This window comes from Microcebus murinus, chromosome 22 (assembly GCF_040939455.1).
Source record: "Microcebus murinus isolate Inina chromosome 22, M.murinus_Inina_mat1.0, whole genome shotgun sequence".
NCBI lineage: Eukaryota > Metazoa > Chordata > Mammalia > Primates > Cheirogaleidae > Microcebus > Microcebus murinus.
Window position 1 is genome coordinate 33492832 of NC_134125.1, and position 71617 is coordinate 33564448.

General features: G+C 57.6%; 4 pseudogenes; all 4 read right to left on the reverse strand.

The window, feature by feature from the left end:
- Positions 1-27395: 27395 nt before the first annotated feature.
- On the reverse strand, positions 27396-27513 carry LOC142863761 (uncharacterized; annotated as a pseudogene).
- A 3397-nt stretch (positions 27514-30910) lies between these two features.
- On the reverse strand, positions 30911-31028 carry LOC142863754 (uncharacterized; annotated as a pseudogene).
- A 13717-nt stretch (positions 31029-44745) lies between these two features.
- LOC142863693 (uncharacterized) lies at positions 44746-44864 on the reverse strand (annotated as a pseudogene).
- Positions 44865-48277: 3413 nt separating this feature from the next.
- LOC142863645 (uncharacterized) lies at positions 48278-48396 on the reverse strand (annotated as a pseudogene).
- Positions 48397-71617: the final 23221 nt, after the last annotated feature.

Sequence of the window (71617 nt, forward strand, 5' to 3'; positions counted from 1 at the left end):
AGTGCAGAATTGGCTTTGTCCACTAACCCACGGGAGACGGGTAGGCAAGGCGCAGTGTTGATCTTGCTGTGTTCACTCACCCACGGGAGACGGGCAGAGAGGGTGCTGTGTGGATCTGGCTATGTCCACTGATCCACGGCAGACGGGCAGGTAGGGCGGTGTGCGGATCTGGCTGTGTCCACTCACCCATGGCAGACGGTCAGGAAGGGCCCAGTGCAAATCTGGCTGTGTCCACTCACCCACGGGAGACGGGCAGGCAAGGCGAAGTGTGGATCTGGCTGTGTCCACTCACCCACGGGAGACGGGCAGAGAGGGTGCTGTGTGGATCTGGCTATGTCCACTGACCCACGATAGACGGGCAGGCAGGGCGCAGTGCGGATCTGGCTGTGTCGAATCACCCACGGCAGACGGGCAGGCAGGGCGCAGTGCGGATCTGGCTGTGTCCACTCAACCACGGCAGACGGTCAGGCAAGGCGCAGTGCGGATCTGGCTGTGTCCACTCACCCACGATAGACGGGCAGGCAGGGGGCAGTGCGGATCTGGCTGTGTCGAATCACCCACGGCAGACGGGCTGGCATTGCGCAGTGCGGATATGGCTGTGTCCACTCACCCACGGGAGACGGGCAGGCAGGGCGGAGTGCGGATCTGGCTGTGTCCACTCACGCACGGGAGACGGGCAGGCAAGGCGCAGTGTGGATCTGGCTGTGTCCACTCACCCACGGGAGACGGGCAGAGAGGGTGCTGTGTGGATCTGGCTATGTCCACTGACCCACTGCAGACGGGCAGGCAAGGCGCAGTGCGGATCTGGCTGTGTGCAATCACCCACAGCAGACGGGCAGGCAGGGCGCAGTGCGGATCTGGGTGTGTCCACTCACCCACGGGAGACGGGCAGGCAAGGCGCAGTGTGGATCTGGCTGTGTCCACTCACCCACGGGGGACGGCAGAGGGTGCTGTGTGAATCTGGCTATGTCCACGGACACACGGCAGACAGGCAGGCAGGGCGCAGCGCGGATCTGGCTGTGTCCACTCACACACGGGAGACGGGGAAGCAAGGCGCAGTGTGTATATGGCTGTGTCCACTCACCCACGGGAGACGGGCAGAGAGGTTGCTGTGTGGATCTGGCTATGTCCACTGTCCCACGGCAAACGGGCACACAGGGCGCAGTGCGGATCTGGCTGTGTCCAATCACCCACGGAAGAGGGGCAGGCAGGGCGCAGTGTGGATCTGGCTGTGTCCAGTCACCCACGAGAGACGGGAATGCAAGGCGCACTGTGGATCTGGCTGTGTCCACTCACCCACGGGTGATGGGCAGAAAAAGTGCCGTGTGGATCTGGCTATGTCCACTGACCCACAGCAGATGGGCAGGCAGGGCGCAGTGCGGATCTGGCTGTGTCCCCTCACTTACGGCAGACGGTCAGGCAGGGCGCAGTGCGGATCTGGCTGTGTCCCCTCACCCACGGAAGACGGGCAGGCAGGGCGCAGTGTGGATCTGGCTGTGTTCAGTCACCCACGGGAGACGGGCAGGCAAGGCGCACTGTGAATCTGGCTGTGTCCACTCACCCACGTGAGACGGGTAGAAAAAGTGCCGAGTGGATCTGGCTATGTCCACTGACCCACAGCAGATGGGCAGGCAGGGCGCACTGCGGATCTGGCTGTGTCCACTCACCCACGGGAGACGGGCAGAGAGGGTGCTGTGTTGATCTGGCTATGTCCACTGACCCACGGCAGACGGGCAGGCAGGGCGCAGTGCGGATCTGGCTGTGTCCCCTCACCCACGGCAGACGGTCAGGCAGGGCGCAGTGCAGAATTGGCTGTGTCCACTAACCCACGGGAGACGGGTAGGCAAGGCGCAGTGTTGATCTGGCTGTGTCCACTCACCCACGGGAGACGGGCAGAGAGGGTGTTGTGTGGATCTGGCTATGTCCACTGATCCACGGCAGACGGGCAGGTAGGGCGGTGTGCGGATCTGGCTGTGTCCACTCACCCACGGCAGACGGTCAGGAAGGGCCCAGTGCAAATCTGGCTGTGTCCACTCACCCACGGGAGACGGGCAGGCAAGGCGCAGTGCGGATCTGGCTGTGTCCACTCACCCACGGCAGACGGGCAGGCAGGGCGCAGTGCGGATCTGGCGGTGTCCACTCACCCACGGGAGATGGGCAGGCAAGGCGCAGTGTGGATCTGGCTGTGTCCACTCACCCACGGGTGACGGGCAGAAAGAGCGCTGTGTGGATCTGGCTATGTCCACTGACCCACGATAGACGGGCAGGCAGGGCGCAGTGCGGATCTGGCTGTGTCCTCTCACCCACGGCAGACGGGCAGGCAGGGCGCAGTGCGGATCTGGCTGTGTCCACTCAACCACGGCAGACGGTCAGGCAAGGCGCAGTGCGGATCTGGCTGTGTCGAATCACCCACGGCAGACGGGCTGGCATTGCGCAGTGCGGATATGGCTGTGTCCACTCACCCACGGGAGACGGGCAGGCAGGGCGGAGTTCGGATCTGGCTGTGTCCACTCACGCACGGGAGACGGGCAGAGAGGGTGCTGTGTGCATCTGGCTATGTCCACTGACCCACTGCAGACGGGCAGGCAAGGCGCAGTGCGGATCTGGCTGTGTGCAATCACCCACAGCAGACGGGCAGGCAGGGCGCAGTGCGGATCTGGGTGTGTCCACTCACCCACGGGAGACCGGCAGGCAAGGCGCAGTGTGGATCTGGCTGTGTCCACTCACCCACGGGGGACGGCAAAGGGTGCTGTGTGAATCTGGCTATGTCCACGGACACACGGCAGACAGGCAGGCAGGGCGCAGCGCGGATCTGGCTGTGTCCACTCACACACGGGAGACGGGGAAGCAAGGCGCAGTGTGTATATGGCTGTGTCCACTCACCCACGGGAGACGGGCAGAGAGGGTGCTGTGTGGATCTGGCTATGTCCACTGACCCACGGCAGACTGGCAGGCATGGCGCAGTGCGGATCTGGCTGTGTCCACTCACCCACGGCTGACGGGCAGGCAGGGCGCAGTGTGGATCTGGCTGTGTCCACTCACGCACGGGAGACGGGCAGGCAAGGCGCAGTGTGGATCTGGCTGTGTCCACTCACCCACGGGAGACGGGCAGAGAGGGTGCTGTGTGGATCTGGCTATGTCCACTGACCCACTGCAGACGGGCAGGCAAGGCGCAGTGCGGATCTGGCTGTGTGCAAACACCCACAGCAGACGGGCAGGCAGGGCGCAGTGCGGATCTGGGTGTGTCCACTCACCCACGGGAGACGGGCAGGCAAGGCGCAGTGTGGATCTGGCTGTGTCCACTCACCCACGGGGGACGGCAGAGGGTGCTGTGTGAATCTGGCTATGTCCACGGACACACGGCAGACAGGCAGGCAGGGCGCAGTGCGGATCTGGCTGTGTCCACTCACCCACGGCAGACGGGCAGGCAGGGCGCAGTGCGGATCTGGCGGTGTCCACTCACCCACGTGAGATGGGCAGGCAAGGCGCAGTGTGGATCTGGCTGTGTCCACTCACCCACGGGAGAGGGGCAGAAAGAGCGCTGTGTGGATCTGGCTATGTCTACTGACCCACGATAGACGGGCAGGCAGGGCGCAGTGCGGATCTGGCTGTGTCGAATCACCCACGGCAGACGGGCAGGCAGGGCGCAGTGCGGATCTGGCTGTGTCCACTCAACCACGGCAGACGGTCAGGCAAGGCGCAGTGCGGATCTGGCTGTGTCCACTCACCCACGGGAGACGGGCAGGCAGGGCGGAGTGCGGATCTGGCTGTGTCCACTCACGCACGGGAGACGGGCAGGCAAGGCGCAGTGTGGATCTGGCTGTGTCCACTCACCCACGGGAGATGGGCAGAGAGGGTGCTGTGTGGATCTGGCTATGTCCACTGACCCACTGCAGACGGGCAGGCAAGGCGCAGTGCGGATCTGGCTGTGTGCAAACACCCACAGCAGACGGGCAGGCAGGGCGCAGTGCGGATCTGGGTGTGTCCACTCACCCACGGGAGACGGGCAGGCAAGGCGCAGTGTGGATCTGGCTGTGTCCACTCACCCACGGGGGACGGCAGAGGGTGCTGTGTGAATCTGGCTATGTCCACGGACACACGGCAGACAGGCAGGCAGGGCGCAGTGCGGATCTGGCTGTGTCCACTCACCCACGGCAGACGGGCAGGCAGGGCGCAGTGCGGATCTGGCGGTGTCCACTCACCCACGGGAGATGGGCAGGCAAGGCGCAGTGTGGATCTGGCTGTGTCCACTCACCCACGGGAGACGGGCAGAAAGAGCGCTGTGTGGATCTGGCTATGTCCACTGACCCACGATAGACGGGCAGGCAGGGCGCAGTGCGGATCTGGCTGTGTCGAATCACCCACGGCAGACGGGCAGGCAGGGCGCAGTGCGGATCTGGCTGTGTCCACTCAACCACGGCAGACGGTCAGGCAAGGCGCAGTGCGGATCTGGTTGTGTCCACTCACCCACGGGAGACAGGCAGGCAGGGCGGAGTGCGGATCTGGCTGTGTCCACTCACGCACGGGAGACGGGCAGGCAAGGCGCAGTGTGGATCTGGCTGTGTCCACTCACCCACGGGAGACGGGCAGAGAGGGTGCTGTGTGGATCTGGCTATGTCCACTGACTCACTGCAGACGGGCAGGCAAGGCGCAGTGCGGATCTGGCTGTGTGCAAACACCCACAGCAGACGGGCAGGCAGGGCGCAGTGCGGATCTGGGTGTGTCCACTAACCCACGGGAGACGGGCAGGCAAGGCGCAGTGTGGATCTGGCTGTGTCCACTCACCCACGGGTGATGGCAGAGGGTGCTGTGTGAATCTGGCTATGTCCACGGACACACGGCAGACAGGCAGGCAGGGCGCAGTGCGGATCTGGCTGTGTCCACTCACCCACGGCAGACGGGCAGGCAGGGCGCAGTGCGGATCTGGCGGTGTCCACTCACACACGGGAGATGGGCAGGCAAGGCGCAGTGTGGATCTGGCTGTGTCTACTCACCCACGGGAGACGGGCAGAAAGAGCGCTGTGTGGATCTGGCTATGTCCACTGACCCACGATAGACGGGCAGGCAGGGCGCAGTGCGGATCTGGCTGTGTCGAATCACCCACGGCAGTCGGGCAGGCAGGGCGCAGTGCGGATCTGGCTGTGTCCACTCAACCACGGCAGACGGTCAGGCAAGGCGCAGTGCGGATCTGGCTGTGTCCACTCAACCACGGCAGACGGTCAGGCAAGGCGCAGTGCGGATCTGGCTGTGTGCAATCACCCACAGCAGACGGGCAGGCAGGGCGCAGTGCGGATCTGGGTGTGTCCACTCACCCACGGGAGACGGGCAGGCAAGGCGCAGTGTGGATCTGGCTGTGTCCACTCACCCACGGGGGACGGCAGAGGGTGCTGAGTGAATCTGGCTATGTCCACGGACACACGGCAGACAGGCAGGCAGGGCGCAGCGCGGATCTGGCTGTGTCCACTCACACACGGGAGACGGGGAAGCAAGGCGCAGTGTGTATATGGCTGTGTCCACTCACCCACGGGAGACGGGCAGAGAGGGTGCTGTGTGGATCTGGCTATGTCCACTGACCCACGGCAGACTGGCAGGCAAGGCGCAGTGCAGATCTGGCTGTGTCCACTCACCCACGGCAGACGGGCAGGCAGGGCGCAGTGCGGATCTGGCTGTGTCCACTCACCCACGGCAGACGGGCAGGCAGGGCGCAGTGCGGATCTGGCTGTGTCCACTCACCCACGGGAGACGGGCAGGCAAGGCGCAGTGTGGATCTGGCTGTGTCCACTCACCCACGGGAGACGGGCAGAGAGGGTGCTGTGTTGATCTGGCTATGTCCACTGACCCACGGCAAACGGGCACACAGGGCGCAGTGCGGATCTGGCTGTGTCCAATCACCCACGGAAGACGGGCAGGCAGGGCGCAGTGTGGATCTGGCTGTGTCCAGTCACCCACGAGAGACGGGAATGCAAGGCGCACTGTGGATCTGGCTGTGTCCACTCACCCACGGGTGATGGGCAGAAAAAGTGCCGTGTGGATCTGGCTATGTCCACTGACCCACAGCAGATGGGTAGGCAGGGCGCAGTGCGGATCTGGCTGTGTCCCCTCACTTACGGCAGACGGTCAGGCAGGGCGCAGTGCGGATCTGGCTGTGTCCCCTCACCCACGGCAGACAGGCAGGCAAGGCTCAGTGCGGATCTGGCTGTGTCCACTCGCCCACGGGAGACGGGCAGGCAGGACACAGTGCGGATCTGGCTGTGTCCACTCACCCACGGGAAACGGGCAGGCAAGGCGCAGTGTGGATCTGGCTGTGTCCATTCACCCACGGGAGACGGGCAGAGAGGGTCCTGTGTGGATCTGGCTATGTCTACTGACCCACGGCAGACGGGCAGGCAGTGCGCAGTGTGGATCTGGCTGTATCCAAACACCCACGGTAGACGGGCAGGCAGGGTGCAGTGCGGATCTGGCTTTGTCCACTCACCCACGGGAGATGGGAAGGCAAGGCGCACTGTGGATCTTGCTGTGACCACTCACCCACGGGAGATGGGCAGAGAGGGTGCTGTGTGTATCTAGCTATGTACACTGACCCACGGCAGACGGGCAGGCAGGGCGCAGTGCGGACCTGGCTGTGTTAACTCACCCACGGCAGACGGGCTGGCAGGGCACAGTGTGGATCTGGCTGTGTCCACTCACCCACGGGAGACGGGCAGAGAGGGTGCTGTGTGGATCTGGCTATGTCCACTGACCTACGGCAGACGGGCAGGCAGGGCGCAGTGCGGATCTGGCTGTGTCCTCTCACCCACGGCAGACGGGAAGGCAGGGCGCAGTGCGGATCTCGCTGTGTCCACTCACCCACGGGAGACGGGCAGGCAGGGCGCAGTGCGGATCTGGCTGTGTCGAATCACCCACGGCAGACGGGCTGGCATTGCGCAGTGCGGATATGGCTGTGTCCACTCACGCACGGGAGACGGGCAGGCAGGGCGGAGTGCGGATCTGGCTGTGTCCACTCACGCACGGAAGACGGGCAGGCAAGGCGCAGTGTGGATCTGGCTGTGTCCACTCACCCACGGGAGACGGGCAGAGAGGGTGCTGTGTTGATCTGGCTATGTCCACTGACCCACTGCAGACGGGCATGCAAGGCGCAGTGCGGATCTGGCTGTGTGCAATCACCCACAGCAGACGGGCAGGCAGGGCGCAGTGCGGATCTGGGTGTGTCCACTCACCCACGGGAGACGGGCAGGCAAGGCGCAGTGTGGATCTGGCTGTGTCCACTCACCCACGGGGGACGGCAGAGGGTGCTGCGTGAAACTGGCTATGTCCACGGACACACGGCAGACAGGCAGGCAGGGCGCAGCGCGGATCTGGCTGTGTCCACTCACACACGGGAGACGGGGAAGCAAGGCGCAGTGTGTATATGGCTGTGTCCACTCACCCACGGGAGACGGGCAGAGACGGTGCTGTGTGGATCTGGCTATGTCCACTGACCCACGGCAGACTGGCAGGCATGGCGCAGTGCGGATCTGGCTGTGTCCACTCACCCACGGCAGACGGGCAGGCAGGGCGCAGTGTGGATCTGGCTGTGTCCACTCACCCACGGGAGACGGGCAGGCAAGCCGCAGTGTGGATCTGGCTGTGTCCACTCACCCACGGGAGACGGGCAGAGAGGGTGCTGTGTGGATCTGGCTATGTCCACTAACCCACGGCAGACGGGCAGGCAGGGCGCAGTGCGGATTTGGCTGTGTCCACTCACCAACGGCAGACGATCAGGAATGGCGGAGTGCGGATCTGGCTGTGTCCACTCACCCACGGCAGACGGGCAGGCAGGGCGCAGTGCGAATCTGGCTGTGTCCACTCACCCACGGGAGACGGGCAGGCAGGACGCAGTGCGGATCTGGCTGTGTCCACTCACCCACGGGAAACGGGCAGGCAAGGCGCAGTGTGGATCTGGCTGTGTCCACTCACCCACGGGAGACGGGCAGAGAGGGTGCTGTGTGGATCTGGCTATGTCCAATGACCCACGGCAGACGGGCAGGCAGGGCGCAGTGTGGATCTGGCTGTGTCCAATCACCCACGGCAGACGGGCAGGCAGGGTGCAGTGCGGATCTGGCTGTGTCCACTCACCCACGGGAGACGGGAAGGCAAGGCGCACTGTGGATCTTGCTGTGAACACTCACCCACGGGAGATGGGCGGAGAGGGTGCTGTGTGTATCTAGCTATGTCCACTAACCCACGGCAGACGGGCAGGCAGGTCGCAGTACGGACCTGACTGTGTTAACTCACCCACGGCAGACGGGCTGGCAAGGCGCAGTGTGGATCTGGCTGTGTCCACTCACCCACGGGAGACGGGCAGAGAGGGTGCTGTGTTGATCTGGCTATGTCCACTGACCCACGGCAGACGGGCAGGCAGGGCGCAGTGCGGATCTGGCTGTGTCCCCTCACCCACGGCAGACGGTCAGGCAGGGCGCAGTGCAGAATTGGCTGTGTCCACTAACCCACGGGAGACGGGTAGGCAAGGCGCAGTGTTGATCTGGCTGTGTCCACTCACCCACGGGAGACGGGCAGAGAGGGTGTTGTGTGGATCTGGCTATGTCCACTGATCCACGGCAGACGGGCAGGTAGGGCGGTGTGCGGATCTGGCTGTGTCCACTCACCCACGGCAGACGGTCAGGAAGGGCCCAGTGCAAATCTGGCTGTGTCCACTCACCCACGGGAGACGGGCAGGCAGGGCGCTGTGCGGATCTGGCTGTGTCCACTCACCCACGGCAGACGGGCAGGCAGGGCGCAGTGCGGATCTGGCTGTGTCGAATCACCCACGGCAGACGGGCAGGCAGGGCGCAGTGCGGATCTGGCTGTGTCCACTCAACCACGGCAGACGGTCAGGCAAGGCGCAGTGCGGATCTGGCTGTGTCCACTCACCCACGATAGACGGGCAGGCAGGGCGCAGTGCGGATCTGGCTGTGTCGAATCACCCACGGCAGACGGGCTGGCATTGCGCAGTGCGGATATGGCTGTGTCCACTCACCCACGGTAGACGGGCAGGCAGGGCGGAGTGCGGATCTGGCTGTGTCCACTCACGCACGGGAGACGGGCAGGCAAGGCGCAGTGTGGATCTGGCTGTGTCCACTCACCCACGGGAGACGGGCAGAGAGGGTGCTGTGTGGATCTGGCTATGTCCACTGACCCACTGCAGACGGGCAGGCAAGGCGCAGTGCGGATCTGGCTGTGTGCAAACACCCACAGCAGACGGGAAGGCAGGGCGCAGTGCGGATCTGGGTGTGTCCACTCACCCACGGGAGACGGGCAGGCAAGGCGCAGTGTGGATCTGGCTGTGTCCACTCACCCACGGGGGACGGCAGAGGGTGCTGTGTGAATCTGGCTATGTCCACGGACACACGGCATACAGGCAGGCAGGGCGCAGTGCGGATCTGGCTGTGTCCACTCACCCACGGCAGACGGGCAGGCAGGGCGCAGTGCGGATCTGGCGGTGTCCACTCACCCACGGGAGATGGGCAGGCAAGGCGCAGTGTGGATCTGGCTGTGTCCACTCACCCACGGGAGACGGGCAGAAAGAGCGCTGTGTGGATCTGGCTATGTCCACTGACCCACGATAGACGGGCAGGCAGGGCGCAGTGCGGATCTGGCTGTGTCGAATCACCCACGGCAGACGGGCAGGCAGGGCGCAGTGCGGATCTGGCTGTGTCCACTCAACCACGGCAGACGGTCAGGCAAGGCGCAGTGCGGATCTGGCTGTGTCCACTCACCCACGATAGACGGGCAGGCAGGGCGCAGTGCGGATCTGGCTGTGTCGAGTCACCCACGGCACACGGGCTGGCATTGCGCAGTGCGGATATGGCTGTGTCCACTCACCCACGGGAGACGGGCAGGCAGGGTGGAGTGCGGATCTGGCTGTGTCCACTCACGCACGGGAGACGGGCAGGCAAGGCGCAGTGTGGATCTGGCTGTGTCCACTCACCCACGGGAGACGGGCAGAGAGTGTGCTGTGTGGATCTGGCTATGTCCACTGACCCACTGCAGACGGGCAGGCAAGGCGCAGTGCGGATCTGGCTGTGTGCAATCACCCACAGCAGACGGGCAGGCAGGGCGCAGTGCCCATCTGGGTGTGTCCACTCACCCACGGGAGACGGGCAGGCAAGGCGCAGTGTGGATCTGGCTGTGTCCACTCACCCACGGAGGACGGCAGAGGGTGCTGTGTGAATCTTGCTATGTCGACGGACACACGGCAGACAGGCAGGCAGGGCGCAGCGCGGATCTGGCTGTGTCCACTCACACACGGGAGACGGGGAAGCAAGGCGCAGTGTGTATATGGCTGTGTCCACTCACCCACGGGAGACGGGCAGAGAGGGTGCTGTGTGGATCTGGCTATGTCCACTGACCCACGGCAGACTGGCAGGCATGGCGCAGTGCGGATCTGGCTGTGTCCACTCACCCACGGCAGACGGGCAGGCAGGGCGCAGTGCGGATCTGCCTGTGTCCACTCACCCACGGCAGACGGGCAGGCAGGGCGCAGTGCGGATCTGGCTGTGTCCACTCACCCACGGGAGACGGGCAGGCAAGGCGCAGTGTGGATCTGGCTGTGTCCACTCACCCACGGGAGACGGGCAGAGAGGGTGCTGTGTGGATCTGGCTATGTCCACTGACCCACGGCAGACGGGCAGGCAGGGCGCAGTGTGGATCTGGCTGTGTCCAATCACCCACGGCAGACGGGCAGGCAGGGTGCAGTGCGGATCTGGCTGTGTCCACTCACCCACGGGAGACGGGAAGGCAAGGCGCACTGTGGATCTTGCTGTGAACACTCACCCACGGGAGATGGGCGGAGAGGGTGCTGTGTGTATCTAGCTATGTCCACTAACCCACGGCAGACGGGCAGGCAGGTCGCAGTACGGACCTGACTGTGTTAACTCACCCACGGCAGACGGGCTGGCAAGGCGCAGTGTGGATCTGGCTGTGTCCACTCACCCACGGGAGACGGGCAGAGAGGGTGCTGTGTTGATCTGGCTATGTCCACTGACCCACGGCAGACGGGCAGGCAGGGCGCAGTGCGGATCTGGCTGTGTCCCCTCACCCACGGCAGACGGTCAGGCAGGGCGCAGTGCAGAATTGGCTGTGTCCACTAACCCACGGGAGACGGGTAGGCAAGGCGCAGTGTTGATCTGGCTGTGTCCACTCACCCACGGGAGACGGGCAGAGAGGGTGCTGTGTGGATCTGGCTATGTCCACTGATCCACGGCAGACGGGCAGGTAGGGCGGTGTGCGGATCTGGCTGTGTCCACTCACCCACGGCAGACGGTCAGGAAGGGCCCAGTGCAAATCTGGCTGTGTCCACTCACGCACGGCAGACGGGCAGGCAGGGCGCAGTGCGGATCTGGCTGTGTCCATTCACCCACGGCAGACGGGCAGGCAGGGCGCAGTGCGGATCTGGCTGTGTCGAATCACCCACGGCAGACGGGCAGGCAGGGCGCAGTGCGGATCTGGCTGTGTCCACTCAACCACGGCAGACGGTCAGGCAAGGCGCAGTGCGGATCTGGCTGTGTCCACTCACCCACGATAGACGGGCAGGCAGGGCGCAGTGCGGATCTGGCTGTGTCGAATCACCCACGGCACACGGGCTGGCATTGCGCAGTGCGGATATGGCTGTGTCCACTCACCCACGGGAGACGGGCAGGCAGGGCGGAGTGCGGATCTGGCTGTGTCCACTCACGCACGGGAGACGGGCAGGCAAGGCGCAGTGTGGATCTGGCTGTGTCCACTCACCCACGGGAGACGGGCAGAGAGTGTGCTGTGTGGATCTGGCTATGTCCACTGACCCACTGCAGACGGGCAGGCAAGGCGCAGTGCGGATCTGGCTGTGTGCAATCACCCACAGCAGACGGGCAGGCAGGGCGCAGTGCCCATCTGGGTGTGTCCACTCACCCACGGGAGACGGGCAGGCAAGGCGCAGTGTGGATCTGGCTGTGTCCACTCACCCACGGGGGACGGCAGAGGGTGCTGTGTGAATCTTGCTATGTCGACGGACACACGGCAGACAGGCAGGCAGGGCGCAGCGCGGATCTGGCTGTGTCCACTCACACACGGGAGACGGGGAAGCAAGGCGCAGTGTGTATATGGCTGTGTCCACTCACCCACGGGAGACGGGCAGAGAGGGTGCTGTGTGGATCTGGCTATGTCCACTGACCCACGGCAGACTGGCAGGCATGGCGCAGTGCGGATCTGGCTGTGTCCACTCACCCACGGCAGACGGGCAGGCAGGGCGCAGTGCGGATCTGGCTGTGTCCACTCACCCACGGCAGACGGGCAGGCAGGGCGCAGTGCGGATCTGGCTGTGTCCACTCACCCACGGGAGACGGGCAGGCAAGGCGCAGTGTGGATCTGGCTGTGTCCACTCACCCACGGGAGACGGGCAGAGAGGGTGCTGTGTGCATCTGGCTATGTCCACTGACCCACGGCAGACGGGCAGGCAGGGCGCAGTGTGGATCTGGCTGTGTCCAATCACCCACGGCAGACGGGCAGGCAGGGTGCAGTGCGGATCTGGCTGTGTCCACTCACCCACGGGAGACGGGAAGGCAAGGCGCACTGTGGATCTTGCTGTGAACACTCACCCACGGGAGATGGGCGGAGAGGGTGCTGTGTGTATCTAGCTATGTCCACTAACCCACGGCAGACGGGCAGGCAGGTCGCAGTACGGACCTGACTGTGTTAACTCACCCACGGCAGACGGGCTGGCAAGGCGCAGTGTGGATCTGGCTGTGTCCACTCACCCACGGGAGACGGGCAGAGAGGGTGCTGTGTTGATCTGGCTATGTCCACTGACCCACGGCAGACGGGCAGGCAGTGCGCAGTGCGGATCTGGCTGTGTCCCCTCACCCACGGCAGACGGTCAGGCAGGGCGCAGTGCAGAATTGGCTGTGTCCACTAACCCACGGGAGACGGGTAGGCAAGGCGCAGTGTTGATCTGGCTGTGTCCACTCACCCACGGGAGACGGGCAGAGAGGGTGCTGTGTGGATCTGGCTATGTCCACTGATCCACGGCAGACGGGCAGGTAGGGCGGTGTGCGGATCTGGCTGTGTCCACTCACCCACGGCAGACGGTCAGGAAGGGCCCAGTGCAAATCTGGCTGTGTCCACTCACGCACGGCAGACGGGCAGGCAGGGCGCAGTGCGGATCTGGCTGTGTCCACTCACCCACGGCAGACGGGCAGGCAGGGCGCAGTGCGGATCTGGCGGTGTCCACTCACCCACGATAGACGGGCAGGCAGGGCGCAGTGCGGATCTGGCTGTGTCGAATCACCCACGGCAGACGGGCTGGCATTGCGCAGTGCGGATATGGCTGTGTCCACTCACCCACGGGAGACGGGCAGGCAGGGCGGAGTGCGGATCTGGCTGTGTCCACTCACGCACGGGAGACGGGAAGGCAAGGCGCAGTGTGGATCTGGCTGTGTCCACTCACCCACGGGAGACGGGCAGAGAGGGTGCTGTGTGGATCTGACTATGTCCACTGACCCACTGCAGACGGGCAGGCAAGGCGCAGTGCGGATCTGGCTGTGTGCAATCACCCACAGCAGACGGGCAGGCAGGGCGCAGTGCGGATCTGGGTGTGTCCACTCACCCACGGGAGACGGGCAGGCAGGACGCAGTGCGGATCTGGCTGTGTCCACTCACCCACGGGAGATGGGCAGGCAAGGCGCAGTGTGGATCTGGCTGTGTCCACTCACCCACGGGTGACGGCAGAGGGTGCTGTGTGAATCTGGCTATGTCCACGGACACACGGCAGACAGGCAGGCAGGGCGCAGTGCGGATCTGGCGGTGTCCACTCACCCACGGGAGATGGGCAGGCAAGGCGCAGTGTGGATCTGGCTGTGACCACTCACCCACGGCAGACGGGCAGGCAGGGCGCAGTGTGGATCTGGCTGTGTCCACTCACCCACGGGAGACGGGCAGGCAAGCCGCAGTGTGGATCTGGCTGTGTCCACTCACCCACGGGAGACGGGCAGAGAGGGTGCTGTGTGGATCTGGCTATGTCCACTAACCCACGGCAGACGGGCAGGCAGGGCGCAGTGCGGATTTGGCTGTGTCCACTCACCCACGGCAGACGATCAGGAATGGCGGAGTGCGGATCTGGCTGTGTCCACTCACCCACGGCAGACGGGCAGGCAGGGCGCAGTGCGAATCTGGCTGTGTCCACTCACCCACGGGAGACGGGCAGGCAGGACGCAGTGCGGATCTGGCTGTGTCCAATCACCCACGGCACACGGGCAGGCAGGGCGCAGTGCGGATCTGGCTGTGTCCACTCAACCACGGCAGACGGTCAGGCAAGGCGCAGTGCGGATCTGGCTGTGTCCACTCACCCACGATAGACGGGCAGGCAGGGCGCAGTGCGGATCTGGCTGTGTCGAATCACCCACGGCAGACGGGCTGGCATTGCGCAGTGCGGATATGGCTGTGTCCACTCACCCACGGTAGACGGGCAGGCAGGGCGGAGTGCGGATCTGGCTGTGTCCACTCACGCACGGGAGACGGGCAGGCAAGGCGCAGTGTGGATCTGGCTGTGTCCACTCACCCACGGGAGACGGGCAGAGAGGGTGCTGTGTGGATCTGGCTATGTCCACTGACCCACTGCAGACGGGCAGGCAAGGCGCAGTGCGGATCTGGCTGTGTGCAAACACCCACAGCAGACGGGCAGGCAGGGCGCAGTGCGGATCTGGGTGTGTCCACTCACCCACGGGAGACGGGCAGGCAAGGCGCAGTGTGGATCTGGCTGTGTCCACTCACCCACGGGGGACGGCAGAGGGTGCTGTGTGAATCTGGCTATGTCCACGGACACACGGCAGACAGGCAGGCAGGGCGCAGTGCGGATCTGGCTGTGTCCACTCACCCACGGCAGACGGGCAGGCAGGGCGCAGTGCGGATCTGGCGGTGTCCACTCACCCACGGGAGATGGGCAGGCAAGGCGCAGTGTGGATCTGGCTGTGTCCACTCACCCACGGCAGACGGGCAGGCAGGGCGCAGTGTGGATCTGGCTGTGTCCAATCACCCACGGCAGACGGGCAGGCAGGGTGCAGTGCGGATCTGGCTGTGTCCACTCACCCACGGGAGACGGGAAGGCAAGGCGCACTGTGGATCTTGCTGTGAACACTCACCCACGGGAGATGTGCGGAGAGGGTGCTGTGTGTATCTAGCTATGTCCACTAACCCACGGCAGACGGGCAGGCAGGTCGCAGTACGGACCTGACTGTGTTAACTAACCCACGGCAGACGGGCTGGCAAGGCGCAGTGTGGATCTGGCTGTGTCCACTCACCCACGGGAGACGGGCAGAGAGGGTGCTGTGTTGATCTGGCTATGTCCACTGACCCACGGCAGACGGGCAGGCAGGGCGCAGTGCGGATCTGGCTGTGTCCCCTCACCCACGGCAGACGGTCAGGCAGGGCGCAGTGCAGAATTGGCTGTGTCCACTAACCCACGGGAGACGGGTAGGCAAGGCGCAGTGTTGATCTGGCTGTGTCCACTCACCCACGGGAGACGGGTAGAGAGGGTGTTGTGTGGATCTGGCTATGTCCACTGATCCACGGCAGACGGGCAGGTAGGGCGGTGTGCGGATCTGGCTGTGTCCACTCACCCACGGCAGACGGTCAAGAAGGGCCCAGTGCAAATCTGGCTGTGTCCACTCACCCACGGGAGACGAGCAGGCAGGGCGCAGTGGGGATCTGGCTGTGTCCACTCACCCACGGCAGACGGGCAGGCAGGGCGCAGTGCGGATCTGGCTGTGTCGAATCACCCACGGCAGACGGGCAGGCAGGGCGCAGTGCGGATCTGGCTGTGTCCACTCAACCACGGCAGACGGTCAGGCAAGGCGCAGTGCGGATCTGGCTGTGTCCACTCACCCACGATAGACGGGCAGGCAGGGCGCAGTGCGGATCTGGCTGTGTCGAATCACCCACGGCAGACGGGCTGGCATTGCGCAGTGCGGATATGGCTGTGTCCACTCACCCACGGTAGACGGGCAGGCAAGGCGGAGTGCGGATCTGGGTGTGTCCACTCACGCACGGGAGACGGGCAGGCAAGGCGCAGTGTGGATCTGGCTGTGTCCACTCACCCACGGGAGACGGGCAGAGAGGGTGCTGTGTGGATCTGGCTATGTCCACTGACCCACTGCAGACGGGCAGGCAAGGCGCAGTGCGGATCTGGCTGTGTGCAAACACCCACAGCAGACGGGCAGGCAGGGCGCAGTGCGGATCTGGGTGTGTCCACTCACCCACGGGAGACGGGCAGGCAAGGCGCAGTGTGGATCTGGCTGTGTCCACTCACCCACGGGGGACGGCAGAGGGTGCTGTGTGAATCTGGCTATGTCCACGGACACACGGCATACAGGCAGGCAGGGCGCAGTGCGGATCTTGCTGTGTCCACTCACCCATGGCAGACGGGCAGGCAGGGCGCAGTGCGGATCTGGCGGTGTCCACTCACCCACGGGAGATGGGCAGGCAAGGCGCAGTGTGGATCTGGCTGTGTCCACTCACCCACGGGAGACGGGCAGAAAGAGCGCTGTGTGGATCTGGCTATGTCCACTGACCCACGATAGACGGGCAGGCAGGGCGCAGTGCGGATCTGGCTGTGTCGAATCACCCACGGCAGACGGGCAGGCAGGGCGCAGTGCGGATCTGGCTGTGTCCACTCAACCACGGCGGACGGTCAGGCAAGGCGCAGTGCGGATCTGGCTGTGTCCACTCACCCACGATAGACGGGCAGGCAGGGCGCAGTGCGGATCTGGCTGTGTCGAATCACCCACGGCACACGGGCTGGCATTGCGCAGTGCGGATATGGCTGTGTCCACTCACCCACGGGAGACGGGCAGGCAGGGCGGAGTGCGGATCTGGCTGTGTCCACTCACGCACGGGAGACGGGCAGGCAGGGCGCAGTGTGGATGTGGCTGTGTCCACTCACCCACGGGAGATGGGCAGACAGGCCACAGTCTGGAACTGGCTGTGTCCACTCACCCACGGGAGACGGGCAGACAGGGCTCTGTGTGGAACTGGCTGTGTCCACTCACCCACGGGAGACGGGCAGGCAGGGCACAGTGTGGATCTTGCTGTGTCCACACACCCATGGGAGACAGGCAGGTACGGCGCAGTGTGATTCTGGCAGTGTCCACTCACCCATGAGTGATGGACAGGCAGGGCACAGTGTGCAACTGGCTGTGTCCACACACCCACGGGAGACGGGCAGGTAGGGCGCAGTGTGGATTTGACTGTGTCCACTCACCCACGGGAGATGGGCAGGCAGGGTGCAGTGTGGATCTTGCCATGTCCATACATCCATGGGAGACAGGCTGGCAGGGCGCAGTGTGGATGTGGCCGAGTCCTCTCACCCACGAAGAGACAGGCAGGAGGGCGCAGTGTGGATCTTGCTGTGTCCACACACCCACCGGAGACGTCAGGTAGGGCGCTTTGTGGAACTGGCTGTGTCCACAGACCCATGAGAGACAGTGAAGCAGGGTACTGTGTGGATGTGGCTGTGTCCACTCACCCACGAGAGACGGGCAGGCTGTGTGCCGTGAGGATCTGGCTGTGTCCACTCACCCACGGGTGACGGGCAGGCAGGGCGCTGTGTGGATGTGGCTGTCTCCACTCACCCACGGGAGACGGGCATGTAGGGCGCAGTGTGTAACAGGCTGTGTCCACTTACCCACGGAAAACGGGGAGGCAGGGCACAGTGTGGATGTGGCTGTGTCCACTCACCAACGGGAGACGGGCCGACAGGGCACATTCTGGAACTGGCTGTGTCCACTCACTCACAGGAGACGTGCAGACAGGGCTCTGTGTGGAACTGGCTGTGTCCACTCACCCACGGGAGATGGGCAGGCAGGGCGCAGTGTGGATCTTGCTGTGTCCACACTCCCATGGGAGACTGGCAGGCACGGCGCAGTGTGGATCTGGCTGTGTCCACTCACCCATGGGAGACGAGCAGGCAGGGTGCAGTGTGGATTTGGCTGTGTCCACACACCCACGGGAGAAGGGCAGGCAGGGTTCAGTGTGGATCTTGCCGTGTCCACACATACACGGTAGACAGGCAGGCAGTGCACAGTGTGGAACTGGCTGTGTCCACTCACCCATGGGTGACGGGCAGACAGGTCGCAGCATGGAACTGGCTGTGTCCACACACCCACCGGAGACACGCAGGCAGGGCACAATGTAGATGTGGCTGTGTCCACACACCCACGGGAGACAGGCACGCTGGGCGCCGTGTGGATCTGGCTGTGTCCAAACACCCACGGTAGATGGGCAGGCAAGGCGCAATGTGGATGTGCCTGTGTCCACTCACCACGGGAGACGGGCAGGCAGGGCGCTGTGTGGATGTGGCTTTGTCCACACACCCACAGGAGAGGGCAGGCAAGGCACAGTGTGGATCTGGCTTTTCCACTCATCCAAGGGTGACTGGCAGGCAGGGCGCAGTGTGAAACTGTCTGTGTCCACTCAGCCACGGGAGACATACAGGAAGGTCACAGTGTGGAATGGCTATGTCCACTCACCCACAGGAGATGGGGAGGCAGGGCACAGTGTGGAGCTGGCTGTGTCCACTCACCGATGGGAGACGGATAGGCAGGGCGCAGTGTGGATCTTGCTGTGTCCACACACCGATGGGAGACGGGCAGGCACAGCGCAGTGTGAATGTGGCTGTGTCCACTCACCCACGGGTGACGGGCAGGCAGGGTGCAGTGTGGAAGTGGCTGTGTCCACTCACCCACGGGTGACGGGCAGGCAGGGCGCTGTGTGGATGTGGCTGTCTCCACTCACACACGGGAGACGGGCATGTAGGGCGCAGTGTCTAACAGGCTGTGTCCACTTACCTACGGGAACCGGGGAGGCAGGGCACAGTGTGGATCTTGCCGTGTCCACACACCCACAGGAGACGGGCAGGCAGGGTGCAGTGTGGATGTGGCTGTGTCCACTCACCAACGGGAGACGGGCAGACAGGGCACAATCTGGAACTGGCTGTGTCCACTCACTCACAGGAGACGTGCAGACAGGGCTCTGTGTGGAACTGGCTGTGTCCACTCACACACGGGAGATGGGCAGGCAGGGTGCAGTGTGGATCTTGCTGTGTCCACAATCCCATGGGAGACTGGCAGGCACGGCGCAGTGTGGATCTTGCTGTGTCCACATACCCACGGGTGAAGGGCAGGCAGGGCGCTGTGTGGATCTGGCTGTTTCCACACACCAATGGGATATGTTCAGGCAGGGCACTGTGTTGATCTGGCTGTGTCCACACACCCAAGTGAGACGGGCAGGTAGGGCGCAGTGTGGATCTTGCCTTGTCCACACACCCACGGGAGACGGGCACCAGTGGGCAGTGTGGAACTGGCTGTGTCCACTCACCCATGGGTGACTGGCAGGCAGGGCGCTGTGTGGATCTGGCCGTGTCCACACACCCACGGGAGACTGGCAGGCAGGGCGCAGTGTGGATGTGGCCGTGTCCACAAACCCACGGGAGACGGTCAGGTAGTGTGCTGTGTGGATCTGGCTGTCTCCACTCACCCACGGAAGACGAGCAAGCAGGGCGCTGTGTGGATCTGGCCATGTCCACACACCCACGGGAGACTGGCAGGCAGGGCGCAGTGTGGATGTGGCCGTGTCCACAAACCCACGGGAGACGGTCAGGTAGTGCGCTGTGTGGATCTGGCTGTCTCCACTCACCCACGGGAGACTGGCAGGCAGGGCGCTGTGTGGATCTGGCTCTGTCCACTCACCCATGGGAAACGGGCTAGCAGGGCATTTTGTGAATCTGGCCGTGTCCACATACCCACGGGAGATGGACATGCAGGGAGTAGTGTGGATGTGGCCGTGTCCACACACCCACAGGAGACGGGCAGGCAGTGCGCTGTGTGGATCTCGCTGTGTTCACTCACCCACGGGAGACGGGCATGCCGGGCGCTGTGTGGAACTGGCTGTGTCCACACACCCATGGGAGAAGGGCAGGCAAGGGGCTGTGTGGATGTGGCTATGTCAACTCACCCACGGGAGATGGGCAGGCTGGCAGCCATGTGGATTTGGCTGTGTCCACACACCCATGGGAGACGGGCAGGCAGGGCACTGTGTGGATATGGCTGTGTCCACACACCCACGGGAGATGGGCAGGAAGTGCGCTGTGTGGATGTGGCTGTGTCCACACACCCATGGGAGATGGGCCAGCAGGGCGCAGTGTGGAACTGGCTTTGTCCACTCACCCACCAGAGATGGCCAGGCTGGGCCCTGTGTAGAACTGCCTGTGTCCACACACCCACGGGAGACGGGCAGGCAGGGTGCATTGTGGATCTGGCTGTGTCCACTCACACACGGGAGACGGGCAGACAGGGCGCAGGGTGGATCTGGCTGTGTCCACTCACTCATGGGTGACGGGCAGGCAGGGCACACTCTGGAACTGGCTGTGTCCACACACACACCGGAGACGGGCAGGCAGGGCGCTGTGTGCATCTGGCTCTGTCCTTGCACCCAGGGGAGACGGGTAGTCAGGGCTCAGTGTGGATCTGGCTGTGTCCACTCACCCACGGTAGACGGGCAGCCAGGGCGCACTATGGATGTGGCTGTGTCCACTCACCCAAGGGAGAGAAGCAGGCAGGGCACTGTGTGGAACGGGCTGTGTCCACACACCCATGGGAGACGGTCAGGCAGGCCTCTGTGTGCATCTGGCTGTGTCCACTCACCCACGGGAGTCAGGCAGGCAAGGCGCTGTGTGGAACTGGATGTGTCCACACACCCATGGGAGACAGTCAGGCAGTGTGCTGTGTGGATGTGGCTGTGTCCACTCACCCACGGGTGAGGGGCAGGCAGGACGCCGTGTGGATCTGCCTGTGTCCACTCACCCATGGGTGATGGGCAGGCAGAGCTCTGTGTGGATCTGGCTGTGTCCACTCACCCACAGTAGACGGGCAGGCAGGGCGTAGGGTGGAACTGGCTGTGTCCACTCACCCATGGGAGACGGTAAGGCAGGGCGTTGTGTGGATCTGGCTGTGTCCACACACCCACGGAAGACGAGCAAGCAGGGCGCTGTGTGGATTGGCCGTGTCCACACACCCACGGGAGACTGGCAGGCAGGGCGCAGTGTGGATGTGGCCGTGTCCACAAACCCACGGGTGACGGTCAGGTAGTGCGCTGTGTGGATCTGGCTGTCTCCACTCACCCACGGGAGACGGGCAGGCAGGGCGCTGTGTGGATCTTGCTCTGTCCACTCACCCATGGGAAACGGGCAGGCAGGGCGTTTTGTGAATCTGGCCATGTCCACATACCCACGGGAGATGGGCAGGATGGGAGTAGTGTGGATGTGGCCGTGTCCACACACCCACGGAAGACGGGCAGGCAGTGCGCTGTGTTTATCTCGCTGTGTTCACTCACCCACGGGAGACGGGCATGCCGGGCGCTGTGTGGAACTGGCTGTGTCCACACACCCATGGGAGAAGGGCAGGCAAGGGGCTGTGTGGATGTGGCTATGTCAACTCACCAACAGGAGACGGGCAGGCTGGCAGCCGTGTGGATTTGGCTGTGTCCACACACCCATGGGAGACCGGCAGGCAGGGCGCTGTGTGGAACTGGCTGTCTCCACTCACCCAGGGGAGACGGGCAGGCAAGGCGGTGTGTGGATCTGGCTGTGTCCACACACCCACGGGGGACGGGCAGGCAGGGTGCTGTGTGGATTTGGCTGTGTCCACACACCCACGGGAGATGGGCAGGAAGGGCGCTGTGTGGATCTGGCTGTGTCCACACACCCATGGGAGACAGGCAGGAATGGCGCTGTGTGGATCTGGCTGTGTCCACTAACCCACGGGAGACGGGCAAGCAGGGCGCAGTGTGGATCTGGCTGTATCCACACACCCTTGGGAGACGGGCAGGCAGGGCGCTGTGTAGATCTGTCTGTGTCCACTCACCCATGGGAGACGGCCTGGCAGGGCGCAGTGTGGATCTCGCTGTGTCCACACACCCACGGGAGACGGGCATGCAGGGCGCTGTGTGGATCTGGCTGTGTCCACACACCCACCGGAGACGGGCAAGCAGGGCGCAGTGTGGATGTGGCCGTGTACACAAGCCCACGGGAGACGGGCGTGCAGGGCGCTGTTTGGTCTGGCTGTGTCCACTCACACATGGGAGAGGGTCAGGCAGGGTGCTGTGTGGATGTGGCAGTGTCCACTCACCCACGGATGATGGGCAGGCTGGATGCCGTGTGGATCTGGCTCTGTCCACTCACCCACGGGAGACGGGCAGGCAGGGCGCAGTGTTGACCTGGCTGTGTACACACACCCACCGGGGACGGGCAGGCAGGGCACTGGGTGGATTTGGCTGTGTCCACTCACCCACGGGAGATGGGCAGGCAGGGCGCTGGGTGGATCTGGCTCTGTCCACTCACCCACGGGAGATGGGCAGGCAGGGCGCTGTGTGGATCTGGCTGTGTACACACACCCACGGAAGATGGGCAGGCATGGTGCAGTGTGGATGTGGCTGTGTCCACTCACCCATGGGAGACGGGCAGGCAGGGCGCAGTGTGGATGTGGCTGTGTCCACTCACCATTGGGTGACGGTCATGCAGGGCGCAGTGTGGAAATTGCTGTGTCCACACACTCACCGGAGTCGGGCTAGCCATACGCAGTGTGGATGTGGCCGTGTCCACTCACCCACGGGAGATAGGCAGGAAGGCGCAGTGTGGAACTGGCTGTGTCCACACACCCACGGGAGACAGGAAGGCAGGGCGCAGTGTGGATCTGGCTGTGTCAACTCACCCATGGGAGACGGGTAGACAGGGCGCAGTGTGGATCTTGCCGTGTCCACAAACCCACGGGAGATGGGCAGGCAGGGTGTTGTGTGGATCTGGCTGTGTCCACACACCCATGGGAGACGGTCAGGCAGGGAATTGTGTGGATGTGGCCGTGTTCACACACCCACAGGAGAAATGCAGGCAGGGCGCTGTGTGGAACTGGCTGTGTCCACACACCCATGGGTGACGGGCAGGCAGGGGGCAGTGTGGAACTTGCTGTGTCCACACACCCACTGGAGACGGACAGGTAAGGCACTGTGTGGACATGGCTGTGTCCACTCACCCATGGGACATGGTCACGCAGGGCGCTGTGTGGACCTGGCTGTGTCCACTCACCCTCAGGAGACAGGCAGGCAGGGCGCTGTGTGGATCTGGGTGTGTCCACACACCCACGGGAGACAGGCAGGATGGGCGCCGTGTGGATCTGGCTGTGTCCACTCACCCATGGGAGATGGGCAGGCAGGGCGCTGTGTGGAACTGGCTGTGTACACACAGCAACCGGAGACAGGAGGGAAGTGCGCAGTGTGGATGTGGCTGTGTGGACTCACCCATGGGAGACTCAGGCAGGGCGCAGTGTGGATCTTGCTCTTTCCACTCACCACGGGAGGCGGGAAGGCAGGGTGCAGTGTGGAACTGATTGTGTCCACACTCCCAACGGTGACGGGCAGGCAGGGCGCAGGGTGGAAATTGCCGTGTCCACACACCCACCGGAGACGGACAGGTAGGGTGCTGTGCAGACGTGGCTGTTTCCACTCACCCACGGGAGATGGGCAGGAAGGGTGCTGTGTGGACGTGGCTGTGTCCACTCACCCACGGGAGACAGGCAGGCAGGGCAATGTGTGGATCTGGGTGTGTCCACACACCCACCGGAGACAGGCAGGCTGGGCCCCATGTGTATCTGGCTGTGTCCACTCACCCATGGGAGACGGGCAGGCAGGGTGCAGGGTGGGTCTTGCCGTGTCCACACACCCACGGGAGACGGGCAGGCAGGGTGCAGGGTGGGTCTTGCCATGTCCACACACCCACGGGAGACGGGCAGGCAGGGTGCAGGGTGGGTCTTGCCGTGTCCACAAAGCCACGGTAGACAGGCAGGCAGGCACAGTGTGGATCTGGCTGTGTCCTCTCACCCATGGATGACGGGCAGGCAGGGCGCAGTGTGGAACTGGCTGTGTCCACACACTCACCGGAGTCGGGCAAGCAGGACGCAGTGTGGATGTGGCCGTGTCCACACACCCACGGGAGATAGGCAAGAAGGAGCAGTGTGGAACTGGCTGTGTCCACACACTCACGGGAGACGGGAAGGCAGGGCGCAGTGTGGATCTGGCTGTGTCAACTTGCCCATGGGAGACGGGTAGTCAGGGCGCAGTGTGGATCTTGCCCTGTCCACAAACCCACGGGAGATGGGCAGTCAGGGTGTTGTGTGGATCTGGCTGTGTCCACACACCCATGGGAGATGGTCAGGCAGGGTATTGTGTGGATATGGCCGTGTCCACACACCCACGGGAAACAAGCAGGCAGGGCACTGTGAGGAACTGGCTGTGTCCACACACCCATGGGTGATGGGCAGGCAGGGGGCAGTGTGGAACTCGCTGTGTCCACACACCCACCGGAGACGGGCAGGTAAGGCACTGTGTGGACGTGGCTGTGTCCATTCACCCACGGGACATGGTCAGGCAGGGCGCTGTTTGGACGTGGCTGTGTCCACTCACCCTCAGGAGACAGGCAGGCAGGGCGCTGTGTGGATCTGGTTGTGTCCACACACCCAAGGGGGACAGGCAGGCTGGGCACCGTGTGGATCTGGCTGTGTCCACTCACCCACGGGAGACGGGCAGGCAGGGCGCTGTGTGGAACTGGCTGTGTCCACACAGCAACCGGAGATGGGCAGGAACTGCGCAGTGTGGATGTGGCTGTGTCGACACACCCACGGGAGACGGGAGGCTGGGCGCAGTGTGAAACTGGCTGTGTCCACACACCCACGGGAGACAAGCAGGCAGGGCGCAGTGTGGATCTGGCTGTGTCCACTCACACATGGGTGACGGGCAGGCAGGGCGCAGTTTGGAACTGGCTGTGTCCACACACCCATCGGAGACGGGCAGGCAGGGCGCTGTGTGTATGTGGCTGTCTCCACTCACCCACGGAAGTTGGGCAGGCAGGGCGCAGTGTGTAACTTGCCGTGTCCATACTCGCATGGGAGACGGGCAGGCAGGGCGCAGTGCTGATGTGGCTGTGTCCACTCACCAACGGGAGACGGTCAGGTAGTGCACAGTGTGGAACTGGCCGTGTCCATACTCCCACGGGAGATGGGCAGGCAGGGCACAGTGTGGATGTGGCCCTGTCCACAACCCACGGGAGATGGGCAGGCAGGGCGCAGTGTGGATGTGGCCGTGTCCACACACCCATGGGTGACGGGCAGGCAGGGCACAGTGTGGAACTTGCTGTGTCCACACACCCACCAGAGACGGGAATGCAGGGCGCAGTGTGGATCTGTCTGTGTCTACTCACTCAGGGGAGACGAGCAGGCAGGGAGCTGTGTGGAACTGGCTGTGTCCACACACCCATGGGAGACGGGCTGGCAAGGCACTCTGTGGATCGGGCTGTGTCCACACACCTACGGCAGACGGGCAGGCAGGGCGCTGTTTGGATCTGGCTGTATCCACTAACCCACGGGAGACGGGCAGACAGGGCGCTGTGTAGATCTGTCTGTGCCCACTCACTCACGGGAGACGGTCTGGCAGGGTGCAGTGTGGATCATGCCATGTCCACACACCCACGGGAGACGGGCAGGCAGGGTGCAGGGTGGATCTGGCTTGTCCAATCTCCAATGGGTGACGGGCAGGCAGGGCGCAGTGTGGAACTGGCTGTGTCCACGCACCCACTGCAGACGGGCAGGCTGGGCGCTTTGTGGATGTGGCTGTCTCCTCTCACCCAGGGAAGATGGGAAGGCAGGGCGCAGTGTGGAACTAGCTGTGTGTACTCACCCAAGGGAGATGGGCAGGCAGGGCGCTGTGTGGATCTGGCTGTTTCCACACACCCATGGGATACGTTCAGGCAGGGCGCTGTGTGTATCTGGCTGTGTAAAAACACCCACGGGAGACGGGCAGGAACGTTGCTGTGTGGAACTTGATGCGTCCACACACCCACCGGAGGTGGGCAGGCAGGGCATAGTGTGGAACTGGCTGTGTCCACACACCCATGGGAGACTGTTAGGCAGGGTGCTGTGTGGATGTGGCTGTGTCCACTCACCCACCTGAGATGGGCAGGCTGGGCACCTTGTCGATCTGGCTGTGTCCACTCACCCACGGGAGACGGGCAGGCAGGTCGCAGTGTGGATGTGGCTGTGTCCACTCACCCTCGGGATATGGGCAGGCAGGGCACAGTGTGGATGTGGGAGTGTCCACCCACCCACGGGAGATGGGCAGACAGGGCACAGTCTGCAAATGGCTGTGTCCACTCACCCACGGGAGACGGGCAGACAGGGCTCCTTGTGGAACTGGCTGTGTCCACACACCCACGGGAGACGGGCGGGCAGGGCGCAGTGTGGAACTGGCAGTGTCTAATCACCGATGGGAGACGGGCGGGCCGGGCTCTGTGTGGAACTGGCTGTGTCCACTCACCCATCGGAGACAGGCAGGCAGGGCGAAGTGTGGAACTGGCTCTGTCCACTCACCCACGAAAGACGGGCAGGCAGGGCGCAGTGTGGAACTGGCTGTGTCCACAAACCAATGGGAGGCGGGCATGCAGGGCTCTTTGTGGAACTTTCTGTGTCCACACACGCACGGGACATGGGCAGACAGGGCACAGTGTGGAACTTGTGTATCCACTCACCCATGGGTGACGTGCAGGCTGGGCTATGTGTGGAACTGTCAGTGTCCACACTCCCACGGGGCACGGGCAGACAGGGAGCAGTGTGGAACTTGCTGTGTCCACACATCAAACAGAGACGGGTAGGCAGGGCGCTGTGTGGACGTGGCTGTGTCCACTCACCCACGGGAGAGGGGTAAGCTGAGCGCCGTGTGGATTTATTGTGTCCCCTCATCCACGGGAGACGGGTAGGCAGGGCGCTGTGTGGAACTTGTTGTGTCCACACACCCACCAGAGACAGGCGGGCAGGGCGCAGTGGATGTGACTGTGTAAACTCACCCATGGGAGACGGGCAGTCAGGGCGCAGTGTGGAACTGGCTGTGTACACACACCAAAGGGACACAGGCAGTCAGGGCGCGGTGTGGATCTAGCTGTGTCCACTCACCCATGGGAGACGGGCAGGCAGGGCTCTGTGTGGATCTGGCTGTGTCCACACACCCATGGGAGACGGGCAGGCCGTGCGATGTGTCGATCTGGGTGTGTCCACACACCCATGGGGGACGGTCAGAAAGGGTGCCAGACCTTTGGTCTGACACCTGACAGTCCAGATGCCACGCATGCCGCCGCGTGGCGGCGGTGTCACGGCTCGGGACAAGAGGAGGCCCCACGGTGCGGGCTGGGGCGCCTGGCACCGCGACGGGCGCTGAGGGTGGGGGTGACCCCCCTGACCGCCGCCGCGCTCCCAGAAAGGGGATAGAGCAAGTGGAAAAAAAAAAAAAAAGAAAAAAAAAGCCTACGGGACCGGTATTCCCAGGCGGTCTCCCATCCAAGTACTAACCAGGCCCGACCCTGCTTAGCTTCGGAGATCAGACGAGACCGGGCGCGTTCAGGCCAGCGTGGCCAGAGAGGGTGGAGGGCGCCCCTGCCCCGCTCAAGAAGCGGAGCCTCTCTGCGCTTCCCCTCGCCGGGCCTGTTGCGTTAGTCGGCCGGGTCCCGCGGGCTCCGCGGGACTGGGGAGAGGGGCGGGGCGGTGGGGGGGGCTGTACACACACACACACACACACACACACACACACAGAGATGGGCCTCCACGGCTGGACCCGCCAAGGTGGAGACCTTCCAGCCCCCCTCCTCTCCTCGCCTCCTTCACCTACCTGACCCCACCCCCAGCGCGCCGCCCCTGCTGACTGCGCATGCGCACGGGGCGCTCGACCTTTGCCCCCAGCCAGGGCCCGCCCTCCCCCACAAACCCTTTCAGCTGTGCCCCCCGCCCTGTGCGTGGGCTGCCGCCTATTCCCCAGGGCCAGGGCTGGGGCACAGCGCATGGGGGAGGGGAGCGAGTGTAGGGGCGTCTCTCGGGATGTGTCCCATGGGTGTGGTGGGGTGGGATGGGGTGGTTTGGGGGGCTCTGAAGAAATCAATCCCCTCCATCTCCTCCCTCTGGAAAACCCTCAAGCCCTTGGAGAACTGCCCGCACCGCTATCGTGGGGGCCGGGACCCTCCTCTGTGTCCTCCTGTGGCCCAGTCCAAGGGGCCTGGGCCTGGCCAGGGCTGCATTGGACCCCGACCACCCTGGCGTGTGGACTCGCTAGAAATCGGCGATTAGATATTGGATTCCAGCTTCATTGAGGTCATTTCACTAATGAGTGCACCGGAGTTTCCTAATCCATCTGTGAGGGTGGCAACTGAAAGAGAATTTTAAAGCTGACAGAATAGGCGAGGGAAGGCATAGGAGATTTCCACACCCAGCAAGGAAGACTTTCCCGAAATGGAAGAAAGAAACGAGCAAACAGAGACACCGGTAGCCCGCCCGGATCAGAGTCTGCCCCTGAGAGAAAGTACCCTGACCAGGTTCACCCGTGGGTGGTTGGCGAGCTAGCGGCATTCAGAAGAGCGAGGCCCGCAGTCTGTGCGGAAGACACCTGCACTCGGGTGTGTGTGGCAGCACAATTCACAAGCAGCTCCAGATGTTAAACCAAGGAGAAGCCAGGGAGTTCCCAACGCCCCAGGTGTCCTCAGCCCACGACCGGCTGCTGTGGGAATGCAAAGCCCAGCTCCTTGTCTCAGAGCGGGACAACCAGGAGGTGTGATGTACACCCCGGGGTTCCCAGGAGGATCAGGCTGAAGCTGGGACTTGGCCTCAAAGTGTCCCCTCGCCTGGCCACCCCCTTCCCCTTCCTGCTCCTCTACTCTTGGTGCCCCTCCATCCAGGGGCCAGACCTTAAAGAGTCACCGCAAGAGAATCCTGGTCCCAAAGGAGCCTTCTGGGGGACCCCTGCTGAGAGAGGTTGTGGGCATGGCCCGCTGGGGCTCTGCCCGACCCAGGGCTGAGAGATGCAACCTCCCAGCTCTGGGTCCCTGCAGGAAGTGTTGGCAAGCACAGGGCCAGTCCTCCAAAGGCCCAGGTGCAGGGAGCCCAGGCCAAGCAGCCTGTGGAAGAAGCCACATGCCTTGCCACCCCGGGAACAGGACTGCAGGTCACGGCCCCTCCCACATCCTCCTCCTCCTCCTCCTCCTCCCCCCCACCCTGACATGGCCCAGGGCTCAGAGACACCTCAGACTCTTGCTACCCAAAGTGCAAAGGGCATCAGTTGCTCCTCCAAACCCCCCGCCCAGCAGACCACGTTGTCCAGCCAGCCCCCGGGCCTCCCTGGGGTGCCCAACACAAAAGGGCAGACACCCACCGGACCCTCAATCTCAGTTTTCGGATGTTTTTGCCACTCTAAGGACCCGCGGGCCAGCTGGGCCTTCTGGCAGGACAGAGAGCCCCGGAATCCGACGTGGAGAGCTGCGTGTGGAGAGCTGCGTGTACGTCCCCATCAGGAGGCCGTCCCCACCTCCGCCGCTCTCCCCTCGCGGGGAGCGGCAGCCGCAGGGCCTCAGGGAAGACACCAGGCTGGGCCCCCACGGCACAGCGGGGGCACGTCCCCCACACGCGACTTAGGGATGGCTGCTCGAGACTGCTGCGTCCACCCTGCTGCCGGGTTTCTGGAGGGCTTCCTGGAAGCAGCGTCCACACCAAGCCCTTGGAAGGCCCAGGCGACGGGGGAGCCGGTCATGTAGGGGCCGAGGATGGTGACGGGCAAGGAGGAGCATGTCAGGCAGGGGCCGAAGACGGTGACGGTGACGGTGACGGGCAGGGTAGGAAGGAGCCGTTCAGGCAGGGGCCAAGGACGGTGACGGGCCTGGCCGGGGAGGAGTGTGTCAGGCAGGGGCACAGGAGACGGGCGGGGTAAGGGTTATGGTTACAGTTAGGGCACAATTCACAATCGCAAAGATGTGGAAGCGACCCGAGTGCCCATCCATCCAGGAGTGCATTAATAAAATCTGGCACGTGGACACCACGGAGTGCCATTCGGCTATGAGGAGCAGCGGTGAGAGGGCACCTCTCGTGTTCTCCCGGCCAGAGCTGGAACCCGTTCCAGTAAGCCAAGTATCCCAAGAATGGACACACGAGCACCACGTGAGCACGCTCACCACCAAATTGGTACGAACGGATGGACACCTAAGTGGACACAGAGGAATCACCTTCATCGGGTGGGTGTCGGGCGGGCGGGGGGAGGGGATGGGCATACACATCCATTAGGAATGGGGTGGGTGCGCACCGACTGGGGGATGGGCACACTTGAAGCTAATGACCGGAGGGGGGAGGCTGGGAGAGGGCAACGTACCCGACCTTAACATTGGTACCCCCACAGTACGCTGGAACAACATGAGAGGTAAATGAATAAGAACACAGGGGGGAGGGGGGCACGGGCAACACATGTCACCTGGATACTTGGACTCCCATCAACTGCTTGAAAAGAGAGAGAAAAGAAAATGCAATAATAGAGGTAAGAGACACGTTTTAAAAATAATGAATCCGAAGAGAAAAGTAAAAGGAGGCCTGTGGAGCAGGTCTGGGTGTGACTCCGGATCCCCCAACATCAGGTGCCACCACCAAAGATTCCTACGTGGAGCCCATAGAACCCCAAAAGCAACGGGACGAGTTCTGGTCACATACTCCCTCAAAATGACATCCTGGCCTTCTTCTGGAACTCCCTCCCCTCTCAGACTCTCAAGGTTTCCTCCAGCGTGTCGGTTCCCACAGACCAGACCTTTGGTCTGAGACCTGACAGTCCAGATGCCACGCATGCTGTCGCGTGGGGCGGTGTCGCGGCTTGGGACAAGAGGAGGCCCCACGGTGCGGGCTGGGGTGCCAGGCACCGCGGCGGGCGCTGAGGGTGGGGGTGACCCCCACCCCGGTCCGCCGCCACGCTCCCAGAAAGGGGACAGAACAAGAGGCAAAAAAAAAAAAGCAGCAGCAGCCTACCGCACCAGGTATTCCCAGGCGGTCTACATCCAAGTACTAACCAGGTCCGACCCTGCTTAGCTTCCGAGAACAGACGAGATCCTGTGCGTTCAGGGTGGTGTGGCCCAAGACGGTGGAGGGCGCCCCTGCCACGCTCAAGAAGCCGAGCCTCTCTGTGCTTCCCCGCTGCCTCCTCCCGCCCCAGGCCCCGCGCTGGGCCAGGACTGTTGAGTTTGCTGGCCGGGTCTGGCGGGCTCCGAGGGACAGGGGTGACGGGCGGGGCGGGGCGGGCCGGGGTGGGGAGCTGTCTCTCTATACACACCCACACACACTCACACTCACTCAACAAGATGCGATTCCACGGCTGGACTTGCCAAAGTGGAGACCTTCCAGCCCCCCTCCTCTCCTCGCCTGGCCTACTTCACCTACCAGCTGCCCAACCCCCAGTGTGTCCCTGCTGCTGCCACTGCTGACTGTGCATGCCAGGCTCTTGCCCTTTGACCCCAGCCAGGGGCCGCCCTCCCCCACAACCCCTTTCAGCTGCGCCCCCCCAGCCCTGTGGGTGGGCTGCCCCCTATTCCCCCAGACCAGGTCCTGGGCACAGTGCAAAAGGGAGGGGAGCGAGTGTATGGGGCGTCTCTCTCTCTCTCTCTCTCTCTCACTCTCTCTCTCTCTCTCTCTCTCTCTCTCTTGGGATGTGTCCCATGGGTGGGGTGGGGTGGCGTGGTTTGTGTGGCGCTGAAGAAATCAGTCCCCTCCATCTCCTACCTCTGGAAAACGCCCAAGCCCTTGGAGAACTGCCCGCACCGCTACCGTGGGGGCCGGGACCCTCCTCTGTGTCCTCCTGTGGCCCAGCCCAAGGGGCCTGGGCCTGGCCGGGGCTGCATTGGACCCCGACCACCCCGGGGTGTGCACTTGCTAAAAATCGGCGATTAGATATTGGATTGGAGCTTCATTGAGGTCATTTCACTAAGGAGTACAACGGAAAGAGTTTCCTAATCCATCTGTGAGGGTGGCAACTGAAAGAGAATTTTAAAGCTGACAGAATAGGAGAGGGAAGGCATAGGAGATTTCCACACCCAGTAAGGAAGCCTTTCCCGAAATGGAAGAAAGAAAGGAGCAAACAGAGACACCGGTAGCCCGCCCAGATCAGAGTCTGCCCCTGAGAGAAAGTACCCTGACCAGGTTCACCCGTGGGTGGGTGGCGAGCTAGCGGCATTCAGAAGAGCGAGGCCCGCAGTCTGTGCAGAAGACACCTGCACTCCGGTGTGTGTGGCGGCACGATTCACAAGCAGCTCCAAATGGTACCAGAAAGAGAAGCCAGGGAGTTCCTGATGGCCCAGATGTCCTCAGCCCAGTACTGGCTGCTATGGGAACGCGAAGCCCGGCTCCTGGTCTCAGAGCGGGACTGCCAGGAGGTGTGATGTACAGTCCGGGGGGTGCCCAGGAGGATGAGGCTGAAGCTGGGACTTGGCCTCAAAGTGTTCCCTCGCATGGGCAGCCCCTTCCGCTTCCTGCTCCTCTGCTCCTGGTGCCCCTCCATCCAGGGGCCAGACCTCAAAAATCACCCGCAGGAGAATCCTGGTCCCAAAGGAGCTTTCTGGGGTACCCGTGCTGAGAGAGGTTGTGGGCATGGCCCGCTGGGGCTCTGCCCGACCCAGGGCTGGGAGATGCAACCTCCCAGCTCTGGGTCCCTGCAGGAAGTGTCGGCAAGAACAGGGCCGTTCCTGCAAAGGCCCAGGTGCAGGGAGCCCAGGCCGAGCAGCCTGTGGAAGAAGCCTCCAGGGCTCAGAGACACCTCAGACACTGCTACCAAAGTCCTAAGGGCATCACTTGCTCCTCCAAAGCCTCTGAGCAGACCGCGCTGTCCAGCCAGCCCCTGGGCCTCCCTGGGGTGCCCAGCACAAAAGTGCAGACACCCACCGGACTCGCAATATCAATTTGAGGATGTTTCTGCCACCCTGAGGACCCGCAGGCCAGCTGGGACTCCGGGCAGGACAGAGAGCCCCGGAATCCGACGTGGAGAGCTGCGTGTACGTCCCCATCAGGAGGCGGCCCCCACCTCCATGGCAAGGCTCTCCCCTTGCGGGGAGCGGCAGCCACAGGGCATCAGGGAAGACACCAGGCTGGGCCCCCGCGGCACAGCCAGGGCACGTCCCCCGCATGCGAGTCGTCGCGACCGCCCTGCTGCCGGGTTCCTGGAGGGCTTCCTGGAAGCAGCGTCCACACCAAGCCCTTGGAAGGCCCAGGCGACGGAGGAGCCCGTCAGGCAGGGGCCGAGGACGGTGACGGTGACGGGCCGGGCGGGAAGGAGCAGGCAGGGGCAGAGGAGACGGGCTGGGTAAGGGTTAGGGTTATAGTCTGGGCACAATTCACAATCGCAAAGATGTGGAAGCGACCCGAGTGACCATCGATCCACGGGTGCATTAATAAAATGTGGCACGTGGACACCACGGAGTGCCGTTCAGCTATGAGGAACAGCGGTGAGAGGGCACCTCTCGTGTTCTCCCGGCCAGAGCTGGAACCCGTTCCAGTGAGCCAAGTGTCCCAAGAATGGACACACGAGCACCACGTGCGTGCGCTCGCCAGCAAATTGGTAGGAACCAATGGACACCTAAGTGGACACAGAGGGATCGCTTTCATCGAGTGGGTGTCGGGCGGGCGTGGGGAGGGGATGGGCATGCACATCCATTAGGAATGGGGTGGGTGCGCACCAACCGGGGCATGGGCGCACTTGAAGCTCTGACCCCACCCGAGGGGGGGGCGGGGAAAGGGCGATGCACCTGTGGACGGAAAAAATCCAAGCCCTGAAATATTTGAAAGAAGTTTATTTTGAGCCAAATTTGAGGACCATGACCTGGAGCCACTCTCAAGAAGCCTTGAGCAAGTGGGCTCGCTGTAGCTGGGTTACAGTTTAGTTTTATATATTTTTAGAGAGACAAAGGTTATAGGCAAGGTCACAAATCAATACATGAGAGGCATACATTGGTTTGGCCCAAAAAGGTGGGACATCTCGAAGCGGGGGCTTACAGGTTATAGGTGGGTTTAAAGATTCTTTGGCTGGCAATTGGCTGAGAGGGTTAGACTTTATCTAGAAGACCAGAAAGGATATGCTTACTTTAAGATAAGGTTGTGGGCACTCTGGGAGGTCCAGACAGGAGGACATTTTAAATTTACAATAGGCACCTGCTAAGATGTTTTAAGATGCTTTAAATTTAAGTATAGGCGCCTGCTAGGATACTCAGTTAAGACATTTTAGATTTATGATAGGCATCTGCCAGGATGCTTGAGTTAAGACAGGGGCTTCTTATCTTTTAGGTGATGTTAATGCCATACCAGAATCAGGTCAGGAAGTAAACCACTGCTTCGTTTGGTTAACAAAAGCCGCTTTGTGGGAATTTACCATTTGTCAGCCTAACCCTGCTGGCCTCCTTACCATTTGCCAGCCTAACCTAGCTGGCCTCCTTAGGAAGGAGTTTTTAGCAAAAAATTAGAGTTTAGTCCTCAGTTCCCCCTGTTGGCCAAAGATCATTCCATGGAATGCATGTGTAGGCCAACAACCAGCATGAGGTCTTAGGGCGCTAGGAAGGCTCAAATTTAGAGTTGTCTATCTGGTCCCACGGTGCTAGGAAGGCTCATTCCTAGAGTTGCCTATCTGGTCCCATGGTGCTGTAGAATAGGCCATGTTGTATCTTAGGGGAGGGACTTGACTCTACTTGATTTAGTAGCCAATTGTTAAAAGGGGCCAGATAGAGTCAGGCCTCGGGCTTAGTCTAAAAACACGTCTTGGACCAGATCTATTTTGCAAGCTATCATGATCTGGGCCTTTGATTGATTTTTTTTTTCCTTTTTCTGTATCTGGTATAGCATTTACAAGAAACATATAATAATATGGCAATGAGTGTCATAAAAGTACTAAACAGAAGGTGCCCAAGAAAGTCATAGGTAGAATCAGAAGGTAGCAAGCAGCCTAACCAGCCAAAAAATCCTCTGCATGCATCATCATATTTTTTAATCAGACTTATAATATGTTTATCTTTTTTATCAACAGTCAATTGAACTTTATGGTAAATTTTATTTGAGGATTGTAAAACTGATACCAATTTGGAGTCTAATAAGTTTAATTTTTCCTCTGGCCAATTAGTCTCCATAGGTATAACATCCTGAGGAGGGTATAAATTGAATTTGAGAAACATTTGATCTTTAATATTTAAATTATTATAGGACTTGTTTACAGTTAGCAAATTTATTTTTCTCACCACCTTTGTGTTACACCATATACTAGTATTTAGGAGGGCAAAGGAGGCTTTGTTACAAAAGAAATATAATTCTATAATGTCATTTTGTTTTTTCTCCCAGCAAAATCGGCCCTTTTTCATATACCAGATGTTATGTTCTATGGGGGTGGATACTAGGGGCCAAATCTGGGAGAAATCAGGGTTTTAAGTGTTTTGAGGGCATAGCCATTTTCCTTTTTTATTTTTACAATCTGAGAGGGAAATGGGATGCCAGGTGTTTTTATCAGCTAAAATAGCCCATCGACTTTTTATGGGGAGTATTTTGGTATTATTGACAATGGTTTTAATGCCAGCTAGTTGACTACAGGATATTGTTGAGCCTCATTTAACTTTGGTGCCAGAATTTTTAAAATATAATGTTTAAGATTACATCTACCATCTAAAAATTTTTATAGATTTGGGGAACCATATATTTTCCATAGGTGCCTAGACTGAGCCTTAGCACTGAGTATTGTAGGCCATTGTTTTATAGCCACTTTAGATTCTATTTGTAATAACATGGATATGAGTCCTTGTTGGGTCAGAGCACATGCTCGCTCCCACCTCTGGGTTTGGGCGTATGTCTTTAGGGTTTGTCTGGTCTCTTCTATCTACTTTATTAGAGCTGCATTATCTTTTAGGGCAGCTTTCCATCCCTTTTCTTTTTTTTGGAACAGCATTTTTTTTATGTGGCCTATTTTTGAGAGGGAATCTTTTTTTAGGGAATGTCTCTCCTCATTAGCTGCGAATTTAGCTTGCCCCAATATACCTAACCCAGCTCCAATTTTTTCCGTGAGATGGCGTTTTAGTCTTTTGGATGGCCAATTTTGGTGTATCCACCAGGAATGCTGTTGCCATTGTATACTAATGGCCTCAGTGCAATTTGGATAAATAGAGTTAACCCAGAACCGCTGGGTATCCCAGACAATTGTCAGATGGGTGGAGGTTACTCCTAAGTATGCCTTTGTCTGAGTGTGCCATAAGGCTTTTCAGAGGCGCCCTTGTCTTAGGGTGGAATTTGTACTGTCAGGGACTTCTGTCCACCAACTGACTCCCATAAATAGTTTTTTATGGGCAGTGTCAGTGTGGTTGGTGCTGGACAAGGGCATCCAGCCACAAGCACAGGGCTGGTGGTTGTCTGGGCAGCTTATGCTGTGACAGTTTACACAGGAAGCTGCTAGGTTTCTCCCATCATACCCAGGCAGTTGTCTGAGTTTGTCATCACCAATGTCTATTGTGACGCAGTATTTTATCTGATTAGATCTCCTCAATAATCGTCCTGAGGCATTATTTGGTAAATATTTCTGCAGGGCATTATACTTGGTTAAGGCTTTATAATAGAGGTACCCTGCAAAGGAGGCCCCTCTAGGGAGATTTACAGTGGAACTGTTTCATTCAGTGGCCTTCATTTCATCCTGATCTATGTCATACCAAATGATATGATTTTTACCGGCAGGGAAGGTAGTGAGATTTGCAGGAAGCCAGGAAAAATCTTTAGGTTTAAAGAGAACAGGAGTGTGGGGTAGGCAGATAGGGGAAATTATGGGAAGGAGGATGATCAGGTGAAATATTTTTTTAATCTTAACAAGGAAATTTATAACCATATCCATTTAGAAAGTTATACCAAGGGAGATTTTACAAATCCCAAACAACCTCTTGGGGGTCTTGGTTAAGGCATTTAGGGTTTGCAGCAATATACTCTATAGCAAATAAAGTAAGAATGAGAGTTATTTTAGGGTTTATGAGGACTGGCCTGGTCCAATGTCTTGGGAAGACTGTCCGCTTCAGTTGTTGCTTTGGACGTCGCTTTGGAGGCCGATTGAGACTCAGATGTTTTCTGAAGTCGTAGGCGGGTGTCAGAGATTAATTTAGAAGTCCAGGTGTGGTCGGGAGCGTGGTCAGGCACTCGTTTTAGATGTGAGACATGAATCCAAGAGGCGACCCCCTTTAATTTTGCAGCACAAGAGTTAGTTAAGAGTACCTGGTAAGGTCTTTTTTAGCGAGGTTGTAAGGAGTCTTTGAGTTGGTGCCTTTTCCAATAAACAAAGTCACCTGGCTGTAATCCATGATCCTTGGGGTCTTTAGCTCCCGTAAGCTCACTGTGGAAAGACTCTGTTATCATCTTTGCATTATTTGTTAGAGCTTAAAGTAGTCCCTGACAATAATGTAGTATTTCTCCTTTAAGTAAGGCTGGCTCATATAAGCCCTCGTCCAGCCTCATAGGTCTCCCTGTTATTATTTTATAAGGTGATAGACAGTGCTTCCCAAAGGGAGAGGATCTAAGGTTAAGCAAAACCAGTGGGAGGGCTTTCGGCCAGGGGAGGTTAAAGGCCTCAGTTAATTTAGCTGATTGAGTTTTTATTGTGCCATTTGTTTGTTTTACCAACCCAGACGACTGAGGATGATAGGCACAATGGAAATGTTGTATTATGGGCCAAATTTTGCAGATGGATTGGATAATTTGTCCTGTAAAGTGAGTTCCACGATCACTGTGTAACTCAGAAGGGATTTCCCAAACTGGAATGATTTTTTCCAGCAGTATTTTGCCTACTGTTAAGGCAGTAGCCCTCCGACAAGGAAATGCTTCTACCCAATGGGAGAACATGCAAACCAGGACCAATACATATTTGTAATTCTGGGATGGTGGCATCTGGATAAAATCCAGTTGCCAAACTTTAAATGGTCCTGCAGGCAAAGGAAAGTGGCCTTGGGAGCCATGCAAAGGCTTGCCAGGGTTATGTTCTGGACATATAGTACAACGAAAATATACCTTTTGGGCTATTGTGGGGGATGGTTTTTAGAAATATTGTTTTTTTCATAATATCATTTTTTCAGGGGCCCAGTGAGTCATTTTATGAATGAATTGAAGGAGAGGAAATTGTGCACCTAAAGGAACTATAGGTTTTTTGTTGGGACCCAGCCACAACTCCCTATTTGGGTCAAATACACCTCCCTTTTGCTGCCAGATTTGTTTTTTTTAGGGGTTGATGCCTATTGGTACTGTAAAAGAATGTTAGTGAGAGTGTCGGTGGGTCGGAAGGGGCATTCTCGTACAGGACAGGTCATCTTTCCTAGGGCAGCATTCTTTGCTGCAGCATCAGCTAGATTGTTTCCCTTAGCTATTTTAGTGTTATCTTTGGAATGCCCAGGAATTTTTATGATTGCCAGTTGTTTAGGCATTTGAATTGCTTTTAATAGCTCTGAGACTTGGTGCCCATTTCTTATAGGTTGTCCAGATGAGGTAAGAAATCCTCTCTGTTTCCATAGCATGCCAAAATCATGGGCTATTTTAAAGGCATAGCGGCTATCAGTGTATATATTAGCTACCTTCCCTTCAGCCAAAATATAAGCTCTAGTTAATTCTATTAATTTAGCCATTTGGGCTGATTTTACTCCTTTGAGTTGGGCGCTTTTTATTATGTCTACCGTGGAAGTGACAGCATATCCCGCCTGATAATGTCCCTGATGGTCCTTTAAATAAGAACCAAATTAACTCAGCATTCTCGATAGGAGTTTCCTGCAAATCTGCTCTAGGAGAGAGTAAGATATCAGTTAGTAGACTGCAGTCATGTTTTTCCTCTTGCTCACCTGGAAGAGGGAGAAGAGTTGCAGGGTTAAGAATATTGCAGCGCTTCATAGTGATGTTAGGGGCAGGAAGCAAAAGCACTTTATAGGCGACTTACAGAATAGTGTTGAGTGTGGTGAGAGTTTAGGAGAGATTCCACAGAATGAGGGGCATAAATTATTAGTGGGGACCCCAGGACAAATTTCTCAATTTTTTTATATAAAATGGCTGCAGCTGATATGGCTCTCATATAAGGGGGGGTGTCCTTTTGCTACTGGGTCTAACTGTTGGCTGAAATAACCAACTGGCCTGTGACTGTCGCCATGCTTTTGAGTTAATACTCCAAGCGCATTTCCATCTACTTCATGTATAAAAAGGAAAAAAGGAAGGCTATAGTTTGGGTGTCCTAAAGCAGGTGCCTGGGTAAGAGCCTGTTTTAAATCCTCTATATATTGCTTTTCACTTTCCCCCCAGCAAATTGGGTCTGGTTGGTGATGCTTTAGTTTTTTGTATAAGGGCTGGGCCATTAATGAGTAGTTTGGAATCCAACTTCTGCAGTAGCCTGTTAGCCCTAAGAACCCTCTTAACTGTTTTTTTGTTTTGGGCAAAGGAAAGGCCATGATGGCAGAGATTCTTTCGGGGTTTATAAGAAGTCCCTTTGGGAAAATTGTGTGCCCTAAGTATTTAACTTGGGGGAGCCTAAATTGTAATTTATCTCTGGACACTTTGTGTCCCTTTAAGGCAAGCTGTTGCAGCAGGTATATAGTGTCTTCTCTGCATTCACTCAGGGAGGGTGAACACAACAGCAAATCATCCACATACTGAATCAGAGTAGATTCATTTTGGAATACAATATCATCTAAATCTGCCTTTAATATTTGAGAAAAATATGTAGGATTTTCAGAGTAACCCTGGGGCAAGACTGTCCATGTATACTGGCGATTTTCCCAAGTGAAGGCAAAAAGATATTGACTATCCTGATCTACAGGTAGGCTAAAGAAAGCACTGCATAAGTCAATGACAGAGAAGTGGCTGGCAGTGATAGGAATATTGGACAGTAAGGTGTGGGGGTTAGGGACGACAGGATGCCTCGGAACCACTGTTTTATTTATGGCTCTTAGGTCCTGAACAAACCGCCAGCCTTTCCCATTTGGTTTTCTGACTGGGAGGATTGGTGTGTTACAAGGGCTGGTGCAGGGTATTGTGAGTCCTTTATCTAAGTAGTCCTGAATGATTGGCTTGATTCCTAGTAAGGCTTCAGGCCTAAGGGGGTATTGTTTAATGTTTGGCAGGGGTTTAGACTCATCTATGGTGATCTCTATGGGAACTGCTGGCTTAATTTGTCCAATATCCATGGAAGAGTTTGCCCATAGAGAATCTGGTATTTTGGATAAGAAAGGCTCTAAGTCCCCCTGTTCAAAATCTCCATTAACCTCAGCAAGCATGATACTGCATGTAGGGTTTTGTAAGTCTTCTGTGTCTCCCAAATTGAGAATCATCTCTCCCTTCTGTGAAAATGAGATGTGGGCATTATGGGTCTCTAAGAAATCCCGTCCCAGCAGGTGTATAGGAGCACTATCTATTAAAAGGAAAACATGCTGTCCTATAAGCTCTCCCAATTGATATTGGAGTGGATCAGATTTAAAGGCAACAATTGGGGAGTTTGATACCCCTACCATTTGAATTTTTACTTTACTTTGAGGGAGAGGGTTTTTAATTAAGGTAGGGTTGAGGACTGACAGCGTGGCACCAGTGTCCACAAGGGCTCTGGTGTCTTTTTTTTTTTTTTTTTTTTTTTTTGAGACAGAGTCTCGCTTTGTTGCCCAGGCTAGAGTGAGTGCCTTGGCGTCAGCCTAGCTCACAGCAACCTCAAACTCCTGGGCTCGAGCGATCCTTCTGCCTCAGCCTCCCGAGTAGCTGGGACTACAGGCATGTGCCACCATGCCCGGCTAATTTTTTATATATATATCAGTTGGCCAATTAATTTCTTTCTATTTATAGTAGAGACGGGGTCTCGCTCTTGCTCAGGCTGGTTTTGAACTCCTGACCTTGAGCAATCCGCCCGCCTCGGCCTCCCAAGAGCTAGGATTACAGGCATGAGCCACAGCGCCCGGCCTGGTGTCTTTTTTATTTATGGATATTTCTATTTCCCCTAGAGTGTTTGTTAGAAGTAAGGGGAAAACCCTCTCTATTCCCTCGGAGCCTCCCTATTCTGGTTTTAAAGTTTCTTTGGTGCCTCCCTCTAAGGCCTTTTGCTCCTTTTGTGCAAGCACCCATTTAAGTTTTTTACAATCTTTTTTAAGGTGTCCCTTTTTTTTGCAGTAATAATAAATCACTTTCTCGGTGGCCAGCTGCGATCTCTGCAGGGGACGGAACCCCTCCGACCTTTTGACTTGGTTACTAAGTTGCTTTAGCTGTAAACTCATAATCTTGGAGGCCGTTTTCTTTTGCTTCTTAACTATTGTTTGTGACAACTGGCTGCTAGTGGGCAGAGAAGCCCAGGCCACATTATTTTTTTTTATCAGGGTTACTAATTTGTCGTCTAAGCCTTGTACAAATCCAGAATTTAGTAAAGTGTCACTTTTACCATGCTCAAAATTTTTAGGAGGTATCCCTGAATATTGTTTGAATGTTTTCTTAAACCTGTTATAAAAGTCAGGTATGGTTTTATTTGGGCGTATTTTACATTGTTGCACTTTTGCCCAATCTATAACTTTAGGGAAAATCTGTGGTAAGTTTTTATAGAGGCGGTCACAGAGCTCCCTGCATTTTTTTTTTATTTGCATCTATTTTATCAAAATCTTTTAAAGGTTGTTTTTAACCTGCTACCCTGAACCATTTTTTAGCTTTGTTTTTGGGGACTAGTAACTCAATTAGCTGATACAGGTCAGAGAAACCTGGATCATAGGTCTTAAGTGTTAATTGGAATTCTCTGGCAAACCCGAGGGGGTCTTGAGTTGGATCAGGGAACCCAGACACCAGAGCCTTTAACTCTGTCTTGGTCCAGGGTGTATATAATATATTAGGGTCCCCTCTCCCAGTGGGTTTTATTTTAAAGGGAGCAACAACTATTTTATCTTCTTTTTTAGCTATTTTTGATCCTTTTACAGCTCGAGGCGAAGGAATAGGGGAAGGAGGGGGGAAAATGAAATCATCAGGATAAGGAAATTTAGAGAACAGAGGGTTAGGGGGAGCAGAAGGAGAGACAATTTTTGGAGCGTTCCTGATTTTAGAAGCGGCTTCTGCTAGTTTCTTTAATTCTGAGACAGTCTCAAGTATTTTTTTATTAACTTCCTGGAGGGAGGCAAGTTTATCATTCTCTCTTTTGGATGATTCCAAGTGCCAGCAATAGTATGATTTTTATTTATTTTTCTTAATTTGAGAACCTAGTTTTTTTAGTTTAGCGCGCAAGAAAACCAATTTGGGAATATTGAAAGTTCCCCATTTTGGAAACCTCAGACCTAGGTCATCTTTAGTAAGATCTTTCCATTTATATAAATACTTGCAAGTAGAGGCGCCATAATTATTAAACATAAAATCAGCTGGGGTGCCTGAAGAGGTCGTTCTTTTTGCCTTTTCTCATTTTTACATAATTTGTTTCCCATTTTTTTTTTTTTTAAGAAGGAACCGAACTGTGGTCTAGGGTTTGGTGTAGTGGATCAGAGTGTGCTGCTTGTGGGTGGGGCTCCTCAGTGCTTCACCACTGATTCGGTCCCACCCTCTTATGTGTCCCAGTTTCTCTCTTTGGGGGTCTAGTACCTCTGAGAGGGCTCAAAATGCCGAGTGATCAGCTCTTATGCGCGTTTTCTGGACGAGCCTTTTTTTAAATTAATTTGTTGGGCGGTTCCCTGTGGGGCTACTCGCGCCTCGGGGAATCGCCCCAGGCAACTCCCAATCAGGGCTCTGGTCACCCAGGGCTACCTTAGGTCTGGGAGGAGTAAGCTGCCCCTTATCTTTGGAGCTGAGAAACTCAGTCTCTCATTTATCTATGAATAGGACAGTTGGGTTCCTTATGCAAATATGCAGACAAGCCAATCGAAATTGGTCTTTGAGAGGAAAAAGGCAGCAGAGAAAGCCCTTCAGAGTGCACTTTTACATCAAATTAGGGTCCCAAACAACAATTTTTAGGAAGAGAATAGACAGCTCAGAATAAACTGGGACCTTTGACCAAGAGTGGGAGGTCCGGATCTCAGGAGGACTTACCGGTTCCCACCGGAGGAGCGGCTCGAAGTCGGAAGGGCTTCAATGGGCCCGTGCTGATACCTTAGCTCCGGGTTCGGGCGACTCCTTCAGGGGTCCCGAGTCTTCTCTGAGATCCTGCCGACTACGCCAAAATTGTGGACGGAAAAAATCCAAGCCCTGAAATATTTGAAAGAAGTTTATTCTGAGCCAAATTTGAGGACCATGACCCGGAGCCACTCTCAAGAAGCCTTGAGCAAGTGGGCTCGCTGTAGCTGGGTTACAGTTCAGTTTTATATATTTTTAGAGAGACAAAGGTTACAGGCAAGGTCACAAATCAATACATGAGAGGCATACATTGGTTTGGCCCAAAAAGGTGGGACATCTCGAAGCGGGGGCTTACAGGTTATAGGTGGGTTTAAAGATTCTTTGGCTGGCAATTGGCTGAGAGGGTTGGACTTTATCTAGAAGACCAGAAAGGATATGCTTACTTTAATTTTTTTTTTTTTTTGAGACAGAGTCTCACTTTGTTGCCCAGGCTAGAGTGAGTGCCGTGGCATCAGCCTGGCTCACAGCAACCTCAATCTCCGGGGCTCAGCGATCCTACTGCCTCAGCCTCCCGAGTAGCTGGGACTACAGGCATGTGCCACCATGCCCGGCTAATTTTTTGTATATTTTTAGTTGGTCAATTAATTTCTTTCTATTTTTGGTAGAGACGGGGTCTCGCTCAGGCTGGTTTCGAACTCCTGACCTTGAGCAATCCGCCCCCCTCGGCCTCCCAAAGTGCTAGGATTACAGGCGTGAGCCACCATGCACGGCAGGATATGCTTACTTTAAGATAAGGTTGTGGGCACTCTGGGAGGTCCAGACAGGAGGACATTTTAAATTTACAATAGGCGCCTGCTAGGATGTTTTAAGATGCTTTAAATTAAAGAATACGCGCCTGCTAGGATGCTCAGTTATGACATTTTAGATTTATGATAGGCATCTGCCAGGATGCTGGAGTTAAGACAGGGGCTTCTTATCTGTTAGGTGATGTTAATGCCATACCAGCATCAGGTCAGGAAGTAAACCACTGCTTCATTTGGTTAACAAAAGCCGCCTTGTGGGAATTTACCATTTGCCAGCCTAACCCAGCTGGCCTCCTTAGGAAGGAGTTTTTAGCAAAAAATTAGAGTTTAGTCCTCACACCCGACCTTAACATTGGTACCCCCACAGTACGCTGGGGGAAAATGAGAAATAAATGAATCAGAAAACAGGGGGGAGGGAGGCACGGGCAGTACATGTCACCTCAATACTTGTACTCCCATAATCTGCTTGAAAAGAGAGAGAAAAGGAAATGCAACAATAGAGATAAGAGACACTTTTTAAGAAAATGAATCCGAAAAGAAATGTAAAATGGGGCCTGTCCAGCAGCTCTGGGTGTGACTCCGGATCCCCCAACATCAGGTGCCACCACCAAAGATTCCTACAGTGTAGCCCATAGAACTCCCAAAGCAACGGGACGAGTTCTGGTCACATACTTGCTCAAAATGACATCCTGGGAATTCTTCTGCGACTCCCTCCCCTCTCAGACTCTCAAGGTTCTCAAGGTTTCCTCCAGCATGTCGGTCCCACACACCAGAGCTTTGGTCTGACACCTGACAGTAGAGATGGCACGCATGCTGCCACGTGGCGGTGGTGTCACGGCTCGGGACAAGAGGAGGCCCCACGGCGCCGGGTAGGGCGCCAGGCACCGCGGCGGGCACTGAGGGTGGGGGTGATCCGCCGAACCGCCGCCCCACTCCCAGAAAGGGGACAGAACAAGAGGCAAAAAGGAAAAAAAAAAAGCCTATGGCACCCGGTATTCCCAGGCGGTCTCCCATCCAAGTACTGACCAGGCCCGATGCTGCTTAGCTTCGGAGATCAGACGAGATCCGGCGCGTTCAGGGCGGCGTGGCCGGAGACGGCAGAGGGAGCCCCTGCCCCGCTCAAGAAGCCGAGCCTCTCTGCGCTTCCCCGCCGCCGCCTCCGGCCCCAGGCCCCGCGCGTGCGCTGACCCGCGCCGGGCTGGGCCTGTTGAGTTCACTGGCCGGGTCTGGCGGGCTCCGCGGGACTGGGGTGACGGGCAGGGCGGGGCGGGCAGGGAGAGCCGGGCCGGGGTGGGGGGCTGTCTCTCTACACACACACACACACTCACACTCACTCACTCACAGAAGACGCGCCTCCAAGGCTAGACCCGCCAAGGTGGAGACCTTCCAGCCCCCCTCCTCTCCTCGCCTCCCCTCCTTCACCTACCCGTCCCCCACCCCCAGCGCGCCGCCACTGCTGACTGCGCACGCGCACGCGGGGCTCTCGACCTTTGCCCCCAGCCAGGGGCCGCCCTCCCCCACAACCCCTTTCAGCTGAGCCCCCCGCCCTGTGTGTGGGCTGCCGCCTATTCCCCAGGGCCAGGGCTGGGGCACAGCACATGGGGGAGGGGAGCGAGTGTAGGGGCGTCTCCCTCTCGGGATGTGTCCCATGGGTGGGGTGGGGTGGGGTGGGGTGGCGTGGTTTGTGGGGTGCTGAAGAAATCAGTCCCCTCCATCTCCTACCTCTGGAAAACGCCCAAGGCCATGGAGAACTGCTGGCACCGCTACCTTGGGGGCCGGACCCTCCTCTGTGTCCTCCTGTGGCCCAGTCCAAGTGGCCTGGGCCTGGCTGGGGCTGCATTGGACCCCGACCACCCTGGCGTGTGGACTCGCGAAAAATCGGCGATTAGATATTGGATTCCAGCTTCATTGAGGTCATTTCACTAATGAGTGCACCGGGAAGAGTTTCCTAATCCACCTGTGAGGGTGGCAACGGAAGGAGAATTTTAAAGCTGACAGAATAGGCGAGGAAAGGCATAGGAGATTTCCACACCCAGTAAGGAAGTCTTTCCCGAAATGGAAGAAAGAAACGAGCAAACAGAGACACCGGTAGCCCGCCCGGGTCAGAGTCTGCTCCTTAGAGAAAGTACCCTGACCAGGTTCACCCGTGGGTGGGTGGCGAGCTAGCGGCATTCAGAAGAGCAAGGCCCGCAGTCTGTGCAGAAGACACCTGCACTCGGGCGTGTGTGGCGGCACGATTCACAAGCAGCTCCAAATGGTACCACAAAGAGAAGCCAGGGAGTTCCCGACGCCCCAGGTCTCCTCAGCCCAGGACTGGCTGCTGTGGGAACATGAAGCCCGGCTCCCAGTCTCAGAGCGGGACAACCAGGAGGTGTGATGTACACCCCGGGGTTCCCAGGAGGATCAGGCTGAAGCTGGGACTTGGCCTCAAAGTGTCCCCTCGCATGGCCACGCCCTTCCCCTTCCTGCTCCACTACTCCTGGTGCCCCTCCATCCAGGGGCCAGACCTTACAGAGTCACCCGCAAGAGAATCCTGGTCCCAAAGGAGCCTTCTGGGGGACCCCTGCTGAGAGAGGTTGTGGGCATGGCCCGCTGGGGCTCTGCCCGACCCAGGGCTGAGAGATGCAACCTCCCAGCTCTGGGTCCCTGCAGGAAGTGTTGGCAAGCACAGGGCCAGTCCCCCAAAGGCCCAGGTGCAGGGAGCCCAGGCCAAGCAGCCTGTGGAAGAAGCCACGTGCCATGCCACCCTGGGAACACAACTGCAGGTCACAGCCCCTCCCACCTCCTCCTCCTCCTCCTCCTCCCCCCCACCCCGACATGGCGCAGGGCTCAGAGACACCTCAGACACTTTCTACCCAAAGTCCAAAGGACATCAGTTGCTCCTCCAAACCCCCACCCCTGCCCAGCGGACAGCGTTGTCCAGCCAGCCCCTGGGCCTCCCTGGGGTGCCCGCCACAAAAGTGCAGAAACCCACCGGACCGTCAATCTCAGTTTTCGGATGTTGTTGCCACTCTAAGGACCTGCAGGCCAGCTGGGGCTTCTGGCAGAAAGAGAGCCCCGGAATCCAACGTGGAGAGCTGGGTGTACGTCCCCATGAGGAGGCGGTCCCCACCTCCCCAGCTCTCCCCTTGCGGGGAGCGGCAGCCGCGGGGCCTCAGAGAAGACACCAGGCTGGGCCCCCGCCACACAGCGGGAGCACGTCCCCCGCAGGCCACTTAGCTAAGGCAGCCAGTGGATGGTTGGGTTGCGCGAGACGCTGGGGCAGCCCTGCTACCGGGTTCCTGGGAGGGCGTCCTGGAACCAGCGTCCACACCAAGCCCTTGGAAGGCCCAGGCGATGGAGGAGCCCCATCAGGCAGGGGCAGAGGACGGTGACAGGTGACAGGCCAGGCGGGAAGGAGTCAGTCAGGCAGGGGTCGAGGAGGAGACGGGCTGGGTAAGGGTTAGGGTTAGAGTCAGGGCACAAGTCACAATCGCAAAGACCTGGAAGCGACCCGAGTGCCCATCGACCCACGAGTGCATAAATAAAATGTGGCGTGTGGACACCACGCAGTGCTATTCGGCTATGAGGAGCAGCGGTGAGAGGGCACCTCTTGTGGTTCTCCTGGCCAGAGCTGGAACCCGTTCCAGTAAGCCAAGTATCCCAAGAATGGACACACGAGCACCACGTGCTCGCGCTCACCGGCAAATTGGTATGAACCGATGGACACTTAAGTGGACACAGAGGAATCACCTTCATCGGATGGGCGTCGGGCGGGCGGGGGGAGGGGATGGGCATACACATCCATTAGGGATGGGGTGGGTGCGCACCGACTGGGGGATGGGCGCACTTGAAGCTCTGACCCGAGGGGGGAGGCTGGGAGAGGGCAACGTACCCGACCTTAACACTGGTACCCCCACAATACGCTGGAACAACATGAGAGGTAAATGAATAAGAACACAGGGGGGAGGGGGGCACGGGCAACACATGTCACCTGAATACTTGTACTCCCATCATCTGCTTGAAAAGAGAGAGAAAAGAAAATGCAATAATAGAGATAGGAGACACTTTTTAAAAATAATGAATCCGAAGAGAAAAGTAAAAGGAGGCCTGTGGAGCAGGTCTGGGTGTGACTCCGGATCCCCCAACATCAGGTGCCACCACCAAAGATTCCTACGTGGAGCCCATAGAACCCCAAAAGCAACGGGATGAGTTCTGGTCACATACTCCCTCAAAATGACATCCTGGCCTTCTTCTGGAACTCCCTCCCCTCGCAGACTCTCAAGGTTTCCTCCAGCGTGTCGGTTCCCACAGACCAGACCTTCGGTCTCACACCTGACAGTTCAGATGCCACGCATGCTGCCCTGTGGTGGCGATGTCGCGGCTTGGGACAAGAGGAGGCCCCACGGTGCGGGCGGGGGCGCCAGGCACCGCGGCGGGCGCTGAGGGTGGAGGTTACCTTCACCCCGGGCCGCCGCTGCGCTCCCAGAAAGGGGACAGAACAAGAGGCAAAAAAAAAAAAAAAAAAAAAGCCTACGGCACCCGGTATTCCCAGGCGGTCTCCCATCCAAGTACCAACCAGGCCCGACCCTGCTTAGCTTCCGAGAACAGACGAGATCCGGCGCGTTCAGGGTGGCGTGGCCCTAGACGGCGGAGGGCGCCCCTGCCACGCTCAAGAAGCCGAGCCTCTCTGCGCTTCCCCGCCGCCTCCTCCCGCCCCAGGCCCCGCGCCGGGCCGGGACTGTTGAGTTCGCCGGCCGGGTCCGGCGGGCTCCGAGGGACAGGGGTGACGGACGGGGCGGGGCGGGCCGGGGTGGGGGGCTGTCTCTCTATACACACACACACATACTCACAGTCACTCACACTCACAGAAGATGCACCTCCACGGCTGGACTGGCCAAGGTGGAGACCTTCCAGCCCCCCTCCTCTCCTCGCCTGGCCTCCTTCACCTACCCGCTGCCCACCCCCAGCGAGTCTCCGCCGCTGCCACCACCGCCTCTGCTGCCGCCACTGACTGCGCACGCGCGGGGCGCTCGCCCTTTGACCCCAGCCAGGGGCCGCCCTCTCCCACAACCCCTTTCACCTGTGCCCCCCCGCCCCCCGCCCTGTGCGTGGGCTGCTGCGTATTCCCCCAGGCCAGGGCTGGGGCACAGCGCAAGGGGGAGGGGAGCGAGTGTATGGGGCGTCTCCCTCTCGGGATGTGTCCCATGGGTGGGGTGGGATGGCGTGGTTTGTGGTGAAGACTGAACTCTAATTTTTTGCTAAAAACTCCTTCCTAAGGAGGCCAGCAGGGTTAGGCTGACAAACAATAAATTCCCACAAAGCGGCTTTTGTTAACCAAACGAAGCAGTGGTTTACCCCCTGACCTGATTCTGGTATGGCATTAACATCACCTAAAAGATAAGAAGCCCCTGTCTTAACTCAAGCATCCTGGCAGATGCCTATCATAAATCTAAAATGTCTTAACTGAGCATCCTAGCAGGCGCCTATTGTAAATTTAAAATGTCCTCCTGTCTGGACCTCCCAGAGTGCCCACAACCCTATCTTAAAATAAGCATATCCTTTCTGGTCTTCTAGATAAAGTCTAACCCTCTCAGCCAATTGCCAGCCAAAGAATCTTTAAACCCACCTATAACCTGTAAGCCCCCGCTTCGAGATGTCCCACCTTTTTGGGCCAAACCAATGTATACCTCTCATGTATTAATTTGTGACCTTGCCTGTAACCTTTGTCTCTCTGAAAATGTATAAAACTGAACTGTAACCCAGCTACAGCGAGCCCACTTGCTCAAGGCTTCTTGAGAGTGGCTCCGGGTCATGGTCCTCAAATTTGGCTCAGAATAAACTTCTTTCAAATATTTCAGGGCTTGGATTTTTTCCGTCCACAATTTTGGCGTAGTCGGCAGGATCTCAGAGAAGACTCGGGACCCCTGAAGGAGTCGCCCGAACCCGGAGCTAAGGTACCAGCACGGGCCCATTGAAGCCCTTCCGACTTCGAGCCGCTCCTCCGGCGGGAACCGGTAAGTCCTCCTGAGATCCGGACCTCCCACTCTTGGTCGAAGGTCCCAGTTTATTCTGAGCTGTCTGTTCTCTTCCTAGGAATTGTTGTTTGGGATCCTAATTTGATGTGAAAGTGCACTCTGAAGGGCTTTCTCTGCTGCCTTATTCCTCTTGAAGACCAATTTCGATTGGCTTGTCTGCATATTTGCATAAGGAACCCAACTGTCCTATTCATAGATAAATGAGAGACTGAGTTTCTCAGCTCCGAAGATAAGGGGCAGCTTACTCCTCCCAGACCTAAGGTAGCCCTGGGTGACCAGAGCCCTGATTGGGAGTTGCCTGGGGCGATTCCCCGAGGCGCGAGTAGCCCCACAGGGAACCCCCCAACAAATTAATTAAAAAAAAAAGGCTTGTCCAGGAAACGCGCATAAGAGCTGATCACTCGGCGTTTTGAGCCCTCTCGGAGGTACTAGACCCCCGAAGAGAGAAACTGGGACACGTAAGAGGGTGGGACCGACTCAGTGGTGAAACACTGAGGAGCCCCACCCACAAGCAGCACACTCTGATCCACTACACCAAACCCTAGACCACAGTTCGGTTCCTTCTTAAAAAAAAAAAAAAAAAAAAATGGGAAACAAATTATGTAAAAATGAGGAAAGGCAAGAAGAACGACCTCCTTCAGGCACCCCAGCTGGTTTTATGTTTGATAATTATGACGCCTCTACTTGCAAGTATTTGTATAAATGGGAAGATCTTACTAAAGATGACCTAGGTCTGAGGTTTCCAAAATGGGGAACTTTTAATATTCCCAAATTGGTTTTCTTGCGCGCTAAACTAGAGAAACTAGGTTCTCGAATTAAAGAAAATGAATGGGAATCATACTATTGCTGGCACTTGGAATCGTCCAAAAGAGGGAATGATAAACTTGCCTCCCTCCAGGAAGTTAATAAGAAAATACTTGAGACTGTCTCAGAATTAAAGAAACTAGCAAAAGCCGCTTCTGAAATCAGGAACGCTCCAAAAACTGTCTCTCCTTCTGCTCCCCCTAACCCTCTGTTCTCTGAATTTCCTTATCCTGATGATTTCATTTTCCCCCCTCCTTCCCCTATTCCTTCGCCTCAAGCTGTAAAAGGATCGGGAATAGCTAGAGGAGAAGATAAAATAGTTGTTGCTCCCTTTAAAATAAAACCCACTGAGAGAGGGGACCCTAATATATTGTATACACCCTGGACCAAGACAGAGTTAAAGGCTCTGGTGTCTGGGTTCCCTGATCCAACTCAAGACCCCCTTGGGTTTGCCAGAGAATTCCAATTAACACTTAAGACCTATGATCCAGGTTTTTCTGACCTGTATCAGCTAATTGAGTTACTAGTCCCCAAGAACAAAGCTGAAGAATGGTTCAGGGTAGCAGGTTGGAAACAACCTTTAGAAGATTTTGATAAAATAGATGCAAATGGAAGGGAAAAATGCAGGGAGCTCTGTGACCGCCTCTGTGAAAACTTACCACAGATTTTCCCTAAAGTTATAGATTGGGCAAAAGTGCAACAATGTAAAATACGCCCAAATGAAACCATACCTGACTTTTATACCAGGTTTGAAAAAACATTCAAACAATATTCAGGGATACCTCCTAAAAATTTTGAGCATGGTAAAAGTGACACTTTACTAAATTCTGGATTTATACAAGGCTTAGACGACGAATTAGTGACCCTGGTAAAGAGAAATAATGTGGCCTGGGCGTCCCTGCCCACTAGCAACCTAGTCATCCTAGCTGACCAGTTGTCACAGACAATAGTTAAGAAGCAAAAAGAAACAGCCTCCAAGATTATGAGTTTACAGCTAAAGCAACTTAGTAACCAAGTCAAAAGGTCAGAGGGGTTCCGTCCCCTGCAGAGATCGCAGCTGGCCACAGAGGAAGTGATTTGTTATTACTGCAAAAAGAAGGGACACCTTAAAAAAGATTGTAAGAAACTTAAATGGGTGCTTGCACAAAAAGAGCAGAAGGCCTTAGAGGAAGGCACCAAAGGAACTTTAAAACCAGAATAGGGAGGCTCCGAGGGAATAGAGAGGGTTTTCCCCTTACTTCTAACAAACACTCTAGGGGAAATAGAAATATCCATAAATGGGGAAGACACCAGAGCCCTTGTGGACACTGGTGCCACGCTGTCAGTCCTCAACCCTACCTTAATTAAAAACCCTCTCCCTCGGAGTAAAGTAAAAATTCAAATGGTAGGGGTATCAAACTCCCCAATTGTTGCCTTTAAATCTGATCCACTCCAATTTCAATTGGGAGAGCTTATAGGACAGCATGTTTTCCTTTTAGTAGATAGTGCTCCTATACACCTGCTGGGACGGGATTTCCTAGAGACCCATAATGCCCACATCTCATTTTCACAGAAGGGAGAGATGATTCTCAATTTGGGAGACACAGAAGACTTACAAAACCCTACATGCAGTATCATGCTTGCTAAGGTTAATGGAGATTTTGAACAGGGGGACTTAGAGCCTTTCTTATCCCAAATACCAGATTCTCTATGGGCAAACTCTTCCACGGATATTGGACGAATTGAGTCAGCAGTTCCCATAGAGATCACCATAGATGAGTCTAAGCCCCTGCCAAACATTAAACAATACCCCCTTAGGCCTGAAGCCTTACTAGGAATCAAGCCAATCATTCAGGACTACTTAGATAAAGGACTCATAATACCCTGCACCAGCCCTTGTAACACACCAATCCTCCCAGTCAAAAAACCAAATGGGAAAGGCTGGCGGTTTGTTCAGGACCTAAGAGCCATAAATAAAACTGTGGTTCCGAGGCATCCCGTCGTCCCTAACCCCCACACCTTACTGTCCAATATTCCTATCACTGCCAGCCACTTCTCTGTCATTGACTTATGCAGTGCTTTCTTTAGCATACCTGTAGATCAGGATAGTCAATATCTTTTTGCCTTCACTTGGGAAAATCGCCAGTATACATGGACAGTCTTGCCCCAGGGTTACTCTGAAAGTCCTACATATTTTTCTCAAATATTAAAGGCAGATTTAAATGATATTGTATTCCAAAATGAATCTACTCTGATTCAGTATGTGGATGATTTGCTGTTGTGTTCACCCTCCCTGAGTGAATGCAGAGAAGACACTATATACCTGCTGCAACAGCTTGCCTTGAAGGGACACAAAGTGTCCAGAGATAAATTACAATTTTGTCTCCCCCAAGTTAAATACTTAGGGCACACAATTTCCCCAAAGGGACTTCTTATAAACCCCAAAAGAATCTCTGCCATCATGGCCTTTCCTTTGCCCAAAACAAAAAAACAGTTAAGAGGGTTCTTAGGGCTAACAGGCTACTGCAGAAGTTGGATTCCAAACTACTCATTAATGGCCCAGCCCTTATACAAGAAACTAAAGCATCACCAACCAAATCCAATTTGCTGGGGGGAAAGTGAAAAGCAATATATAGAGGATTTAAAACAGGCTCTTACCCAGGCACCTGCTTTAGGACACCCCAACTATAGCCTTCCTTTTTTCCTTTTTGTACATAAAGTAGATGGAAATGCGCTTAGAGTATTAACTCAAAAGCATGGCGACAGTCACAGGCCAGTTGGTTATTTCAGCCAACAGTTAGACCCAGTAGCAAAAGGACACCCCCCTTGTATGAGAGCTATATCAGCTGCAGCCATTTTATGTAAAAAAAATTGAGGAATTTGTCCTGGGGTCCCCACTAATAATTTATGCCCCTCATTCTGTGGAATCTCTCCTAAACTCTCACCACACTCAACACTATTCTGTAAGTCGCCTTGCCTCCTATGAAGTGCTTTTGCTTTCTGCCCCTAACATCACTTTGAAGCGCTGCAATATTCTTAACCCTGCAACTCTTCTCCCTCTTCCAGGTGAGCAAGAAGAAAAACATGACTGCAGTCTACTAACTGATATCTTACTCTCTCCTCGAGCAAATTTGCAGGAAACTCCTATCGAGAATGCTGAGTTAATTTGGTTTACAGATGGTTCTTATTTAAAGGACCATCAGGGACATTATCAGGCGGGATATGCTGTCACTTCCACAGTAGACATAATAGAAAGCGCCCAACTCAAAGGAGTAAAATCAGCCCAAATGGCTGAATTAATAGCATTAACTAGAGCTTGTATTTTGGCTGAAGGGAAGGTAGCTAATATATACACTGATAGCCGCTATGCTTTTAGCATAGCCCATGATTTTGGCATGCTATGAAAACAGAGAGGATTTCTTACCTCATCTGGACAACCTATAAGAAATGGGCACCAAGTCTCAGAGCTATTAAAAGCAATTCAAATGCCTAAACAACTGGCAATCATAAAAATTCCTGGGCATTCCAAAGATAACACTGAAGAAGCTAAGAGAAACAATCTAGCTGATGCTGCAGCAAAAAATGCTGCCCTAGGAAAGATGACCTGTCCTGTACGAGAATGCCCCTTCCGACCCACCGACACTCTTACTAACATTCTTTTACAGTACCAACAGGCATCAACCCCTGAAGAGAAACAAATCTGGCAGCAAAAGGGAGGTGTATTTGACCCAAATAGGGAGTTGTGGCTGGGTCCCAACAAAAAACCTATAGTTCCTTTAGGTGCACAATTTCCTCTCCTTCAATTCATTCATGAAATGACTCACTGGGCCCCTGAGAAAATGATATTATGGGGAAAACAATATTTCTAGAAACCATCCCCCACAATAGCCCAAAAGGTATATTTTCGTTATACTATATGTCCAGAACATAACCCTGGCAAGCCTTTGCATGGCTCCCAAGGCCACTTTCCTTTGCCTGCAGGACCATTTGAAGTTTGGCAACTGGATTTTATCCAGATGCCACCATCCCAGAATTACAAATATGTATTGGTCCTGGTTTGCATGTTCTCCCACTGGGTAGAAGCATTTCCTTGTCGGAGGGCTACTGCCTTAACAGTAGGCAAAATACTGCTAGAAAGAATCATTCCAGTTTGGGGAATCCCTTCTGAGTTACACAGTGATCGTGGAACTCACTTTACTGGACAAATTATCCAATCCATCTGCAAAATTTGGCCCATAATACAACATTTCCATTGTGCCTATCATCCTCAGTCGTCTGGGTTGGTAGAACGAACAAATGGCACAATAAAAACTCAATTAGCTAAATTAACTGAGGCCTTTAACCTCCCCTGGCCGAAAGCCCTCCCACTGGTTTTGCTTAACCTTAGATCCTCTCCCTTTGGGAAGCACTGTCTATCACCTTATGAAATAATAACAGGGAGACCTATGAGGCTGGACGAGGGTTTATATGAGCCAGCCTTACTTAAAAAAAAAATACTACATTATTGTCAGGGACTACTTAAAGCTCTAACAAATAATGCAAAAATGGTAACAGAGTCTTTCCACAGTGAGCTTACGGGAGCTAAAGACCCCAAGGATCATGGATTACAGCCAAGTGACTTTGTTTATTGGAAAAGGCACCAACTAAAAGACTCCTTACAACCTCGCTGAAAAGGACCTTACCAGGTACTCTTAACTAACTCTTGTGCTGCAAAATTAAAGGGGGTCGCCTCTTAGATTCATGTCTCACATCTAAAACGAGTGCCTGACCACGCTCCCGACCACACCTGGACTTCTAAATTAATCTCTGACACCCGCCTACGACTTCAAAAAACATCTGAGTCTCAACCAGCCTCCAAAGCAACGTCCAAAGCAACAACTAAAGCGGACACTCTTCTCAAGACATTGGACCAGGCCAGTCCTTATAAACCCTAAAATAACTCTTATTCTTACTTTACTTGCTATAGAATATATTGCTGCAAACCCTGAATGCCTTAACCAAGACCCCCAAGAGGTTGTTTGGGATTTGTAGAATCTCCCTTGGTATAACTTTCTAAATGAATATGGTTATGAATTTCCTTGTTAAGATTAGAAAAATATTTCACCTGATCATCCTCCTTCCCATAATTTCCCCTACCTGCCTACCCCACACTCCTGTTCTCTTTAAACCTAAAGATTTTTCCTGGCTTCCTGCAAACCTCACTACCTTCCCTGCCAGTAGAAATCATATCATTTGGTATGACATAGATCAGGATGAAATGAAGGCCACTGAATGGAACAGTTCCACTGTAAATCTCCCTAGAGGGGCCCCCTTTGCAGGGTACCTCTATTATAAAGCCTTAACCAAGTATAATGCCCTGCAAGAATATTTACCGAATAATGCCTCAGGACGATTATTAAAGAGATCTAATCAGGTAGAATACTGCGTCACAATAGACATTGGTGATGACAAACTCAGACAACTGCCTGGGTATGATGAGAAAAACCTAGCAGCTTCCTGTGTAAACTGTCGCAGCATAAGCTGCCCAGACAACCACCAGCCCTGTGCTTGTGGCTGGATGCCCTTGTCCAGCACCAACCACACTGACACTGCCCATAAAGAACTATTTATGGGAGTCAGTTGGTGGACAGAAGTCCCTGACAGTACAAATTCCACCCTAAGACAAGGGCGCCTCTGGGAAGCCTTATGGCACACTCAGACAAAGGCATACTTAGGAGTAACCTCCACCCATCTGACAATTGTCTGGGATACCCAGCGGTTCTGGGTTGACTCCATTTATCCAAATTGCACTGAGGCCATTAGTATACAATGGCAACAGCATTCCTGGTGAATACACCAAAATTGGCCATCCAAAAGACTAAAACGCCATCTCACGGGAAAAATTAGAGCTGGGTTAGGTATATTGGGGCAAGCTAAATTCGCAGCTAATAAAAAAAGACATTCCCTAAAAAAAGATTCCCTCTCAAAAATAGGCCACATAGAAGGAATGCTGTTCCAAAAAAAAGGGAAGGGATGGGAAGCTGCCCTAAAAGATAATGCAGCTCTAATGAAGTGGATAGAAGAGACCAGACAAACCCTAAAGACATACGCCCAAACCCAGAGGTAGAAACGAGCATGTGCTCTGACCCAACAAGGACTCATGTCCATGTTATTACAAATGGAATCTGAAGTGGCTATAAAACAATGGCCTACAGTACTCAGTGCTGAGGCTCAATCTAGGCACCTATGGAAAATATATGGTTCCCCAAATCTATGAAAATTCTTAGATGATAGATGTGATCTTAAACATTGTATTTTAAAAATTCTAGCACCAAAGTTAAATGAGGCTCAACAATATCCTGTAGTTCAACTAGCTGGCATTGGAACTATTGTCAATAATACTAGAATACTCCCCATGGGAAGTCGATGGGCTATTTTAGCCAATGAAAACACCTGGCATCCCATTTCCCTCTCAGATTGTGAGAATAGAAAAGGAGAATGGCTATGCCCTCAAAACACTTGGAACCCTGATTTCTCCCAGATTTGGCCCCTAATATCCACCCCCATAGAGCATAACATCTGGTATATAGAAAAGGGCCGTTTTTGCTGAGAGGGAAAACAAAATGACATTATAAAATTATATGATTTCTTTTGTAACAAAACCTCCTTTTCCCTCCTAAATACTAGTATATGGTGTAACACAAAGGTGGTGGGAAAAATAAATTTGCTAACTGTAAACAAGTCCTATAATAATTTAGATATTAAAAATCAAATGTTTCTCGAATTCAATTTATACCCTCCTCAGAATGTTATACCTATGGAGACTAATTGGCCAGAGGAAAAATTAAATTTATTAGACTCCAAATTGGTATCAGTTTTACAATCCTCAAATAAAATTTATCATAAAGTTCAATTGACTGTTGATAAAGAGGGTAAACATATTGTAAGTCTGATTAAAAAATATGATGATACATGCAGAGGATTTTTTGGCTGGTTAGGCTGCTTGCTACCTTCTGATTCTACCTATGGCTTTCTTGGGCACCTTCTGTTTAGTACTTTTATGACACTCATTGCCGTATTATTATTATATGTTTCTTGTAAATGCTATACCAGATACAAGAAAAGGAAGAAAAAAAATCAGTCAAAGGCCCAAATCATAATAGCTCACAGAATAAATCTAGTCCAAAACGTTTTTTAGACTAAGCCCAAGGCCTGACTCTATCTGGCCCCTTTTAACAATTGACTACTAAATCAAATAGAGTCAAGTCCCTCCCCTAAGATATAACATCGCCTATTCTACAGCACCGTGGGACCAGATAGACAACTCTAAGAATGAGCCTTCCTAGCACCCTGGGACCAGATAGACAACTCTAAAAATGAGCCTTCCTAGCGCCCTAAGACCTCATGCTGGTTGTTGGCCTACACATGCATTCCATGGAATGATCTTTGGCCAACAGGGGGAACTGAAGACTGAACTCTAATTTTTTGCTAAAAACTCCTTCCTAAGGAGGCCAGCAGGGTTAGGCTGACAAACAATAAATTCCCACAAAGCGGCTTTTGTTAACCAAACGAAGCAGTGGTTTACCCCCTGACCTGATTCTGGTATGGCATTAACATCACCTAAAAAATAAGAAGCCCCTGTCTTAACTCAAGCATCCTGGCAGATGCCTATCATAAATCTAAAATGTCTTAACTGAGCATCCTAGCAGGCGCCTATTGTAAATTTAAAATGTCCTCCTGTCTGGACCTCCCAGAGTGCCCACAACCCTATCTTAAAATAAGCATATCCTTTCTGGTCTTCTAGATAAAGTCTAACCCTCTCAGCCAATTGCCAGCCAAAGAATCTTTAAACCCACCTATAACCTGTAAGCCCCCGCTTCGAAATGTCCCACCTTTTTGGGCCAAACCAATGTATACCTCTCATGTATTAATTTGTGACCTTGCCTGTAACCTTTGTCTCTCTGAAAATGTATAAAACTAAACTGTAACCCAGCTACAGCGAGCCCACTTGCTCAAGGCTTCTTGAGAGTGGCTCCGGGTCATGGTCCTCAAATTTGGCTCAGAATAAACTTCTTTCAAATATTTCAGGGCTTGGATTTTTTCCGTCCACAGTGGGGTGCTGAAGAAATCAGTCCCCTCCATCTCCTTCCTCTGGAAAACGCCCAAGCCCTTGGAGAACTGCCCGCACCGCTACCGTGGGGGCCGGGACCCTCCTCTGTGTCCTCCTGTGGCCCAGTCCACGGGGCCTGGGCCTGGCCGGGGCTGCATTGGACCCCAACCACCCTGGTGTGTGGACTCGCGAAAAATCGGCGAGTAGATATTGGATTCCAGCTTCATTGAGGTCATTTCACTAATGAGTGCACCGGAAAGAGTTTCCTAATCCACCTGTGAGGGTGGCAACTGAAGGAGAATTTTAAAGCTGACAGAATAGGCGAGGAAAGGCATAGGAGATTTCCACACCCAGTAAGGAAGCCTTTCCCGAAATGGAAGAAAGAAACGAGCAAACAGAGACACCAGTAGCCCGCCCAGATCAGAGTCTGCCCCTGAGAGAAAGTACCCTGACCAGGTTCCCCGTGGGTGGGTCGCAAGCTAGCGGCATTCAGAAGAGCCAGGCCCGCAGTCTGTGCGGAAGACACCTGCACTCGGGTGTGTGTGGCGGCACAATTCACAAGCAGCTCCAGATGTTAATCCAAGGAGAAGCCAGGGAGTTCCCAACGCCCCAAGTGTCCTCAGCCCACGACCGGCTGCTGTGGGAATGCGAAGCCCGGCTCCCGGTCTCAGAGCGGGACAACCAGGAGGTGTGATGTACACCCCGGGGTTCCCAGGAGGATCAGGCTGAAGCTGGGACTTGGCCTCAAAGTGTCCCCTCGCATGGCCACCCCCTTCCCCTTCCTGCTCCTCTACTCTTGGTGCCCCTCCATCCAGGGGCCAGACCTTAACAGTCACCCGCAAGAGAATCCTGGTCCCAAAGGAGCCTTCTGGGGGACCGTGCTGAGAGAGGTTGTGGGCATGGCCCGCTGGGGCTCTGCCCGACCCAGGGCTGAGAGATGCAACCTCCCAGCTCTGGGTCCCTGCAGGAAGTGTTGGCAAGCACAGGGCCAGTCCTCCCAAGGTTCAGGTGCAGGGAGCTCAGGCCAAGCAGCCTGTGGAAGAAGCCACATGCTGTGCCACCCCGGGAACAGGACTGCAGGTCACGGCCCCTCCCACATCCTCCTCCTCCTCCTCTTCCTCCTCCTCCCCCCCACCCTGACATGGCCCAGGGCTCAGAGACACCTCAGACTCTTGCTACCCAAAGTGCAAAGGGCATCAGTTGCTCCTCCAAACCCCCCGCCCAGCAGACCACGTTGTCCAGCCAGCCCCCGGGCCTCCCTGGGGTACCCAGCACAAAAGTGCAGACACCCACCGGACCCTCAGTCTCAGCTTTCGGATGTTTTTGCCACTCTAAGGACCCGTAGGCCCGCTGGGCCTTCTGGCACGACAGAGAGCCCCGGGATCCGACGTGGAGAGCTGCGTGTACGTCCCCATGAGGAGGCGGTCCCCACCTCTGCGGCTCTCCCCTTGTGGGGGGCGGCAGCCGCAGGGCCTCAGGGAAGACACCAGGGACACTTAGGTATGGATGCTCGAGACTGCTGCGGCCACCCTGTTGCCGGGTTTCTGAAGGGCTTCCTGGCAGCAGCGTCCACACCAAGCCCTTGGAAGGCCCAGGCGACGGAAGAGCCCGTCAGGCAGGGGCCGAGGACGGTGACAGGCTGGGCATGAAGGAGCCGGTCAGGCAGGGGCTGAGGACGGTGACAGGCCGGGTGGGGAGGAGGGAAGGAGCGAGTCAGGCAGGGGCCCAGGTGATGGCCCGGGCGGGGAGGAGGGTGTCAGGCAGGGGCAGAGGATGGTGATAGGCCAGGCGGGAAGGAGCCATTCAGGCAGGGGCCCAGGACAGTGAGGGGCCTGGTGGGGAGGAGTGCGTCAGGTAGGGGCAGAGGAGACGAGCTGGGTAATGGTTAGGGTTACAGTTAGGGCACGATTCACAATCGCAAAGATGTGGAAGCGACCGAGTGCCCATCCATCCAGGAGTGCATTAATAAAATGTGGCGCGTGGACACCACAGAGTGCCGTTCGGCTATGAGGAGCAGCGGTGAGAGGGCACCTCTCGTGTTCTCCCGGCCAGAGCTGTGTATACTCACCCACGGGAGACGGGCAGGCAGGGCGCAGTGTGGATCTGGCTGTGTCCATTTACCCACGGGAGACGGGCAGAGAGGGTGCTGTGTAGATCTGGCTATGTCCACGGACCCACGGCAGACGGCCAGGCAGGGCACAGTGCGGATCGGGCTGTGTCCACTCAACCACGGGAGATGGGCAGAGAGGGTGCTGTGTGGATATGGCTATGTCCACTGACCAACGGCAGACGGGCATGCAGGGCGCAGTGCGGATCTGGCAGTGTCCAATCACCCACGGCAGACGGGCAGGCAGGGCGCAGTGCGGATCTGGCTGTGTCCACTGACCCACGGGAGACGGGCAGGCAAGGCGCAGTGTGGATCTGTCTGTGTCCACTCACCCACGGGAGACGGGCAGGCAAGTCGCAGTGCGGATCTGGCTGTGTTCACTCACCCACGGCAGACGGGCAGGCAGGGAGCAGTGCGGATCTGGCTGTGTCCACTCACCGACAGGAGACGGGCAGGCAAGGCGCAGTGTGGATCTGGCTGTGTCCACTCACCCACGGGAGACGTGCAGAGAGGGTGCTGTGTGGATCTGGCTATGTCCACTGACCCACGGCAGACGCGCATGCAGGGAGCAGTGCGGATCTGGCTGTGTCCACTCACCCACGGCAGACGGTCAGGCAGGGCGCAGTGCGGATCTGGCTGTGTCCACTCACCAACGGGAGACGGGTACGCAAGGCGCAGTTTGGATCTGGCTGTGTCCACTCACCCACGGGAGACGGGCAGAGAGGGTGCTGTGTGGATCTGGCTATGTCCACTGACCAACGGCAGACGGGCAGGCAGGGCGCAGTGCGCATCTGGCCGTGTCCACTCACACACGGCAGACAGTCAGGCAAGGCGCAGTGCGGATCTGGCTGTGTCCACTCACACACGGGAGATTGGTAGGCAAGGCGCAGTGTGGATCTGGCTGTGTCCATTTACCCACAGGAGACGGGCAGAGAGGGTGCTGTGTAGATCTGGCTATGTCCACGGACCCACGGCAGACGGCCAGGCAGGGCACAGTGCGGATCGGGCTGTGTCCACTCAACCACGGGAGATGGGCAGAGAGGGTGCTGTGTGGATATGGCTATGTCCACTGACCAACGGCAGAAGGGCATGCAGGGCGCAGTGCGGATCTGGCTGTGTCCAATCACCCACGGCAGACGGGCAGGCAGGGCGCAGTGCGGATATGGCTGTGTCCACTGACCCACGGGAGACGGGCAGGCAAGGCGCAGTGTGGATCTGTCTGTGTCCACTCACCCACGGGAGACGGGCAGGCAAGTCGCAGTGCGGATCTGGCTGTGTTCACTCACCCACGGCAGACGGGCAGGCAGGGAGCAGTGCGGATCTGGCTGTGTCCACTCACCGACAGGAGACGGGCAGGCAAGGCGCAGTGTGGATCTGGCTGTGTCCACTCACCCACGGGAGACGTGCAGAGAGGGTGCTGTGTGGATCTGGCTATGTCCACTGACCCACGGCAGACGCGCATGCAGGGAGCAGTGCGGATCTGGCTGTGTCCACTCACCCACGGCAGACGGTCAGGCAGGGCGCAGTGCGGATCTGGCTGTGTCCACTCACCAACGGGAGACGGGTACGCAAGGCGCAGTTTGGATCTGGCTGTGTCCACTCACCCACGGGAGACGGGCAGAGAGGGTGCTGTGTGGATCTGGCTATGTCCACTGACCAACGGCAGACGGGCAGGCAGGGCGCAGTGCGCATCTGGCCGTGTCCACTCACCCACGGCAGACAGTCAGGCAAGGCGCAGTGCGGATCTGGCTGTGTCCACTCACACACGGGAGATTGGTAGGCAAGGCGCAGTGTGGATCTGGCTGTGTCCACTCACCCATGGGAGACGGGCAGGCAGGGCGCAGTATGTATCTGGCTGTGTCCACTCACCACGGGAGACGGGCAGAGAGGGTGCTGTGTGGATCTGGCTATGTCCACTGACCCACGGGAGACGGACAGGCAGGGCGAAGTGCGGATCTCGCTGTGTCCACTCACCCACGGCACACGGGCAGGCAGGGCGCAGTGCGGACCTGGCTGTGTCCACTCACCCACGGGAGACGGGCAGGCAAGGCAGAGTGTGGATCTGGCTGTGTCCACTCACCCACGGGAGATGGGCAGAGAGGGTGCTGTGTGGATCTGGCTATGTCCACTGACCCACGGCAGACGGGCAGGCAGGGCGCAGTACGGATCTGGCTGTGTCCACTCACCCATGGCAGACGGTCTGGCAGGGCGCAGTGCGGATCTGGCTGTGTACACTCACCCACGGGAGACAGGCAGCCAAGGCGCAGTGCGGATCTGGCTGTGTCCTCTCACCCACGGGAGACGGGCCGGCAGGGCGCAGTGCGGATCTGGCTGTGTCCACTCACCCACGGGAGACGGGCAGGCAAGGCGCAGTGAGGTTCTGGCTGTGTCCACTCACCCATGGGAGACAGGCAGGCATGGCGCAGTGAGGATCTGGCTGTGTCCACTCACCCATGGGAGATGGGCAGAGAGGGTGCTGTGTGGATCTGGCTATGTCCACTGATAAACGGCAGACGGGAAGGCAGGACGCAGTGCGGATCTGGCTGTGTCCAATCACCCACGGCAGACGGGCAGGAATGGCGCAATTGGGATCTGGCTGTGTCCACTCACCCACGGCAGACGGTCAGGCAGGGCGCAGTATGGATCTCGCTGTGTCCACTCACCCACGGGAGACAGGCAGTGATGGTGCTGTGTGGATCTGGCTATGTCCACTGACCCACGGCAGACGGGCAGGCAGGGCGCAGTGCGGATCTGGCTGTGTCCACTCACCCATGGCAGACGGGCAGGCAGGACGCAGTGCGGATCTGGCTGTGTCCACTGACTCACGGCAGACGGGCAGGCAGGGCGCAGTGCGGATCTGGCTGTGTCCACTCACTCACGGCAGACGGTCAGGCAGGGCGCAGTGCGGATCTGGCTGTGTCCACTTACCCACGGGAGACGGGCAGGCAGGGCGCAGTGCGGATCTGGCTGTGTCCACCCACTCATGGGAGATGTGCAGGCAAGACACAGTGTGGATCTGGCTGTGTCCACTCACCCACGGGAGACGGGCATAGAGGGTGCTGTGTGGATCTGGCTATGTACACTGACCCACGGCAGACGGGCAGGCAGGGCGCAGTACGGATCTGGCTGTGTCCACTCACCCACGGCAGACGGTCTGGCAGGGCGCAGTGCGGATCTGGTTGTGTACACTCACCCACGGGAGACGGGCAGCCAAGGCGCAGTGCGGATCTGGCTGTGTCCTCTCACCCACGGGAGACGGGCAGGCAGGGCGCAGTGCGGATCTGGCTGTGTCCACTCACCCACGGGAGACGGGCAGGCAAGGCCCAGTGAGGTTCTGGCTGTGTCCACTCACCCACGGGAGATGGGCAGAGAGGGTGCTGTGTGGATCTGGCTATGTCCACTGACCCACGGCAGACGGGAAGGCAGGACGCAGTGCGGATCTGGCTGTGTCCAATCACCCACGGCAGACGGGCAGGCATGGCGCAATTGGGATCTGGCTGTGTCCACTCACCCACGGCAGACGGTCAGGCAGGGCGCAGTATGGATCTCGCTGTGTCCACTCACCCACGGGAGACAGGCAGTGATGGTGCTGTGTGGATCTGGCTATGTCCACTGTCCCACGGCAGACGAGCAGGCAGGGCGCAGTGCGGATCTGGCTGTGTCCACTCACCCACGGCAGACGGGCAGGCAGGACGCAGTGCGGATCTGGCTGTGTCCACTGACTCACGGCAGACGGGCAGGCAGGGCGCAGTGCGGATCTGGCTGTGTCCACTCTCCCACGGCAGACGGTCATGCAGGGCGCAGTGCGGATCTGGCTGTGTCCACTTACCCACAGGAGACGGGCAGGCAGGGCGCAGTGCGGATCTGGCTGTGTCCACCCACTCATGGGAGACGTGCAGGCAAGACACAGTGTGGATCTGGCTGTGTCCACTCACCCACGGGAGACGGGCAGAGAGGGTGCTGTGTGGATCTGGCTATGTACACTGACCCACGGCAGACGGGCAGGCAGGGCGCAGTACGGATCTGGCTGTGTCCACTCACCCACGGCAGACGGTCTGGCAGGGCGCAGTGCGGATCTGGCTGTGTACACTCACCCACGGGAGACGGGCAGCCAAGGCGCAGTGCGGATCTGGCTGTGTCCTCTCACCCACGGGAGACGGGCAGGCAGGGCGCAGTGCGGATCTGGCTGTGTCCACTCACCCACGGGAGACGGGCAGGCAAGGCGCAGTGAGGTTCTGGCTGTGTCCACTCACCCACGGGGGATGGGCAGAGAGGGTGCTGTGTGGATCTGGCTATGTCCACTGACCCACGGCAGACGGGAAGGCAGGACGCAGTGCGGATCTGGCTGTGTCCAATCACCCACGGCAGACGGGCAGGCATGGCGCAATTGGGATCTGGCTGTGTCCACTCACCCACGGCAGACGGTCAGGCAGGGCGCAGTGTGGATCTGGCTGTGTCCACTCACCCACGGGAGACAGGCAGTGATGGTGCTGTGTGGATCTGGCTATGTCCACTGTCCCACGGGAGACGGGCAGGCAGGGCGCAGTGCGGATCTGGCTGTGTCCACTCACCCATGGCAGACGGGCAGGCAGGACGCAGTGCGGATCTGGCTGTGTCCACTGACTCACGGCAGACGGGCAGGCAGGGCGCAGTGCGGATCTGGCTGTGTCCACTCACCCACGGCAGACGGGCAGGCAGGGCGCAGTGCGGATCTGGCTGTGTCCACTTACCCACGGGAGACGGGCAGGCAGGGCGCAGTGCGGATCTGGCTGTGTCCACCCACTCATGGGAGACGTGCAGGCAAGACACAGTGTGGATCTGGCTGTGTCCACTCACCCACGGGAGACGGGCAGAGAGGGTGCTGTATGGATCTGGCTATGTACACTGACCCACGGCAGACGGGCAGGCAGGGCGCAGTGTGGATCTGGCTGTGTCCACTCACCCATGGCAGACAGTCAGGCAGGGCGCCGTTCGGATATGGCTGTGTCCACTCACCCACGGGAGACGGGTAGGCAAGGCGCAGTGTGGATCTGGATGTGTCCACTCACCCACGGGAGACGGGCAGAGAGGGTGCTGTGTGGATCTCGCTATGTCCACTGACCCACGGCAGATGGGCAGGCAGGGCGCAGTGAGTATGTGGCTGTGTCCACTGACCCACGGCAGATGCCAGGCAGGGCGCAGTGCGGATCTCGCTGTGTCCACTCACCCATGGCAGACGGTCAGGCAGGGCGCAGTGCGGATCTGGCTGTGTCCACTCACCCACGGGAGACCGGAAGGCAAGGCGCAGTGCGGATCTGGCTGTGTCCTCTCACTCACGGGAGACGGGCAGGCAGGGCGCAGTGCGGACCTGGCTGTGTCCACTCACCCACAGGAGACGGACAGGCAAGGCGCAGTGTGGTTCTGGCTGTGTCCACTCACCCGCGGGAGATGGGCAGAGAGGGTGCTGTGTGGCTCTGGCTATGTCCACTGACCCACGGCACACGGGCAGGCAGGGCGCAGTGCGGATCTGGCTGTGTCCAATCACCCCCGGCAGACGGGCAGGCATGGCGCAGTGCGGATCTGATTGTGTCCACTCACCCATGACAGACGGTCAGACAGGGCGCAGTGCGGATCTGGCTGTGTCCACTCACCCACGGGAGACTGGCAGGCAAGGTGCAGTGCGGATCTGGCTGTGTCCACTGACCCACGGCAGACGGGCAGGCAGGGCGCAGTGCGGATCTGGCTGTGTCCACTCAACCACGGCAGACGGGCAGGCAGGGCGCAGTGCGGATCTGGCTGTGTCCACTCACCCACGGGAGACGGGCAGAGAGGGTGCTGTGTGCATCTGGCTATGTTCACTGACCCACGGCAGTCGGGCAGGCAGGGCGCAGTGCGGATCTGGCTGTGTACACTCACCCACGGCAGACAGGCAGGCAGGGCGCAGTGCGGATCTGGCTGTGTCCACTCACCTACGGGAGACGGGCAGGCAAGGCGCAGTGTGGATCTGGCTGTGTCCACTCACCCACGGGAGACGGGCAGAGAGGGTGCTGTGTGGATCTGGCTATGTACACTGACCCACGGCAGACGGGCAGGCAGGGCGCAGTGCGGATCTGGCTTTGTCCACTCACCCACGGCACGGTCAGGCAGGGCGCAGTGCGGATCTGGCTGTGTCCACTCACCCACGGGAGACGGGTAGGCAAGGCGCAGTGTGGATCTGGCTATGACCACTGACCCACGGGAGATGGGCAGAGAGTGTGCTCTGTGGATCTGGCTATGTCGACTGACCCACGGCAGACGGGCAGGCAGGGCTCAGTGCAGATCTGGCTGTGTCCACTGACCCAGGGCAGACGGACAGGCAGGGCGCAGTGCGGATCTGGCTGTTTCCACTGACCCCCGGCAGACAGGCAGGCAGGACACTGCGGATCTGGCTGTGTCCACTCACCCACGGGAGACGGGCAGGCAAGGTGCAGTGTGGATCTGGCTGTGTCCACTCACCCACGGGATACGGGCAAGGGGGTGCTGTGTGGTTCTGGCTATGTACACTGACCCACGGCAGACGTAGAGCAGGGCGGTGTGCGGATCTGGCTGTGTCCACTCACCCACGGCAGACGGTGAGGAAGGCCGCAGTGCGGATCTGGCTGTGTCCACTCACCCATGGGAGACGGGCAGGCAAGGCGCAGTGTGGATCTGGCTGTGTCCACTCACCCACGGCAGACGGGCAGGCAGGGCGCAGTGCGGATCTGGCTGTGTCCACTCACCCATGGGAGACGGGCAGGCAAGGCGCAGTGTGGATCTGGCTGTGTCCACTCACCCACGGGAGACGGGCAGAGAGGGTGCTGTGTTGATCTGGCTATATCCACTGACCCACAGCACACGGGCAGGCAGGGCGCAGTGCGGATATGGCTGTGTCCACTCACCAACGGGAGACGGGCAGACAAGGCGCACTGAGGATCTGGCTGTGTCCACTCACCCACGGGAGACGGGTCGGCAAGGCGCAGTGTGGATCTGGCTGTGTCCACTCACCCACGGGAGACGGGCAGAGAGGGTGCTGTGTTGATCTGGCTGTGTCCACACAACTACGGGAGTCGTGTAGGCAAGGCGCAGTGTTGATCTGGCTGTGTCCACTCACCGACGGGAGACGGGCAGAGAGGGTGCTGTGTGGATCTGGCTATCTCCACTGACCCACGGCAGACGGGCAGGCAGGGTGCAGTGCGGATCTGGCTGTTTCCACTCACCCACGGCAGACGGGCTGGCAGGGCGCAGTGCGGATCTGGCTGTGTCCACTCACCCACGGGACACGGGCAGGCAAGGCGCAGTGTGGATCTGGCTGTGTCCACTCACCCACGGGAGACGTGCAGAGACGGTGCTGTGTGGATCTGGCTATGTACACTGACCCATGGCACACGGGCAGGCAGGGCGCAGTGCGGGTCTGGCTGTGTCCACTCACCCACGGGAGACGGGCAAAGAGGGTGCAGTGTGGATCTGGCTATGTACACTGACCCACGGCAGACGGGCAGGAAGGGCGCAGTGCGGATCTGGCTGTGTCCACTCACCCACGGCAGACGGGCAGGCAGGGCGCAGTGCGGATCTGGCTGTGTCCAATCACCCACGGCAGACGGGCAGGCAGGGCGCAGTGATGATCTGGCTGTGTCCCCTCACCCACGGCAGACGGTCAGGCAGGGCGCAGTGTTGATCTGGCTGTGTGCACTCACCCATGGGAGACGGCCAGAGAGGGTGCTGTGTTGATCTGGCTATGTAAACCTGACCCACAGCAGACGGGCAGGCAGGGCGCAGTGCGGATCTGGCTTTGTCCACTCACCCACGGCAGACGGGCATGCAGGGGGCAGTGCGGAACTGGCTGTGTCCACTCACCCACGGGAGACGGGCAGGCAAGGCGCAGTGTGGATCTGGCTGTGTCCATTCACCCACGGGAGACGTGCAGAGATTGTGCTGTGTGGATCTGGCTATGTACACTGACCCACGGCAGACGGGCAGGCAGGGCGCAGTGCGGATCTGGCTGTGTCCACTCACCCACGGCAGACGGTAAGGAAGGGCGCAGTGCGGATCTGGCGGTGTCCACTCACCCACGGGAGACGGGCAGGCAGGGCGCAGTGCGGATCTGGCTGTGTCCACTCACCCACGGCAGACGGTAAGGAAGGTCGCAGTGCAGATCTGGCGGTGTCCACTCACTCACGGGAGACGGGCAGGCAGGACGCAGTGCGGATCTGGCTGTGTCCACTCTCCCACGGGAGACGGTCAGGCAGGGCACAGTGCGTATCTGGCTGTGTCGACTCACACACGGCAGACAGGCAGGCAGGGCGCAGTGCGGATGTGGCTGTGTGCAATCAACCACGGCAGACGGGAAGGCAGGGCGCAGTGCGGATCTGGCTGTGTTCACTCACCCACGGGAGACGGGTAGGCAAGGCGCAGTGTGGATCTGGCTGTGTCCTCTCACCCACGGGAGTTGTGTAGGCAAGGCGCAGTGTTGATCTGGATGTGTCCACTCACCGACGGGAGACGGGCAGAGAGGGTGCTGTGTGGATCTGGTTATCTCCACTGACCCACGGCAGACGTGCATGCAGGGCGCAGTGCGGATCTGGCTGTGTCCACTCACCCACGGCAGACGGTCAGGCAGGGCGCAGTGCGGAATTGGCTGTGTCCACTCACCCACGGGAGTCGGGTAGGCAGGGCGCAGTGTGGATATGGCTGTGTCCACTCACCCACTGGAGATGGGCAGAGAGGGTCCTGTGTGGATCTGGCTATGTCCAATGACACACGGCAGACGGGCTGGCAGGGCGCAGTGCGGATCTGGCTGTGTCCACTCACCTACGGCAGACGGGCAGGCAGGGCGCAGTGCGGATCTGGCTGTGTCCAATCACCCACGGCAGACGGGCAGGCAGGGCGCAGTGAGGATCTGGCTGTGTCCGCTCACCCACGGCAGACGGTCAGGCAGGGCGCAGTGTGGATCTGGCTGTGTGCACTCACCCACGGGAGACGGCAAGAGAGGGTGCTGTGTGGATCTGGCTATGTCCACTGACCCACAGCAGACGGGCAGGCAGGGCGCAGTGCGGATCTGGCTTTGTCCACTCACCCACGGGAGACAGGCATGCAGGGCGCAGTGCGGAACTGGCTGTGTCCACTCACCCATGGGAGACGGGCAGGCAAGGCGCAGTGTGGATCTGGCTGTGTCCATTCACCCACGGGAGACGGGCAGAGAGGGTGCTGTGTGGATCTGGCTATGTACACTGACCCACGGCAGACGGGCAGGCAGGGCGCAGTGCGGATCTGGCTGTGTCCACTCACCCACGGCAGACGGTAAGGAAGGGCGCAGTGCGGATCTGGCGGTGTCCACTTACCCACGGGAGACAGGCAGGCAGGGCGCAGTGCGGATCTGGCTGTGTCCACTCTCCCACGGGAGACGGGCAGGCAGGGCGCAGTGCGGATCTGGCTGTGTCCACTCACCCATGGGAGACGGGCAGGCAAGGCGCAGTGTGGATCTGGCTGTGTCCACTCACCCACGGGAGATGGGCAGATAGGGTGCTGTGTGGATCTGGCTATGTCCACTGACCCTCGGCTGACGGGCAGGCAGGGCGCAGTGCGGATCTGGCTGTGTCCCCTCACCCACGGCAGACGGTCAGGCAGGGCGCACTGCGGATCTGGCTGTGTCCACTCTCCCACGGGAGACGGGTAGGCAAGGCGCAGTGTGGATCTGGCTGTGTCCACTCACCCACGGGAGACGGGCAGAGAGGGTGCTGTGTTGATCTGGCTATATCCACTGACCCACAGCACACGGGCAGGCAGGGCGCAGTGCGGATCTGGCTGTGTCCAATCACCCACGGCAGACGGGCAGGCAGGGAGCAGTGCGGATATGGCTGTGTCCACTCACCAACGGAAGACGGGTAGGCAAGGCGCAGTGTGGATCTGGCTGTGTCCACTCACCCATGGGAGACGGGCAGAGAGGCTGCTGTGTTGATCTGGTTGTGTCCACACAACCACGGGAGTCGTGTAGGCAAGGCGCAGTGTTTATCTGGCTGTGTCCACTCACCGACGGGAGACGGGCAGAGAGGGTGCTGTGTGGATCTGGCTATCTCCACTGACCCACGGCAGACGGGCATGCAGGGCGCAGTGCGGATCTCGCTGTGTCCACTCACCCACGGCAGACGGGCAGGCAGGGCGCAGTGCGGATTTGGCTGTGTCCACTCACCCACGGGAGTCGGGCAAAGAGGGTGCAGTGTGGATCTGGCTATGTACACTGACCCACGGCAGACGGGCAGGAAGGGCGCAGTGCGATTCTGGCTGTGTCCACTCACCCACGGCAGACGGTCAGGAAGGGCGCAGTGCGGATCTGGCTGTGTCCACTCACCCACGGCAGACGGTCAGAAGGGCGCAGTGCGGATCTGGCTGTGTCCACTCACCCACGGGAGACGGGTAGGCAAGGCGCAGTGTGGATCTGGCTGTTTCCACTCACCCACGGGAGACGGGCAGGCAGGGCGCAGTGCGGATCTGGCTGTGTCCACTCACCCACGGGAGACGGGCAGAGAGGGTGCTGTGTTGATCTGGCTATATCCACTGACCCACAGCACACGGGCAGGCAGGGCGCAGTCCGGATCTGGCTGTGTCGACTCACCCACGGGAGACGGGCAGAGAGGGTGCTGTTTGGATATGGCTATGTACACTGACCCACGGCAGACGGGCAGGGAGGGAGCAGTGCGGATCTAACTGTGTCCACTCACCCACGGCAGACGGGCAGGCAGGGCGCAGTGCGGATCTGGCTGTGTCCACTCACCCACGGGAGACGGGCAGGCAAGGCGCAGTGTGGATCTGGCTGTGTCAACACACCCACGGGAGACGGGCGGAGAGGGTGCTGTGTGGAT